At 38.4% G+C, this 71114-nt stretch overlaps 5 protein-coding genes, 1 long non-coding RNA gene and 1 pseudogene across 14 annotated transcripts in view; 6 read left to right on the forward strand and 1 right to left on the reverse strand.

The window, feature by feature from the left end:
• Positions 1–6235, forward strand: part of LOC149050101 (uncharacterized) — an 18708-nt gene extending 12473 nt beyond the window's left edge. For both annotated transcript variants that reach the window (XM_089197230.1, XM_089197231.1), the window contains 5 exons: positions 421–545; positions 997–1149; positions 4529–4700; positions 4854–5044; positions 5501–6235. In XM_089197230.1, coding sequence (XP_089053356.1) covers positions 421–545; positions 997–1149; positions 4529–4700; positions 4854–5044; positions 5501–5698 — 839 coding nt within the window. In that variant the 3' untranslated portion in view covers positions 5699–6235. The remainder of the gene's footprint in view (positions 1–420; positions 546–996; positions 1150–4528; positions 4701–4853; positions 5045–5500) is intronic.
• A 2723-nt stretch (positions 6236–8958) lies between these two features.
• Positions 8959–10565, forward strand: LOC149050102 (uncharacterized; annotated as a pseudogene).
• A 4008-nt stretch (positions 10566–14573) lies between these two features.
• On the forward strand, positions 14574–30935 carry LOC113681324 (uncharacterized). 2 transcript variants are annotated; one of them, XM_089197238.1, is made up of 20 exons: positions 14574–14825; positions 16212–16345; positions 17363–17419; positions 17692–17810; positions 18241–18435; positions 19767–19977; positions 20492–20802; positions 21932–22160; positions 22383–22406; positions 22585–22924; positions 23318–23671; positions 24305–24331; positions 25092–25281; positions 25615–25776; positions 25900–25978; positions 26258–26382; positions 26923–27075; positions 28029–28197; positions 28831–29021; positions 29494–30935. In XM_089197238.1, the coding sequence occupies exons 1-20, from the start codon at positions 14806–14808 to the stop codon at positions 29566–29568; spliced, it is 3165 nt and encodes a 1054-aa protein (XP_089053364.1). In that variant the 5' UTR covers positions 14574–14805; the 3' UTR covers positions 29569–30935. The 2 variants fall into 2 exon arrangements, with proteins under 2 accessions (XP_089053364.1, XP_089053365.1); XM_089197239.1 differs by lacking the exon at positions 25615–25776 and having other exon boundaries at positions 14594–14825.
• A 2184-nt stretch (positions 30936–33119) lies between these two features.
• Positions 33120–51784, forward strand: LOC149050103 (uncharacterized). Of its 2 annotated transcripts, none has more exons than XM_089197233.1 (20): positions 33120–33295; positions 35848–36029; positions 36581–36640; positions 36914–37032; positions 37872–38066; positions 38992–39202; positions 39733–40043; positions 43202–43427; positions 43651–43674; positions 43851–44190; positions 44582–44935; positions 45579–45605; positions 46384–46573; positions 46906–47067; positions 47194–47272; positions 47548–47672; positions 48214–48366; positions 49355–49523; positions 50422–50612; positions 51126–51784. In XM_089197233.1, the coding sequence occupies exons 1-20, from the start codon at positions 33270–33272 to the stop codon at positions 51336–51338; spliced, it is 3357 nt and encodes a 1118-aa protein (XP_089053359.1). In that variant the 5' UTR covers positions 33120–33269; the 3' UTR covers positions 51339–51784. The 2 variants fall into 2 exon arrangements, with proteins under 2 accessions (XP_089053359.1, XP_089053358.1); XM_089197232.1 differs by having other exon boundaries at positions 33132–33295; positions 35830–36029.
• Positions 51785–53103: 1319 nt separating this feature from the next.
• On the forward strand, positions 53104–59663 carry LOC149050104 (uncharacterized). 4 transcript variants are annotated; one of them, XR_016183901.1, is made up of 5 exons: positions 53104–53371; positions 55227–55298; positions 56711–56793; positions 58584–58635; positions 59331–59663. It is a non-coding gene; the product is annotated as an uncharacterized LOC149050104 (long non-coding RNA). The 4 variants fall into 4 exon arrangements; XR_016183903.1 differs by lacking the exon at positions 56711–56793; XR_016183902.1 differs by lacking the exons at positions 58584–58635; positions 59331–59663 and having other exon boundaries at positions 56711–57059.
• An 8433-nt stretch (positions 59664–68096) lies between these two features.
• LOC113669117 (uncharacterized) overlaps positions 68097–71114 on the reverse strand; it is a 40555-nt gene continuing 37537 nt past the window's right edge. The window contains exons 4-5 of the mRNA XM_089197240.1: positions 68591–68707; positions 68097–68145 (exon numbers count right to left, since the gene is read on the reverse strand). Coding sequence (XP_089053366.1) covers positions 68125–68145; positions 68591–68707 — 138 coding nt within the window. The 3' untranslated portion in view covers positions 68097–68124. The remainder of the gene's footprint in view (positions 68146–68590; positions 68708–71114) is intronic.
• LOC149050105 (uncharacterized) overlaps positions 70916–71114 on the forward strand; it is an 18383-nt gene continuing 18184 nt past the window's right edge. For 2 of the 3 annotated variants that reach the window (XM_089197234.1, XM_089197237.1), the window contains exon 1: positions 70957–71114. This exon is cut by the window's right edge and continues 7 nt beyond it. In XM_089197234.1, the coding sequence (XP_089053360.1) occupies positions 71096–71114 (19 nt within the window). In that variant the 5' untranslated portion in view covers positions 70957–71095. The other variant, XM_089197235.1, reaches the window with a different exon arrangement.

Consider the following 71114-nt stretch of genomic DNA (forward strand, 5'->3'; position numbering starts at 1 on the left):
GTGGGTGAAATGCTAGATTAGTAGATAGCCCCAGAAATCTATGATATGGTCATACAAAAGAATATTGCGCAAATAGATGTTCTTCTACTAAACTATGCCTTGTTATTATCAAATGAACATTTCTAAAGAACTTTAAACCATTAGAGGTAAGAATAAAATTTCAAATGAAAAATCACAGATAATTCCAATAATGATGGTCTATTCATAACGAGGCGTATTGTGAATATTTTTCTAACACGATTCAAAAAGGGCTAATTTAATACTTCTAAAGAAGGTTAAACCATGACAGACAAGAAATAAAAAATCACAAATTAAGAATTCAAGTAACGCTAATCTATTTTAACGAGGCGTATCGTAATGATTTTGCTGACAAGATTCAGAAGAGGCCGATTTAATATTTGGTTCCTCGCTTTGTTTCAGAGGGGAAAAAGATAGATCACTTGGTGCATGAAAATGAGGGAAGTCGAAAATTGGCCAACCAGATAGTTCATCAAGTATTCCGATCGCGTGGAAACAAGGAGGAGAAATTTGCGTTCGGCCAAAGAGTAAGTATTTTTCAAGCCCACTGCATTTTAACCTTTTCTCTCGAACAAAAATTTAAATGTGCGATCGAGAAAATCACTCAAGAAATGTTGTTCTGGAGTTTCCTTTGACCCTTGAAGAAAAAAAGAACTGTTTTGTAGCGACTTAAAAAATCTGATCTCAAATGCTGCTCCAGAAAGTATAAAAAAGTCAACGAAATTTGCTATCAACGAAAATGAATGGGAGGGTTATGACTTGAATAAAACCCCTTCTGGCTTGCTAGTATGTCGGCTGATAATATCTCTGGTTGAGAGATTGTCTTCCAATTTTTCAAATTTCTCCTTGAAGCTTCGCTTCTTGGCCAAATATTAATTTTTGGACAATGTCTCAGCCGCAGACATTTTCAGGTGACATAGCAGCCGTCTGAAGGAGGTACCTCCCGTTACTGAAGTTTTGTTCGATTGTCATTTAAAGGCGTGGTATGATTCGCCGGGAATTGCTGTCGATGGCTGTCTCCTAACTTACATGGGACCTAGTTTCTGCAACACATGCAACAGTGGAAAGCCTGAGGAAACTCACGGTGCCAAGTTCAAGTCTCCCTTTACACCAGAGAAACCACGATTTGAGGTGTGCTTTTGATTTATAGAGAATTATTTGCGAACAAAAAATTTCATTCATATACTTCCTGCTTGATGATAGATTCCATGAAGATGCAACATAATTACACCGCCTTTTTATCCTCTTCCCTCAAATAACCTCCCTCTTGTACACGCTGGTATTCTTTTCTATTTTGTAGTACTACAGATACTCATTTTTTTAAGAATGAACTTAACAGTGCCTCCATAATAGAAAGACCAGACCGGTTCCTAAAAAACTATTTATATTCCTCTTGTGGTATCCTATTTTCACCTTTGCTTTCATGGTAGCATGTCAACATCGATCTCGTTTAGGCACTTAACCTTTTAACACCTAAGAGTGACTGAAATGTAATTTCTCCTCTCATCATCATCCCTGAGTCGAGCATTAGGGTCACAAGAATAAAGTAAATGATCACCAACCGAAAAAGCTCTTCACTGTTTAACTATAATTCTTCCTTGTTAGCACAAATGTAGGAAACTCAGCCGAAGCCATGGCGTGCGGACATGATATCAGTAGCTCCGTTGCCGAATGATGTTATTTAGTTATTACTCACTCTTTACTGTTCCTTTATAAACATTTGAAGTGTTTTTTCGTTACTCTACCTTTTATTATAATCTAATTTGCCAATGGGAAGATAGGGAAGGAGTTCAAAGCCAGAAAGCCCAGTACAACCAGTACAAAGCGAACAAGACCAGGCCACCATTACTGAAGACGACCACGGCGCAGATGAGTATGTCACCCTGGGAACTGTTCGGGAATCATTTAAAGACTCAAGAGTCAATGATGAAGACCCTGTTCGACTCGATTTTGCAGTCGTTCACCACAAGAATTACTGAGGTTGAAAAATCAGTTCAGTCCATCAAGACTAGCCTACAATTCACTCAAAAGGACGTCGATAACCTGAAGCCTTTAGAAGAAAAACTTGATACCTCCAAAAAAGAAATTGATCAGTTAAAATCGACCTTACTGACACAATCACTTTCATAAGAGGATATGGGAAACGAAAGCCGTTGAAACAACATCAGGGTCAATGGAATCCCAGAGTCTTTCCACAAAATGTGGGAAGAGTCTGAGGAGAAAGTGAAAGTTTCCGATAAAAACAAGATTGGCATTGACATCGACATCGAGAGAGCGCACAGAGTCGAACGCAATAACTTCAATTAGTAGTCCTTTGACTCATATCTTTGATTTATCGCTAAGTTCTGGAGTTGTTCCAGCAAAGCTAAAGATTCCTCGTGTCGTACCATTGTTTAAAATTGGTGATGTAAGTCATTATTCTCAAATTACAGACCTATCTCTGTTCTACCCTCTTTCTTTAAAGTTTTGGAAAAACTTGTCTACAATCGAAATATTGATTATATGGGTAAATGTAAGATACTAACCGATAATCAATTCGGTTTTCGTAAACAGCGTTCGACTGAATATACCACAAAATTTCTTCAGCTATTGATAATAATGAGAAAACAGAGGGTTTATTTATTGATTTTTCTAAAGCCGTTGACACGGTTAACCATCAAATTTTACTTGATAAGCTTCTTCACTATGGTTTTCGCGGTGTTGCATTTAACTGGCTTGAAGACTATCTAAACAATAAACAACATCTTGTTCAGTTTAATGGATTTAATTCATTCTATTCAGATATCAAATGTGGTGCCCCCCCGGGCTCCATTCTTGGTCCTCTGCTCTTTCTAATTAACATCAATGATATCTGTGGTGTCTCAACGGTTTTAGACTTCATTCTTTCTGCTAATGATACGAACATCTTTTTCTCCCATAAAAATTTGAATTTTATCGAGAAAACCTTGAATGAAGAATTGCTTAAATGCTTAACCTAACGGACTGTTGCCGAGCCAATAAGCTTTCAATAAATGTTATTAAATCAAACTTTATGGTTTTCAAACCAAGACAGAAAAGCGAAAATCTTAATATTAAACTAGAGATTAAACACTGTACTATACTAGGTGTTACTCGACGAAAATTTTTCATGGAAACCGCACATTACTTACATCGCTAGGAAGTTTCAAAATCCATCGGTATAAACTATATAGGTAGTCTCTGTCTACCTACTTCAACTTTATGTACCCTGTACTATAGTCTTATTTATCCCTACTTACTTTTTTGCATTACGGTATGGGGCTCTACTTATCCATCCACCTTGAAACATATTGCTCTACTCCAGAAAAAGGTGGTACGAATTATATCAAGAAGTACTTTTAACACTCATGCTGAACCTATATTTAAGCAGTTGAAAATTCTTAATCTATACAACGTATAACGATTTCAAATAGGAAAGATCATGGTTTTGTTCAAGATGAGCCGTCTTCCTGAAGCTCTTGAAATATTATTTCGTTTTCGAGTAGCAATCATTGCTATTACACCAGACAATGCATTTCTTTTACATAGCCCTTTGCAGAACAAATATCAAACAGTCTGCGTTATGTTTCCAAGGACCCAAAGTTTTCAATTCTCTGAGTGTAGAAATCCAAACTGTTGGCACACTTTCCCTGTTTAAGTCTAAATTGCGAATATCACTCGTAAGTTGAATCCCTTCTTATTCTTCTTTATTGATTTATTGATTGATGTATTGATTGATTTATTTGTTTTATTACGACTATTTTTTCTTACTTTTCTCACGCTGCTTAAGTATATGTTTGTGTGGGTGCCAACTATTGTTGTTGTTGTTTATGTGTGTGTGTTCTTTCCTTTTTAACCTAAAATATTTTTGTACGTAAATCACGCCATAATACTGATACCTCACTTTTGTAAAATGTGAGAAGCCTGCAGCTAGCATAAGCCTCTTGGTTTCCATACGGGTTTTCTCGCCTCACGCTAAATCTTCAACTATATCATATCAATGAAATTCCTTTTTTATTTCTACTGATGTATCATAATTACAAATTGGCAACAAACAAAGAAATAGAGAACAGCATGGAGAATATTCATAATGATGTTAGGGTGTAAAGGTTAAATTTATCTCCTTGCTCCACTTCGTTGAGGTGCATGTCAGGGTCAAATTGTACGGCCTTTGATGAGCACCTTTGGATAACGTAATGGTTTTTATTAATATTATTATTGTTATTGTTATTTATATTTGTGCTATTGCTTTGTAATCATTATCATTACTGTAGTTGTTATTATAGCTGCTTTTGTTGTTTATATGATCGTTATTTCGGATGTTGATTGTTTATATCATGGCTAACATCGTCTTTATCATCGTTGTTACTTTGTTTTGATCTAAGAAACTAGTGTTCCCTCGCACTCATTTGCGAAAATCCCATTTGCAGCCTGAAACAAAAATTAAAAGCATGGGACTTGCGGCAACCGTAACAACAGTCTAAAAAAACAAAAGTCCGTCATTGTTTTGCAGGTACTTATTCAGGAGACTGGGGAGAGGTGTATTGCGGCTCTGGGTGCTGTGCCTGAGTCGTACGACTGTCATAAAATGCCTGGTTGTTGTAGTGGAAGCGTCGGTTACCACACAGACGCTGGTAAAATATTTGAAACTGGCTTCCAAGAGCTGGGAAGAAAAGTATATAAAGGTATGGGTTACTTTGACGATAGGTGTACGATATCTGCCACAAGGATCTGTTGGCGCTTGGAAACGTAGTCAATGCCTTGCCGTCCTTGCCCCATGTTTGGTTTATTTTGTTATCTTTTCTCTAAGTAATTAATGTTTTCTGTTGATAACTTAGGAGCCATGGCTTACCGCGGCGATCTCATTGCCTGTGAAGTTGATTTTAGGGAAGTTCCAGAGGGAAAAGTCTCTGTGTTGTTCTTCTTGAATGGTATAAAAATAGCGCGTTCTTCAGTGGAGTATACCGAGGGAAATGAACTATTTCCCTTCGTTTCATTAGGATCTGAAGGCATTACAGTGCTCACCAAGGTATTTCGAAAGAGGGAGGGGGAAGGGGAAGGTAATAGGCTAGAAATTGAATCTGTAAATGGTTTGGTTTCATCAGTGATCTGCTAACATATCACGCCTCGGCACACTCCTCCAGCTATAGTCAAGGGATTGATCATCAGACCAAGTTAAATGTGGTATGTGGCATGTGGCGAGGAAAAACTTTGTCGTATCCAGTGTTGAAAAGACCACTAAAATTTTGTTCAAGTTCGTGTAATTTAAGTGTTTGCGAACATTCACATACTATCCAACCATTTTACTAAAAGGCTGTGCCTTGATTGCTCTTAAATTGATCTCATCTAATTTTATTTCCAGCATATCACGGTATTCCATAATTGTGGAAATTAGAGTTTATAGTTCACAACCATGATCATCGCTGTCCTAAATTTCGTACTTTCCATTTTTAAATCTGAGACTTTTGATTTTTGCACGTTTTAGATGTACAATCCTGACAGAGACCGTTTTAGTCGAGTAACAAAGGAAATTGGAGATCTGCGACGTGATTTTCAGGATCAACTTACCGAGCAAAGGAGGATGTTGTCAGAAATAAGGGATTTAGTACTGCGTTTGAAGGAAGTAAAGGATAAAGATGGGCAAGAAAAAGATACTAAGAAGTTGGCTGGTAATTTAAGTTAAATCCACAGCTGATAATGTATTGTGCACGGTTTGATGGATCAGATCAAGGGATGGATGAAAACAAAAAGATTTCCATCACTTCAGTAGTTCTTCGAGAACATTTATTCCGCTAAGGCGCAATATAAATAAGTTTGCCACCACTTTTGATAAATTAAAGGATGCAAAATGTAGATAAAGCTGTAACTCAAACTGAAATTGTAGTTTGCTCCCTTAAAAGAATGTAGGAGTTATGAAAACCATGCATTACCATTTATAAGTTACTTTTGCTTTAGTTAACTCCTGGTCAATAACCATAGTCTCCCCTTCAGTGTTATACATGTCCTCGCAAATTATTTGGGAGAATGTAGAGTTAAATCAAGATATCACTTCGCTTATGATTTAATCTGCTATCTGTTTACTGAAGAACGCGCGAATATTATAGAGAGAACAGTACTTCTGCTAATCTATTTCACACTGAATTGTTTCCTTTCGTTTAAGTGTCAATGTGTTAACGCACTCAGATAAATTTACGCGAATTACAAATATTCCATTCACCAACCATATGTTTTTAAGTTTGTTTCAGAATTTATAATACTTGTACCCATTCAATCAATGCGTAAAGTGTAAATATTGTTGATAAGCGATAGATTAGTCGTACAATCCAACTACTTTGAGGCGTGCTCATCCGGGAAGATCCTCTTAAGAGAAAGCCGAAGTGTTCGGTATTTGTCCCGAACGTGGAACAAGCCCACGACATAATAGGGTGCACTATCGGACAAAGCCAATTAAATTAAAGGGTCAGTCAAAGAATTCAAGATATACCAATAATTTCGATCGGACTGCCGCAAGGACTGTGCGAAAGTATGCGAAAACATTCTGATTCCATCATTTCGAGTGGTCAGTACCAGTGGTTTTCATACCACTAGAGAGGTTGGGGAGTAAGGAGACACTTTAGCCCCCAGTCACGGCCTCTAGTGCACAGGGTTTTCTCCTTGTGCCTTTCTTAAAATTCCTCTAGTCTCTAATGAAGATAGCAGCTAAAGAGATTATTTGCTCTAATACTAGATTAATATATTTTTTTTCGAATGTAATCGCAAGACGGCCACGAAGGGCGAGTCATCTTTACATCTTTGCAACTGATGCGTATATGATCCCGGTGAACAAAATGATCCTCAAGTTTGCACTACAATGGACCCGGGACATTTTGAATTGATCGGCGCATAAGATCATATAGGGGGTATTTACGTAGACTATAGTCGGCGAAGTCCGTTATACCAGTCGAAAAAAAAAAAAAAATCAGTCGCAGAGTGAGGTGCAGCGCGCTAACAACTTTATTTTTCTTTTCTCATTGTGTTCTTTTTTCACCCCCGTAACGGACTTCGGTGTGTCTGTCACAGTCTGATACGTGTCAGTTAGAAAACAAAAGCAAAAGGGAAGAGCGCATGTACACTTTTGAATGAATTGTATTGATGCTGTAAGGAGAAATTATTTCTTGGTCACCCATGGGAATTAAAGGTTCCACATTGGTTTTCTCTCTTACCTGATATGTCTCGGTATAAATGGGCTTTAATATTTTTTTTTCGTGGAGAAGTGTTGATCTTCATAATTTGCAATATTAAACCTTGTAGAATGTGTTAAATTCATCAATATTTGTCTTTTTGTCTAGGTTTAGCCTGAAGGTAACATCTGACGTAAGTGGAAGTTGCCAGAATGAATGGTTCAGTAAAAAATTGAATCGCATAGTAACTCTTTGATGGCGTACAAACTCCCCTGAAAATAAAAGTCTTGACTGGCCAGGATATTTTTGAAGAAAGAGTTGTTTGAAGAGTATGATTGACAACTCATTTTCGCAGGTGAAACTAAAGATGCTGGTAAACTAGGAATGAGTTGTTAAACAACAGGGAAATGCAAACCCACGCAATTTTATTGAAAAGACTTTCAATAATGTCATGTGTACGTTATATCAAGCAATAACAATCGCTAGTGAGTTTCAAATTTCCAAAAAACATACTAATAAATCTTTCGCTAAGTCTGACTCAGCAACATTTAGTTAGCTTTTATGAATATTTTAATATGGAAGGTAGCCAGAAAGTAAAAATAATTTGGACTGGCCGTTGTTGTTCATATTTTTTCTTGGCAAATCGTGAAAAGAATTAGGAGCAAATTGTGACAATCCCTCCTTTCGTTTTGTAGCAGCATAGCTAAAATAACTTAATTGCTCATACTTTTGTTCCACAGCCCTATCCAGCATGTCTAGATTTATAATTTTGCGTATCAGACACTTGTTCCCTTTGTAGCCGTTTTTGCGACGTCATGCAACTGATGCACGTTGCGTGACATCCCAGAAAAGGCTGCGAGATATACTGGTACTCGACAGTTTCATTGAATCATTCACGAAAGTATTACGTGGATACCTAGTTCAACTTTATTTTCGAACTTGAAAAATATTTAGCTTTGTAAAAGATGAGGAGGTTCCTTAGTATTTGCAAAGAGTAATTTTGTGAGAGGATGAATTGTTCACGCATTCAGATTAGATCTCGCCTATGATCTATTGGAGGACAGACGCGTAGAATGGAAGACCTATGAGCAGATTATTAGCAAGATCATCTGGAAGCCCTTCCGTTTACCCTGGAAGATGATAATCGGTTCCTAGTCCCCCACATTGTAAGTTTACCCCCTCCCCGACGAGTTCGCGACGACTAGAACGAGTTTGCTCCCAAATGCTTTTTAAAAATCCTTCACTCTTGGCAAAAAATATTCTTCGTGATCAGACATGTTGTGTAAGACTCGGAGGAAAGACCCCACGTTATCCCACAACATTGGAGATTTCACTACCTTCAATGGATCACAATCGTCCGCATATGCTAAGGAAATGTTGAAAACAGAAAGATATCGATTCCTCTTCTATGCGAAGAAACCTCCCAAAATTCAACAATTTACCTACGTGCAGCGTCACTGAGCAAAAAATAAGGCCAATATTCCAAAAATATCTTATTTGCTCTTATTTAATTTTGCCCTGTTCTCACCGCGCCTTCTTTCACAAGTTTCAGCCCAATTCAAATCAAATATTCATATCATGAAAATCTTGCTGGTCCGACGAAGAAATATCCATTTTGTTAACTGTGTTATGACAGCTGTACTGACTACTTGTGCGCACTATCGGAAAAAAAACGTGATCAACTTAGCTATTTTCTAAGACTACTACTATTGAAACACCCGTGACAAATGAAAATAAGATCAGGCAACAATTGTTGCGTGACTTTGAACAATTCGCTAGGCGAATGAGACTTAGATATATATTCCACGGGAATGACAAGGAACCACATCCTTTCCACGTCAAATCAAACTGGATACCACCAGTACAACCTTCTATTGCCCTTGAACGCTACTTCGAAAATATCAAGTTAAGCCTTGCTGAAATAGAAATAACAAAGCCAAAACACAACCTGTCATACAACGAACACAAAGCAGTCAAAGAACTGCAAAACAATACTGCCATCAACCTTAAACGTGCTGACAAAGGCACCACAACAGTGATTCTCAACAAGAGGGACAAAATTCAAGAGGCCCAGGTTCAGCTCGACAACAGAGACCACTACCGACCTCTTGAAACCCCATGGTCACTGACACATTAAAAAAAGTTAATGAGCTTATTGCTCAACTGCACAATGGCAAATATATAGACGATATGACAAAAAAGTGGCTTTCACAGACTCCCAATCCGCCCAGAATACCGATTTTCTACACTTTAACAAAAATCCACAAACCTTTGCCAGTGGGTAGACCGATTATATCGGGCTGCGAAGGACCAACTGAAAGGATATCATCCTTTGTGGATCATTTATTACAGCCTATTGCTCAAAAGCAAAAATCGTATCTCAAAGATACGACTGATTTCATCAACTTTATAGAGAAAACGCAAGTGTCAAATGATACTATTTTAGTATCAATGGATGTAACAAGCTTGTACACAAACATCCCACAAGAAGAGGGTATCACAATAGTATGCCAAGCATACGAAAAATACCACAATAACAGCCCTCCCATTCCGTCCCACTACTTAAAACAAATGCTCGGGCTTATACTGAAAGAAAATTCGTTCCAGTTCAACGGAGTAAACTATCTCCAATGTTTTGGAACTGCCATGGGAACACGAATGGCGGTTGCTTTCGCCAATCTCTTTATGGCAGAAATTGAAACAAAACTGCTTCACCAAAGCAGTATCAAGCCGAGAGTATGGAAGCGTTACATTGACGACGTTTTCTCCCTGTGGGATGTCCGTAAATAAGACATTTATCTATCCATAGAACAAGCTAACACGTTCCATCCAACTATAAAGTTCACGGCTGAAATCTCAGAGACTGAAATCACATTCTTAGACACGGTTGTCTACAAAGGTGAAAGATTCCAAAACGAAGCTATCCTCGACGTCAAAACTCACTACAAACCGACCGAGACCTTTCAATATACACACTATTCATCTTGCCACCCGCCAGGTGTTAAGAAAGGCTTTATTAAAGGAGAAGCTATCAGACTTCTAAGAACAAACTCCTCGGAAAGAAATTTCCAGGAGGCCATGTGTAACTTCAAAACACGACTTGAAGCACGTGGTTACTCAAAAAGCCTAATTGAAAAAACGTTATCTGAGGTCTCGTTTGCCGCAAGGCAGTCGACACTTAAAAAACAAACCAAAAAAACCACAGGCAAAATATTGCCTTTTGTGACAGCATACCACCCAGGGGTTAAAAATTTAAAACAAATACTGATGCAAGAATGGAACCTCATCCAAAATCAGACACTGCTGAAAACAATTTACAAAACGCCTCCGATTATATCATACAAAAGAGGTAAATCGCTCAAAGACATACTCGTCAAAGCGAAGCTTTAATTAAAGGCTTTTGCGTCGCAAACGTAAAACCACACAGGGGAGTCTATGTAGGCCTGTCTATGACCTTAACAACAGAGTCTAAAAAACGAAAGTCTATCATAGTTTTGCAGGTACTTATTCAAGAGACTGGGGAGAGGCGTATTGCGGCTCTGGGTGCTGTGCATGAGTCGTACGACTGTCATAAAATGCCTGGCTGGTATAGTGGAACAGTCGGTTACCACATAGACGAGGGCAAAATATTTGAAACTGGCTTCCATGAGCTGGGAAGAGAAGTCGAAGGTATGGGTTACTTTGACGATAGGTGTACGATATCTGCCACAAAGATCTGTTGGCGCTTGGAAACATAATCAAAGTCTTACCGTCCTTCTGAGGGCGACCAGTAATAATTCCAGTTGTGGCCAAAGTCTTTGAACGGATAATTTACGATCAGATTTATCGTTATTTAACTAACAACAACTTTCTCTCGTACCATCAATCTGGTTTTCGGTCTTTGCATTCCACGCTCACAGCACTTATCGAAGCTACAGATAGTTGGGCAATGGATATAGACCGTGGTCTTGTTAATGCCGTAGTGTTTTTAGACCTCAAAAAGGCATTTGATACAGTAGATCACGATATTTTGCTATGAAAATTGCAATACTATGGGATTTGTTGGACCAGTCATCAATGGTTTGCTTCTTATTTAGATAATCGAACACAGATTTGCCATGTAAATTCTTGTAAGTCAACTCCGAAATATCTAAGATGTGGTGTTCCCCAGGGAACAATTTTGGGACCCCTTCTGTTTTTAATATATATTAATGACTTACCACATTGTCTGACATATTCGGAACCCAGAATGTACGCAGATGATACCAGCCTGACGCTTGCCAGTACTGACTTTGATCATATAAATTATTGCCTTAATTACGACCTGAGTAATGTGTACGAATGGCTGAGTGCTAACAAGCTTACCCTAAATATGACAAAAACTGAGTTTATGCTTATTGCATCAAGGCAGAAGTTATCACAATTTACGGAAAGTCCCTCTCTTACTATAAACGAAATCGCAATAGAACAAGTAACCTCCGCTAAGTCCCTTGGAGTTTATGTCGATCAAAATATCAACTGGGAGTGTCATATTGAAAACATCTCTAAGAAGATAGCTTGTGCCATTGGTGCAATTAAACAAATTCGGCACCTCACTCCATTTAATGTTCTAATTAAAGTTTATAATAGCCTTGTTCAACCACATTTTGATTATTGTAATGTTGTGTGGGGAAACTGTAACAAGGGCCTTTCTGAAAAACTGCAAAGGCTTCAAAATCGGGCAGCTCGCATCCTAATGTCTGCGAGCTATGATAGTAATTTAGATGATTTGTTCCGGGCACTAGGGTGGCGAAGACTCTACTATCAAAGATTGGAACAAAAATCTATCTTAATGTTTAAAACTTTACATGGTATGACACCAGATTATCTGAGATCAAGATTTGTATATCGTGACAATATAAGTGCTTATCGTTTAAGGAATACGGAAAACAAATTAGTTCTTCCACAACCTCGAACTGATTATCTTAAGAGAAGTTTTTTGTACAGCGGAGCTCACTTGTGGAACGACTTACCCTTAGACCTAAGACAAGCGTCTTCACTGACCGATTTCAAATCTAAATTAAGTCGCCACAGTTTAAAGTAATATCTTAATTTTAAATAAATTTTAGACACGGCCTCCATGAAAAGCAGATTTTTTATTTGTTTCTTTTATTTGAATTGTTATTATTAGATTTTATTATAGTTAGGAAGATAGATATACCTTTATAGATAATTAACAACTGATGGAAATACCGTGTATAAATAAAGTTATCTTATCTTATCTTATCTTATCTTACCTTGCGACAGTAGGTTTCTGTTTTCCAAAGAAAAAGATTCAGAAGAAGATACTAAGAGGCTGGACGGAGGAAAACAAAGAAGATTTTCATCACCTCAGTAGTTGTTCGAGAACATTTATTCAGCTTAGTGCAATCTAAATTTGTGTGAATCCCTGTGCCTTTCTTAAAATTCCTCAAGTCTCGAATGAAGATAGCAGCAGAAGAGATTTTTTTATCTTATACTTAGATTAATATTTCTCTCGAATGTAAGCGCGAGGCGGGCACGAAGGGCGAGTCACACGCGAGGAGAGAAATTTACATCTGTGCAACTGATGCATATGTGATCCCGGTGAACAAAATGATCCTCAAGTTTGAACTGCAATGGACCCGGGACATTTCGAATTGATCGGTGCATAAGATCATATAGGGCGTATTTACGTAGACTATGGTTGGCGAAGTCCGTTATACCAGTCGAAAAAAAAAATCAGCCGCAGAACTCTGGGAGTGAGGTGCAGCGCGCTGACATCTTTTTTTTTTTCTCATTGGTTTTTTTTTTTTTTTTTTTACCTCCGAAGTGGACTTCGGCGTTTCTTTCACAGTCTGATACGTGTCAATTAGAGAGGAAAAAGAAAGGGCGCCTGTACACTTTTGAATAAATTGTTTATTTATTTCTTGGTCACCCATGGGAGTTAAAGGTTCCAGATTGGTTTTCTCTCTTAACTCATATGGGCTTAAATTTTTTTTCGTGGAGAGGTGTTGATCTTCATAATTTGCAATAGTAAACCTTGTAGAATGCGTTAAACTCATCAATCGTTGTCTCCTTGTCTAGGCTTCGCTTTATTTAAATTTATTTTTGAACTTGAAAATATCTGGTTTTATAAAAGATGAGGATGTTCTTTAGCATTTGCAAAGAGTAGTTTTATGAGAGGATGAATTGTACACGTTATTGCCTATGATCTATTGGAGGACAGACGCATAGAAGACCTATAAGTAGATTACTAGCAAGATCATCGAGGAGCCCTTCCGTTTACCCTGGAAGATAATGACAAGTTCCTTGGCCCCCACATCGCAAGTTTACCCCCTCCCCGACAAGTTTGCGACGACTAACACGAGTTTGTTCCCAAATGCTTTTAAAAGTCCTTTGCTCTTGGCTAAAAATATTCTTCGCAATCAAGTATGTTGTGTAAGTTCCGGAGGAAAGCCCCCTCGTTATCTTACAACATTGGAGATTTCACTGCCCTCAATGGATCACAATCTTACGCATATGCAAATGAAATGTTGGAAACAGAAAGATACCGATTCCTCTTCTATGCAAATAAACCTCCCAAAATTCAACAATTTACCCACGTGTGGCGTCGCTGAGAAAAAATACAGCCGGTATTCCAAAGATATCTTGTTTGCTCTTGTTTAATTTTGCCCTGTTCTCACCGCGCCTTCTTTCACAAGCTGCCGCCTAATTAAAAAAATTTTCATATCATGAAAACCTTCCCGATCCGACGAAGAAATATCTATTTTGTTAATTGTTTGATTAATTTGTTTTTCTTTACCAAATTTGTTTCTCATTACCAAAGTAAAACGTGATCAACTTGGATATTTTCTAAGGCTACGGCTTCCTAGGGAATAAATTTTTTTTAACCTAAAAAATAACAAAAGGGAAAAGAACTGCATTAAGAAAATATTTGTTGGTGAAAATAGTCGAAAGTACTCATTACAATGGATTTGTGGGATGAAGATCTGTGTTTGATGCAGTGTAGACCACCGACAAATAGCTCTGGAATCTTGGTTGCTATAGATTTTGAAAACGCATACGATTCTGTTACCCATGATTTTCTATTTGAAGTTTCGGAAAAATTTTAAGTTTGGATTGTATTTCAGGCAGTGGATAAGAACCTTTTATACAGATATGTCAAGATGTACTATGAATAACGGTTTCAATACAAATTTTCTTTTGTACAGAGCATAGGGTTCGTCGTGATCTCTCGCACCTTTGTTTTTTATCTTGGACCTGAGAATTCTCGCGTGTCAAGAATAAGAATTTAACTGCATTCGCTGCTGATATGACCTGTTTTTCAAATATATGCGTGCTCTTGTGTGCGTCTAGAGGCATATTTGAGAGTCTGGTGAACAATGTTTAAAAAAAAAAAAAAAATCTTGAAGGCTACTTATCTCTAGCATGTGAAGAATTCACTTCCGCAGTGAGGCCTGTTGCAAATTGACAAATCACCGTTGAAAATTTTTTGTGCGTGTGTGCGTTAATTTTTGTAGTCACTCATCGTAAACAGGTTGAGGAGAGAAAAGTAGACGCCAATCGATTCTTCGCCACAAGTGCTATTTTGTAGAACTCCATTCCAGCATATAATCCGTAAGGACTTTCAGCCGTCTTGCGCAGGAAGATAATGGCCAACCCTGGGAATAGGTAAGTAATGCTTGTCAACATTTTTATTGAATTATTATGTCGCAGTAAGTTCTCATTTGCGGCTAGCGTGATTTCTTGAACTTAGAAGAGATTGTTATTTGTGCGAAACATCTCAGATTACATGGGTTTCCCATCTGGAGTTGATTCGACTCAGCTCTGTTCTGTTATCGAACAGTAGACTCGAGGTGATGAATTGCGGAAAACTTTATGCAAATGCATTTTCACCGAGATTGACGTTGAAATGAGTTACAGCATAAGAAAGAAAACTTTGCTGAGGTCTTATTTTCTTTCAAAATTAATTCACTTAAAGAAATCCTGGCCTTAGTTCTGAGCGCGTCTTTTCTTTTGGTCCTGATTTGGCGAAGGCAGTTTTAAAGCATGTTTGAGCAACATTTCCGTTTTGCCCGTTACTCGTTTATGCACATTTTTCTTTGTTAAGAAACGAGAAACAATAACGACGCAGTTGATTTCCTTTCGGAGTGCCGCGGCTCTGTTTGCGGTCTTTGATCTGTTTCCTTTATTCACAGGCGCGTTACTTCCAAAATGCATCGCTTGTTATCTGACCGCTTTCTATGTAGAAGAGAACTCAATTTAGCGAGTTTTCCATTTTTAAAGCTTCGGCTTATGCCGTTAGGTGAGGTATTTTTTATTGAGAATTTGACTTATTTTTGGCCATGACTCTTTTGTCTGTTTCTCGTTCTTAAAGCGTCGTGAAGCATGAAGCTTATATCATTAATGCACTTCAAGTAAACAACAAAACATGCTCGAATGTACTTAAACATTATAATGTCATTTCGTGATTTACAGTCGAAGCTGCATTAAGCGGCGCCGTATTATGCGGTCATCCCGTATTAAGCGGTCAGTTGTCCCGAATTTGTTTTCCCATAAACAGTAACTTTTAATCCCAAAATCAAAGAAGTGAGATCAAAGTTGTACAATTAAAGAGCGAGATTCTGTGTATTAAGTGGTCAATTATGACATAAAGTGGCGTTGATTATCGATCTTTATAATAAACCTAATCCGTGGAACCTATATCAAGCGGTCACCTCGCCATTCCCCTTGTTGTTGTTCTGTAAAGCCTGGTTTTCACTTGCGACGCGAGCATAAGCGCAAGCGCAAATGAAGCATAACTGCTCTTATTTCACCGTGAAAACGGCCTCGGTGCACACATTAAGACAATCGCTTGCATAGGCGCAAGAATCAGAATTTTTCCCTTTTCTTGAACTAGTGCTTGTGCTTGTCGACGTTCGTTTTCTCTTTGTAAATTTAACTTATGCGTGCGTTTGTGCTCACGCTTGTGCTTGCTTCGCTAATGAAAACCAAGCTTTACGCCATTGGTAACTAGAATACCTGATTACTGATTCCACGGGGTAAATTTTGCTTTAGATCTAATGCACTAGAGGAAGTAGAGCTGTCAATAACTTCTAAAGAAGTACTGGTAGCAATTGACGAGGAGCCTGTGCCCACCGCGGTTGCGGTTGATGAGGATCAGGTCGAGGAGGAAATTCCAGCTGGTTTTGGTATGTATGATCACAGAGAGTCCTATAGGGATTCATAATAGCGTGCCTTGATTCATTATTGATCTACCTGTTAAAGAATTTTGTGGATACAGTCAGTTTGGTTTGTCTTGAATGCCACAGATAATAACTAAACGATTGGGTTGGGTTGGTGAGGAGGATAATCACCACAAGAAAAAAAAAAGGCCCCAGAAGTTTACTCGGTATGCAATTGACTCCCTTATAAAGCTTAAGTTAACGCCATTTTCAGCGGATCTGCACTGGACTTGGTTTTTGTGGTCAATGCACGCATTTTGACTTCTTATTGTCAATGTGTTGGACTAAGGACTAGAAAAAGCCTTGCACACCGTTTTTTTTTGTGACTGGAAAAAAAATGAATTATATCATATCATGTCTTCACAATACTCGTTTTCTATGCCTTGCGTTTCCAACTGGTTGAATTAGATTCTTTGTTTGAGTCAAAGCTCACCGGGAAAGTAATTTGCCATCTCTTCGTTAAGGAGTACGGTGACCAATGATTTCATTCTCATTTTTATTTCCGTAGAGGAAAAGCTCATTTCTACAAGCAACAACTGCACAGAATTATGTGATGAACTCAATTAACTCGGCGGCTGTTAGTGGCTGTTGCCGACGATCTCGCATGGTTTATCTCAAATAACTTGTTTTGCCTCCACTTCGGCAAATATAGTGCACAGTTTGACAACTGTTGCAATTCTTTTTCAGAATAAGCTTATTAGTAGCGATGTGGACAGCGTCTGTGTCTGTTCTCTGATAGATGATAAGAAAACTAATCAAAATGTGTGAACGACTAAGCGTATTCCTACTTATAGATAAACAATGGCGTCTAAATTTGGTTAAAAAACGAAAAAATAAACATCAGCGACATACTCATGCGTCTTTACCTCATGTGTTGCCTTTTTTTCGTTCTACCACATTTTGACATCACTTATGATGTACCTTTGTCTGAAAAAACACATGGCAAAATTTGTTATAAATTTCCTTTCTATCATCTATCTGTAGAACCAGAGGACGAGCATGGGGGTATTGATGCTTCTACTCAACAACTGCAACGTGAAAGTAAGTGGAAGAGGGCATCAAGAAAGACATAAACACAAGACGAAAATAAACAGACTCTTAAAACAATAGTGTAATTGTGTTACAAAGTCAACGTGCATTCATTTCGTCTATTCAAAGTCTTTTCCTTCCCTGAAGACTGTTCATCACATGAGAAACGAGGGCCACATTGAGAGGGTGGTGGAATTCAAACTTACTTCTTTTTCGGTGGTTGTTTAATTGAAAAATATCCATACTTGTGAATCGGCATTCTTGCGTGTCTGATTGTTTTATAGAAACAGAGAAGGATCTGGATGATGCTCTGCGTAAGGGTGATTTCGATGCGATTAATCAAACGTTGACTCCAAAAACCCTGGCAAGGTGTAAAACTAATTCCTTACTCAAATCTCTTCAGGTTGGTCTTGTAATTTTATATTTACCAATTTTACCGATATACTTTACTTTAGGCTGTTTCGCCAGACTAGGTGAAAAATGTAATCCTTATTCACTGTGGTTTTGTTTCACCACTCCATATGATTAGCTCGTCATACGCTTACCACTCTTTCAACTGATTAGCGCCAAAACTATAACCAGTCGTAACTTCTTCACTGTCCGAGAGTGTCCTTGTATCTTTATCACCCTTAAAGGATCACTGGCTTGCAGTTACATCTTGTTTTTGTTCTTACTGGTCATCGAGGTCTCTGTGTGCTAATTTACGACAGAAAATTTAAAAAACTCACCTACCATGTGCAACAATTAGAGGCTAACAAGAGATTAGAAACAATATCTTTGATTTTTACAAGCCATTTGATAAAGAAGATAACTTCATTTCTTTATAAACTTAGGTAAACAAAGCACTGCGAAATTTAGTACATGGTGCGAACCCGGAGAAAGACGATATAGAACAGCTAGAAAAATCTATAGGCGAGTTCGCAGCAGCCTTGATAGATCCTCTTAAAGCCGACGACGATACCAGAAATACATTTCAAAGTTGTTTTGATGATGTGGTGGACAAGGCAATTGACACAAAGCAGAAGAAGGTACTACATAAGTGATAAAAAAAGGTTTCTAATGAATAGTTTCTGATATCCTTCAGCCCTAAAGTTGATTTTAGTGCGAATGCTGTCGCCCATCTGATCACATAGGTGCCCTTACCTTTACATGCAGTGTAAGTAAGGAAAGAAGAAAGACACTTAACATTATTATATGCCTAGACTTTCAGTCAACAAAACGAGCACGAGGATCGATTCTATATTCGTTTCTTCAACCGCAGCGCACACATATGATCTTTGTATGTTTACAGCCATTATTCACCACTTCGAAGGTTTATTTGGATCCAACATAATAACCAGCTCTCAGTTGGCTTGTTAGGTAGAGCGCTGCACCAGTATCGCAGAGGTCATGGGTTCAAATCCCGTACGGGCCTGAATTTTTTTTTTCAGTCCTTATTTCAACTAATAGTTCAGTGGTGTTCATAACCGCGAGGATCTATTCTATATTCGAGCACTGTGATTGGTTGATTCTTGGTCACGTGCCCTTGATTAAATTCAAATGTATCCCGACCGGGATACAATTGCGCAGTTGTTGCTCGCGCGCCGAATACAACAGCATGTTTTTGCCACATGATTGTTTAAAGGAAAGTCTAAATATGTAACAAAGCACTTAATATATGGTCCCTCGGGAAACTAGTTTGTTTTGTTTTCCCTCGAGTCCTGATGTTTCCCGAGACTTCAAAACTAACTGTTTCCCGAGGGACTTTACATTAAGCGAATAATGCTCCCACCAAACACCACCAGTGAAAGCTTCCTCGCCGGTGTGATATTACAAAGGGGAAAAGATACTTTTAAGATTTATGCACACAATATTACGATATACTTGGTGCCAATCAAATGTACAGGACGTCATTTTGGAGTGTCTCTCTACTTTATGTTCAAAGAGGCAATTAATCAATTTCCAGTGAAAGAAACTATATTCTAGTGAATCTACTAAATGATGTGAGGCCAAACTGAATGATTTAAAGACACTGAACACACCCACAGCTCGACGCCATCGCCAATCCAGCCTGAAATTATTTTCTACCTTAAATTGTCTTAATTTTTCTTCTAAAAAATCTTTCACACCCTTGCTTTAGCAGTTCTCTTCTGTTGTAGATCACAGATGACGTAAAAATGTGGTAAGAACAAAATGGTGGCACATGATGCGTGGTCGGGTGTGTCACTGATATGTCGCTAGAATTGTTTTGAATTTAATGAAGCCAAAATTTGTTCATGCTGACGTCTCCTCTGAGATTCTCCTCTGATAAGTAATAAGCATGAACCAATTCAAATTCAACTTATTGTGTAAAACAAATTATCCACGAATTTTTTCGCAGTTCATCTTTCACCCAGTGGTGTATAACTTGCTTAACTCCAGATGGTACCGCTCCTTTTTTCACGTAAGAAAAGAATCATGGCGGACACCTAAACGCTGGGGATACTTTTTTCTCAACCTCTGGACGGTGTTTGACATCTTCTTTTTTCCCTTTCTCTTTGCCATTTTCTTCGTCGTGCATTTGGTAAAACGGGCCTTGAGGAGGAAAAGAGGTTTGTAATATCGTTTTGTTAGCATTCGTTAAAGTAGTTGACATGGTACAGTAGATGGTAACGCGTTTTTAGTAAGCTCTCAGGTATTCCGAAGGTTTGGGCCTGGAGAGGGTGAGGGGTGGGGCGCGGAAGGTGATGGCTTTTCTGTAGTTTATTTCTAACTCTAGCAAACTGAGTCCTCTCAATTGAAAAAAATGCAGAAGTCCTTAGTAAGGCTATGCGCGAAGCGCGGGTCACGCATTTTTCTTCCCTGGCACGTGAAACGCGCACCATGCTTGCCTCGTGCTTACAAAAAAACTAAGCCTGTTTTGCAGGCTACATCGTTCAAGGAGCGTTTACAGGCCTGGTATTTGTTCCCACCTGATCATAACAGTCTTAAGAATGGTTGAGATTGCTAAGTCTTGAGATTAGATACAAGGAGCTACTGGAGAGTTGTTGTGGTGCATGGTATCAGTTGTTGGATGTTTCCTTTATCGATCAGTGGTTTAATCCGCTTTCCTTGATCATTTTTCAGAAACTAAAATATGTTTTATTTTGACGCTGGGCAAAGATACCTCAGAAGAAGAATTTGATCTGGTTAAAGGGACGATAAACTACATTGTTCGTGAATATGGCTGCCACTCTGCCAAATACTGTGTTGTTTTACATAAAGACCACGAAAGAATCGGTAACATCAACTTTAAAGAGAGGTGCACTACTGAGGCTGCACTTCGAGTGAGGATTAACGCGTTAGAGCTGCCAAGCTCTGCCAGTTCACTCGTTGAAGATCTTGTGGCCACCCAAAGTGTTTTCATGGACCAAACACTTGGGAAGGAGGCCAAAAAGGTGAGGTATATGTGCGCGCAACCGTTTTCCGGAGCGCTGTCAAGTTTTGCCTCTTAACTTGTTTCCATGGGCTCATTTTGCAGTCATGGGCTCATTTTGCAGTCATGGGCTGGTTATCAGACCTTGGTAAGTTATTCCTACCAATTCATATTCATAATGTTGATTTAATTTGACGACCACACGCTACAGTTGATTTATGTTTAAATCATAAATACAAATCATGTTTTAGTTAGTGTCATGGCTCATGGGCCGGCCTCTTGCATTTGCCTTCTTGCTGAAGAACTCAGGCTTTCCCCTCTCGCTTCAAGCTTTTAAACTCGCTGTTACGCCGAATAATCAAGCTTTCATTCTCTTTCTCTGTCAGATATCAGCAAGAGAAAAACATGTCCCACTATTTTCCTTAGGTATCAGTAAATAGTAATAACCTTTACAAGATTGCTATTGGCTCGTAATCTTCCCGTCTTTCTTGAGAACTATTGCGTAAAACTCCTCGGAAATTTTGTTCAGGACCTCTGGTACGTCTATTTTGAGAAATTTGTCTTTTAAGTCCCAAAACTTCCAGACTTTTAGCCGGATGTTTGTGCTTTTTGAGGTATCTTTGTTGTGAGTATTCTCCTGTAAACTCTGAACTAAAACGTGGTTACTTTCCAATAACCTGTCCGCCATTTTGTTCTGCTGTGCTTTCGCGACTTTCTTGACAATCGATTTAATTTCAACTTTCTGCAATCCATTTCACTTTTTGCATTCAGTTTCAACTCTCTGCACAGTTTGGGTTAATTGACGCCTTCTCAGCCAATGAGCATGCTGAAATTTTTGCATTACATGTACATAACAGCTACAGTTATTAGTTGTGTGAACAGATTAATTAAACGGCGAAATAAACAAAACCATCAATAACTTATGCAATAGATCCAGTAGTTAAGATACTTACAAGCACATCAGCAATATTCACTGCGAATCCAATCATTGTCGTTTTTCACTGAAAAAAATTCAAGCATCTCTTTCATAAGAAGGCTGGTGTAGTTTCAAGATTGGTAAGTTTGGGCTCATATTTGATAAAACTTGTAAATTTGGTTTTGAGAACCAAAGGGATAAATATCACCTTTTTTTAATTTTATGTTTACATTAGGTGGTCGTGCTCTTTCTTAATTACTCGTTACACAAGGTTATGGCTGACACCGAAAGACCACCGCCCTTAGTAGAGGAGATACAGGGTATGCAAGTTAACATCTTTCCCGTCGGTATCGGGGAGAACGCCAAATTATCAGAGTTAAATAAGATGGCAAGTAAAGGTAGCACAGCACGCCACTTTGGAGAATACGAGTCACCCGAGACGTTGGGGACAGCTGTCATACAAGGTAACCTGGGGAGGTTTAAAGTTATGATTTTAAAAAACCCTTCTTAGAACGATTATTCTCCCATTTGGTTTGGGAAAAAATAAGAAAGTATTGCATGCAGTTGTTACAGTTCGAATTGAGGAAGGTTTTAAACGGTGCTATATTCAAAAAAGCTTTAACTTTTCTCCCCACTGCTCGGAGGTGTAACTGGCTTTATAATTGATATGTTTTACTTTCTTACAGGTATCGAGGGAAAGAACATCTATGGTGAGGACGGGCTATTTTTGTTAGCTAGATTTCCAAAGACCGTTAAACTTTTTTTTTCTGATGATTTTTGCTAAAACGTCAGTGCTTTCAGAGTTTTCTTTTGATGGTCTCCATTCTATGCTAGCGTCTCAATCATTGTCCTACCGAGTACAACTATGATTACTATGATGTCTTCCAGAGAAATACAAGGATTACTTTACGACTCCTTATTTCATCTTTTTCCGCGACACGCTGAGCTATCTCACCCTCCTTGGTCTTCACTTCGCCATTTGCCTGTTCCCTTCATCTGTTGCCTTCAGTCGACTAGAATGGGCCATTTTAGTTTTCTTCTTGGGACGCGTTGTGATGGAGGTGGATCAGTTTATTAGTGTTAAGGAGGCTGGAATGAAAGCACAAAAGCTGTGGAGGAGGAAGAGGGGTGGTTCCAGCTACCAAGTACGTTCACATGAGGGTCACCAAGAGACAGATGAGGCAGAAGAAGACAATATCCTGCGAAAGAAGCTTAGTAATTATTTCAGGTATTTCAGATTTTTTTTGTCCGTTTTCTAGTGACAATAGTAGATTCTCATTCATATGGGAGTATGATCAGCTAGGAAGGATGGGGAAAAAGAGTTTACAGCTTGAAGAAGGTAACAAAATGAGCCACTGTTCTCAGCTTAGGTGCACTGGTCATTTTTTGAGGGCTACACCATCAATCATGAGGTGACATTGTTCACTGTCTTTGTTCATCGCTAGAAATCGGTGTTTATTGTTTTAGTACATCAGTAGTTAGCTCGTACCCATTGTAACAACAAATAGTGGTACATGCAAGAACTGATTATCTTGCTTCATAATTGTGCAAGGTCTAGCTGTTCACGGATTACATTAAATATATAATGGTCTTCTAGTACTGATATCTACTACTTTTTTAGTGACCGTTGGAATGTGCTTGACTTCATCATTCTTGTTTTCTACCTGATTACCTTCATACTACGCATAATTACATGGAGGAACTCCACGGACGTGTCAGACAACAGACTCTTGGCTGTGTCAGAGTATTTCTATGGATTTATCGCCATGTTTCTCACACTGAGAGCCTTTGGTCAAGTTATAGAGGGCGTGCGGGGAGTGGGTGCAATACAAATCGCTTTGTTCTTTGTTATCTGGGATGTAATGGCGATATTTTGGCAGTTTTTGGCAATTATTCTGGCATTTTCTCTGGCTATGACCAAGATATATGTTGCTGAGAAGGCCTCTACCTTAGGAAAAGATTCCGCGGAGGATTTGTGAGTACATGTTGCGATTTTTCTCAATCATCGAAACCGTGAACGACAGATTCTAAATTGTTGGGTCTCTTCATTTGTTACTCTTTTTAGTGATGGGGTGGAAGAGCTTTCCTTTAACGTTATGGAGGGAAACCTCATGTCTGTCTAGGCACCCACTGTAGGAAACAGTAGGCCATGGGAAGCCTAACAGGAGAGTAAAACTACTCAGATCAGAATATGAAACGTTGCATGAAAGACCAATTTTTTACAGTCTTTATGAATATTCACGCAGGAAATTTCAGAAACAGGCCTCAATAAATAAGTCAGTGCGTAGCTCAACCACTACACAAAAGGTTTAAGATCAAATTATGATAGCCTGTAACCCATTAACTATAATCATCGCTGGGTCAGTCGAAGTCATAAATTGTGAGGTCAGTGAGTTGCTATACTCTGACTTTTGGTGCTTCTGGAAGTACCAAAATTTATGGGTCCAGGAATTTTAGTTAACAGTTTCTCTGGAGCAACACAACCGTGTAAAATAAAATTCGGAGGGAGGAGGAATGGTGGTGATGTAACTTTGACAATTCATGTTGGTTAAACCGTAAACTGTGGCAACGGTTTCCTTAACCATTCATTTTCTTCTATCATTTTTAGGGCATGCAGTGATTCCGGGCTAATTTGGTAAGAGTAAAACTGTTGTGTTTTTTTTCTACTCTAATTTTAACTTTGTACTCTGATGTCTGAAATATACCAGGTTACACGAAATTTTTGCTGTACTTGAATTATTTAAAAACCTTTCAAGCGTGAAATTCTATACCTGAGGCGTCGGAAAAGTGAATTAAGGTCTCCCGAGAGGAAAAAAAGGGGAAAAAACCATACTGATGTGTTAAAATAAGTACTGTTGTTCAACCACGAGCTTTACCAGCTTCATCATAAAAATTTACAGGGAAGACGCTCTTTCCTTTCATGGCAGCAGATTTACTAGAACAAGAAGCAGAGCTGCGAGTGAAGAAACCCTCTTTGCTCCCCATCCCTCTCGCGGCTTCCCTTCCAGTTAATTAACGCTACTTCGCCAACTAATTATAAACCTGTTGAAAGGCCAGCCCAGCTATTAGTTTACCTTCTTAAGAGGTACCTTACGGTTTCTCCTTCTGGAAAAATCCAGACTTTAACGTTGCTATTTCTTTTGACTAGTGATATCCCTCAGGTTTAAGGTTATCTTGTAATATTTTAGATACCAACACGTAAATGTGTTGATGTTTGACTTAATGGAGCTGACCAGGAATCTTGAGAACAAATTTTGTAATCGATGATCCATCTATGAGCAGTGACATGATGGCCTCTAGGACACAGACGTTTAAAAACATTTATTGCGGTCATGACGATCTCAATTTAAAAAATTGAGTGGTTTTTGCTCTAACTCGTTGCTTACGTTCTTCAGTTGGTGGAACATAGCGACACACCTTGGTTGGTCTTTACTGGGTTTAGCTGACCTGGATAGGTTGAATTCCGTCGACAATCCTTCCGTTTCCCTTGTTCATGTGCTGTACAGCTTCTTCTTAATCCTGGCAGTTGTTCTTCTCGTGAACATGATGATTGCGTTGCTCTCCAATACCTATCAGCAGGTTCAGGTACTAAACAGTCTCTCAGCCTTCGCTGATGGATAGTAATTCTGTTCATAATCCAGAGTTAAGAAAATATGAGAAGTTCTCGACTGTAAACTTGGTGGAACTTTTTTTGGCGTTAGATATAAAATATATTTTCTGCAAAGTTCAAAAGATTCTATGATTATCTGTAATTGTACTTTTGGCCAACTGACGCTTTAGACGAAAATGATGGTGAATATTGTCCCGTGGGTATGATATATCAAAAATATTCTTCCGCTATAGGAGTGTCGCCTGTTGTCTTTATTAACTGGTACTTCCTTGGAAGCTGTTAATTTCTTCTCATTCCTCTATTATCAGGATAATTCACTGCAGGAGTGGTCTTTCAAGAGAGCCATTACTGTAAGAACTTACAGCACCTATCACCCGATACCAGTGCCCTTCAACCTTTTGTCTGTCCCCCTGATAATACTCTGGAACCTATGTTGGCGCGACACTCCTGCTTCGCGCGAGGGCGGACGGGTAAGCTGCGGCCTTGCCAATTAGTTCTGTGAGTTTTAACAAGCTGCTGTTGTTTAAAGTTATCGTTCACGTCTGCTCAGTGATTTTACTTTACTTTCGATGTGGCCTTCTTTGATTCGACAGAGAGTAGCTCTGAATAAAGTGGTGAAGAAACTAGAAAGGATGTACTTCGGGAAATACGGTTATGAATTTCCCCTCACAGGTGAGTGATGTGCTAGATTGGTAGATAGCCCCAGAAATCTATGATATGGTCATAAAAAAGAATATGGCGCAAAGAGATGTTTTTCTACTAAACCTTGCTTTGCTATGATCAAAGCAATAGTTCTAAAGAAGTTTATAACATGACGGACAAGAAATAAAAAAATCACAAATGAAGAATTCCAGTAATGATAATCTATTTATAACGAGGCGTATCGTAATGATTTTGCTGACTAGATTCAGAAGAGGCCAATTTAATATTTGGTTCCTTGCTTTGTTTTAGAGGGGAAAAAGATAGATCACTTGGTGCAAGAAAATGAGGGAGGACGAAAATTGGCCAATCAGATAGTTCGGCAAGTATTCCGACCGCGTGGAAACAAGGAGGAAAAACTTGCGTCTGGTCACAGAGTGAGTGTGGTCCACATTCACATGTTAATTAAACAGGAAGTTTCCCTACCATATACTATGGATCTTGCTCCATCAGGATACACCTTTTTAACCATTTTAATTTGCATTTTAACCTTTTCCCTCGCACAAAAATTTAAATGTACGATTGAGAAAATCTTTCAAGAAACGTTCTGCTGTAGTTTCCTTGTTCCCTTGAAAAAAAACCGAACTTGTTTTGTAGTGACATAGAAAAGCTGATCTCAAATGCTTCACCGGGAAGTACAAAAAAGTCAACAAAATTTTCTCTCGACGCGCGATACGAAAATTAATGGGAGGGTTATAGCTTGAATAAAACCCCTTCTAGCTTGCTGGTATGTCGGCTGACAATGTCCCTGATTGAGAGATTGTCTTTAAGTTTTCAAATTTCTCCTTGAAGCTTTGGTTCTTGGCCAAATATTCATTTTTGGACAATGTCTCAGCCGCAGACATTTTCAGGTGACATACCAGCCGCCTGAAGGGGTCCCTTGTGTTACTGAAGTTTTGTTCGATTGTCATTTTAAGGCGTGGTATGATTCGCCGGGAATTGCTGTCGATGGCTGTCTCCTAACTTACATGGGACCTAATTTCTGCAACATATGCAAAAGTGGAAATCGTAAGAACATTCACAGTGCCAAGTTCAAGTCTCCCTTTACACCAGAGACACCAAGATTCGAGGTGTGCTTTTGATTTATAGAAAATTATTTGCAAACAAAAAATTTAATTCATATACTTCCTGCTTCATGATAGATTCTCTGAAGATGCAACATAATTACATTGCCTTTTTACCCTCTTCTCTTAAATAACCTCCCTCTTGTTGGCGCTGGTATTCTTTTCTATTTTGTAGCACTACAGATACTAATGTTTTTAAGAATGAACTTAAAGGTGCCAGGAAGACCAGACCGGTTCCTGAAAAACATCTTTATGTTCCTCTTGTGGTATCCTATTTTCACCTTTGCTTTCATGGTAACGTGTCAACATGGATCTCGTTTGGGCACTTAACCCTGTAACACCTAAGAGTGACTATGATGTAATTTTTCCTCACATTGTTATCCCTGAGTCGAACATTAGGGTCACATGGATAAAGTAAATGATCACCAACCGAAAAAGCTCTTCATTGTTTAAATAATTCTTCCTTATCAGCACAATTGTATAGAGTACAGCATGGAGAATATTCATAATGATGTTAGGGTATGAAAGGTTAAATTTATCTCCTTGCTCCACTTCGTTGAGGTGCATTTCAGGGTCAAGTTATAAGGCCTTAGATGGCCACCTTTGAATAGCGTGATGGTGCCTTCATTCAGCCGAAATTCCTTTTTGGATTAATCGTTTATATTTATATTATTATTGTCGTTATTATTATTGCTTTGTAATCATCATCATTATTGCAGTTGTTATTATGGCTGCTTTTGTTGTTTATATGATCATTATTTCGGATGTTGGTTGTTTATATTATCACTAACATCGTCTTTATTGTCGTTATTATTTTGCTTTGGTCTAAGAAACTAGTATTCCCTCGGTCTCATGAGCAAAAAAACTCATTTGCATACTGAAACAAAAATTAAAAACATGGGACTTATGGCAACCGTAACAACAAAGTCTAAAAAAAAGAGTCCGTCATTGTTTTGCAGGTACTTATTCAGGAGACTGGAGAGAGACGTATTGCGGCACTGGGTGCTGTGCATGAGTCGTACGACTGTCACAAAATGCCTGGCTGGGATAGTGGAACAGTCGGTTACCACGTAGACGATGGTAAAATATTTGAAACCGGCTTCCATGAGCTGGGAAGAGAAGTCGAAGGTATGGGTTACTCTGACGATAGGTGTACGATATCTGCCACAAGGATCTGTTGGCGTTTGGAAACATAATCAAAGTCTTACCGTCCTTCTGAGGGCGACCTTACGACAGTAGGTTTCTGTTTTCCAAAAGAAAAAGATTCAGAAATTTTCGTTTGTAAACGTTGTAGGGATCACTTTAAAATCGTTATAGACTCCTCGAGATGATTATTCTGACGTGCATGAGATAAATGGGAAATGTATTGTAGCTGTATGACCAAGATAGAATGTTGAACGTAGTTGCTGTAAAATCCATGTGCCTAGAGTGTGAAACTGAAAAAACCCTGAATCCTTCGATCGTGGGGGGTTCCAACCCTCACCTTCTGCTTGCCGATCAAATGGTCTACAGAGAACTCATTTAAGGCCAAAGAAAAACGAGATTCATATCAACAAATGCTTGACGCTGCTAGGATCATTTATATCGTCAACACTTCTTGTATAAATACAGTGAGGGAGATTAAACTTTGTCTTCGAATGAACGAGGAGGTAGGTCATTGATCAAGACCGAACAAAAAGGAAAAAAGTCCAATTTCACATCCTAGTGTTACACGGTTGGTTGCCTCATGTACTTATTTAATGTTTTCTGTTGATAACTTAGGAGCTATGGCTTACCGCGGTGATCTCATCGCATGTGAAGTTGATTTTAGTGGAGTCCTCGAGGGCAAAGTCTCTGTGTTGTTCTTCTTGAATGGTAGAGAAGTAGTGCGTTCTTCAGTGGAGTATACAGAGGGAAATAAACTATTTCCTTTCGTTTCATTGGGATCTGAAGGCATTACAGTGCTCACCAAGGTATGTTCGAAAGAAGGAGGGCGGAGCGGGGAGCGGGGAGCGGGAAGGGGGAGGGGGGAGCAGGGAGGGGGAGGGAGAGGGTAATGGGCTAGAAATTGAATCTATAAATGGTTTGGTTTCATGCTAACATATCACGCCTCGGCACACTCCTCCTGTTACAATCAAGGGATTGGTCATGAGACCAAATTAGAAGCATGTGGCGAGGAAGAACTTTGTCGTATCCAGTGTTGAAAAGACCGCTAAAATTTTGTTCAAGTTTGAGTAATTTAAATGTTTGCGAACATTTACAAACTATCCAACCTTTTTACCAAAAGGCTGTGCCCTGAATGCTCTGAATGATCTCTGCAGCATATCTGTATTCCACAATTGTGAAAATTAGAGCCTATAGTTGACAATTTTTGATCATCGCTGTCCTAAAATTTCGTCTTTTTTTATTTTTTAATTGGAGACGTTTGACTTTTGCACGTTTTAGATGTGCCATCCCGACAGAGACCAGTTCAGTAGAGTGACAAATGAAGACCTTCAGAAGGAAATTGGAGATCTGTGACGTGATTTTCAGGATCAACTCGACAAGCAAAGGAAGATGTTAATGTCAGAAATGAGAGATTTAGTACTGCGTTTGAAGGAAGTAAAGGATAAAGAAGAACAAGAAGAAGATACTAAGAGGCTGGACGGAGGAAAACAAAGAAGATTTTCATCTCCTCAGTAGTTGTTCGAGAACATTTATTCAGCTTGGGTGCAATCTAAATTTGTGTGAATCCCTGTACCTTTCTTAAACTTCCTCTAGTCTCGAATGAAGATAGCAGCAGAAGAGATTTTTTTTATCTAATACTAGATTAATATTTTTATCGAATGTAAGCGCGGGGCGGTCACAAAGGGCGAGTCACACGCAAGGAGAGAAATTTACATCTGTGCAACTGATGCATATGTGATCCCGGTGAACAAAATGATCCCCAAGTATGCACTGCAATGAACCCGGGACTTTTCGAATTGATCGGCGCATAAGATCATATAGGGGGTATTTACGTAGACTATAGTTGGCGAGGTCCGTTATACCAGTCGAAGAAAAAATCAGCCGCAGAACTCTGGGAGTGAGGTGCAGCGCGCTGACATCTTAATTATTATTTTTTTTCTCATTGTTTTCTCTTTTATCCCCATAATGGACTCCGGTGTATCTGTCACAGTCTGATACGTGTCAATTAGAAAAAAAAAGGAAAAAGGAAGAGCGCATGTACACTTTTGAATAAATTGTCTTGATGCTGTAAGGAGAAATTATCTCTTGGTCACCCATAGGAATTAAAGGTTCCACATTGGTTTCCTCTCTTACCTGATATTTCTTGGAATAAATGGGCTTAAATAGGTTTTTTTTCGTGGAGAAGTGTTGGTCTTCATAATTTGCATTAGTAAACCTTGTAAAATGTGTCAATCAATCTTGTCTTTTTGTCTAGGTTTAGCCTAAAGCTAACGCCTGATGTAAGTGGAAAGTTGCCTGTAATTGTATTACATAGTAACTCTTTGATGGCGTACAAACTCCCAAGAAAATAAAAGTCTTGACTGACCAGGATATTTTTGAAGATAGAGTTGTTTGAAGAGTATGGTTGACAACTCATTTTCGCAGGTGGAACTAAAGATGCTGGTAAATTAGGAATGAGTTGTTAAACAACAGGAAAATGCAAACCCACGCAATTTTATTGAAAAAAACTTTCAATAATGTCACGTGAACGTTATATAAAGCAACAATAATCACTAGTGAGTTTCAAATTTCCAAAAAACATAAATAATTTTGTAAGCAATTATAAATATCTAATTTGAAGAGATACTCTTTCGCTAAGTCTGACTCAGCAACATTTAGTTAGCTTTTATGAATATTTTAATATAGAAGGTAGCCAGAAAGTAAAAATAAGTTGGACTGGCCGTTGTTGTTCATATTTTTTCTTGGCAAATGGTGAAAAGAATTAGGAGCAAATTGCGACAATTACTCTCTTCGTTTTGTAGCAGCATACATAAAATAGCTTAATTGCTCATACTTTTGTTCCACAGTCATATCCAGCATGTCTAGATTTATACTTTTGCGTATCAGACACTTGTTCCCTTTGTAGCCGTTTTTGCGACGTCATGCAACTGATGCACGTTGCGTGACATCCAAGAAAAGGCTGCGAGATATACCGGTACTCGGCAGTTTCATCGAATCATTCACGAAAGTATTATGTGGATACCTAGTTCAACTTTATTTTCGAACTTGAAAAATATTTAGCTTTGTAAAAGATGAGGAGGTTACTTAGTATTTGCAAAGAGTAATTTTGTGAGAGGATGAACTGTTCACGCATTCAGACTGGTTCTCGCCTATGATCTATTGGAGGACAGACGCGTAGAAGATCTATGAGCAGATTATTAGCAAGATCATCTGGGAGCCCTTCCGTTTACCCTGGAAGATGATAACCGGTTCCTAGTCCCCCACATTGCAAGTTTACCCCCTCCTCGACGAGTTCGCGACGACTAGCACGAGTTTGCTCCCAAATGCTTTTTAAAAATCCTTCACTCTTGGCAAAAAATATTCTTCGTGATCAGGCATGTTGTGTAAGAATTGGAGGAAAGACCCCATGTTATCCCACAACACTGGAGATTTCACTACCTTCAATGGATCACAATCTTCCGCGTATGCTAAGGAAATGTTGAAAACAGAAAGATACCGATTCCTCTTTTATGCCAAGAAACCTTCCAAAATTCAACAATTTACCCACGTGCAGCGTCACTGAGAAAAAATAAGACGAATATTCCAAAAATATCTTATTTGCTCTTATTTAATTTTGCCCTGTTCTCACCGCGCCTTCTTTCACAAGTTTCAGCCCAAGTAACTAGCCCAATTCAAATCAAATATTCATATCATATAACTGAGTCATGACAGCTGTTCTGACTACTTGTACGTACTACCGAAAAAACGTGATTAACTTGGCTATTTTCTAAGACTACGGCTTCCTGGGGAATAAAATTTTTTTCAACCTAGAAAATAACAAAAAGGAAAAGAGCTGCATTAAGAATATATTCGTTAATGAAAATAGTCGGAGAACAAAACCAACGGAAATACTGACGGAATTCGAAAACTTCTATTCTAAACTTTACAAGGAAAATTCACTTACTTTGGGTGATTCTATGAATAACTTTCTTAATGGAGCGGACAATGGTAAACAGTGGTTATCTAAAAAACTTAATCGAGTTGAATCGTTCATGCAAAACAAAACACCAGGAAATGATGGCCCAACTTCCGAATTTACTTTCCTTTTTAGAATATTTGGAAAATCATTTCATTAAATATTTACACTTCTCCCAAGTTCATGGTCAACTCTGTTCTTCTCAGAGACGAGTATTGGTGATTATTTTGGGAAACAAGATTAGAATAAACGTTTCATCCAAAATTGGTGCCCTATCTCACCAACAAATGTTTTAGAAGCCTTGCTAAGAGGCTCGAACCGTTTCTCTCCGAAATTATTCATCACAACCAAAATGGATTTGTGAGATGAAGATCTGTATTTGATGCAGTGTGGACCACCGAGGAAAGTTTGGAAATGAAAAAATAACACTATAATCTTGGTTGAAAGAAAAAAAAAAAGCATATGATTCTTTTGCCCATGATTTTCTATTTAAAATTTGGAAAAAATTTAACTTTGGACCGTATTTAAAGCAGTAGATAAGAACCTTTTATACAGATATATATATATATATATATATATATATCAATAACGGTTTCAATACAAATTATCTTTTGTACAGAGCGTAGGGTTCGTCAAAGTGATCCTCTCGCACCTTTGTTTTTTATCTTGGGCCTGAAAATTCTCGCGTGTGAAATTAGACAAGATAACAACATAGAAGGAATAAGAATTTACCTGCATTCGCTGAAGATATGACCTGTTTTTCAAATATATGTGTGCTATTATGTACGTTTAGAGGCATATTTAAGATTTTCCGGTGAACAATGTGAAAAAAATCCCTGAAGCAGCGGTGAAAGGATACTTATCTCTAGCATGTGAATAATTCACTTCCGAAACGAGGCTTGCTGCAAATCGACCAATCACCGTCGAGATTTTTGTGCACTTAAGCCTTGACCTGCTACGTGTGTGCGTTAATTTTGTAGTCACTCATTGTAAACAGTTGCGGAAGGAAAACTAGAAGCCAATCGATTCTTCGTTTTTGTAGAACTCCATTCCAGCACATAATCCATAGGGACTTTCAGCCGGCTTGCGCAGGAAGATAATGGCCGACCCTGGGAATTGTAAGAAGTAAGTTATGACTGTCAACATTTTGATTGAATTATAACGTCACAACGAGTTCTCATTTGCGGCTAACGTGATGTCTTGAACTTAGGAGAGATTGTTGGTTGTGTGGGACATCACAGATTAAATGGGTCTCCCGTCCAGAATTGATTCGACTTAGCTCTGTTCTGTTATCTTACATTTAGACTTGAGGCTTTGAATTGCGGAAGACTTTATGCAAATGCAACAAACACACGGAAAAAATCAGTAAATTTTCCCGTAATAACTTTCACTGAGATTGACTTGTAAATGAATAACCGAATAAGAAAGAAAACTTTGTTGAGGTCTTATATTCTTTCAAAATTAATCCTCATAAAGAAATCCTGGTCTTTGTTCTAATAGCTGTTGTTTCTCTCGGCCCTGATTCGGCGAAGGTGGTTTTAAACATCCTTGAGCAAGATACTTTTCTTTGATAAGAAACAAGAAACAATAGTGACGCAATTGATTTCCCGTGGGACTACGGCTCTGCTTGCGTTTTTGAGTCTTTGTTTTTATCACGTCCTCTTGAGTGGCTCACAAATTAAATTCTGTGACGATGTCATTTTAACAAAGCGATGACGTTTTCATACCTCTCACAACATCAATGATGGTTGTTTTTAATTAATTAATTTTTTTTTTTAAGAGGACCATTGCATTTTAGTTGTGACAGAAACTGTAGAAGTCACTTTCAACCCGCTGCTTTATTGAATACAACAGCTCCACTTAAAGCTACTTAAATCAGTAGAGATGCGCGACCGTCTACAACATCTAATGCATAACTCAGCAAGCATGGCCAACAGACATGCCCTCATCGTGAACGCTTCGGCATGTGAGTTTCTTCGCCCGCGAGAAAGATCTTGAGCAACGCTAGTCTGCGAGAGGTCTGTAATGATAATGTTTGACTAAGTGACCACTCAATCATAACAAAGTAAACAACAAAGCATTCTGGAATGTACTAAAACATTTTAAGGTCATTTTGTGATTTACAGTCGAGGCTGTATTAAGCGGTCACCCTGTATTAAGCCGTTAATTGTCCCGAATTTGTTGGATCAATATCAGTAGCTGGGAACAGACTCTTGTATAAAACTACCGCACAATGTATCTTTCAAGTAACTTTTAATCCCAAAATCAAAGTAGCGAGATCAAAGTTGCAAATTCAGTACACTAAGTGGTCAATTATGGCATGAAGTGGCGTTGTTTGTAATACTTCTAATCCGTGAAAGCTGTATCAAGCGGTCATCCCGCCATTTCCCGTGAGTGACCGCTAAATACAGGTTCGACTGTACACTACACTACAGCATTAGTTATATTTGCTGGTGCGAAACAGTCTGGTGGTCATATCTTTTACCGAAACTTAGATAACTTTGCTGAAAACATTTTTAATATTTAGTTCCTAGACTTCGCGTGGGGCGCTAACATTCTTTTTTTGGCTGACTTTTTCGGACTCGCGCAACGGACTGCGCCGAAAAGGAGAGCTTGCTCGCAGCCTACTTAGAAATTGAAACCTTTTTTCAAATTTTTCTCGGTTTTTATCATATAGCAAGATATTATAAACAATACTTAGTCTCTTGTGTACAGATATTGCGGATGAAATACCAGGATTTCTTCAGTTTCGAAAACATAAAATCTTCACCGAGTCATACTGACATTTTTTTACATTTTTAAACACAGTAGTATTTTTCTCAGGCTCGTAGTCATGTGCATCCAGATGTTTTTGGAAGTTTCATTATTTTTTTTTCACTAGCGACGCAAGCATAAGCGCAAGCACAAATGTAGGGGTAACAGCTCTTATTTCGCCATGAAAACGGCCTCGATGCAAGCATAAAGACGAGCGCATGCCTTTTCTTGTACCAGTGCTTGTGCTTGTCGACGTTCGTTTCCACTTGGTATATTTTACTTATAAGTGTGTTTGTGCTCACGCTTGGACTTGATAATTATAATAATAACAATAATATTTATTATTTGTAACGCGCATTTTACATGTGCATATGATCAAATGCGTGATAAAAAAATATAATAAAAATAAATAGAAATATAAATGTTAGATAAAAATTAGATACTAGGCCCTGCATCAAAATATACAAAACGATAAAATAATATAAATAACACAGAGCAAAAATTTATAAAAGTGAATAAAAACTTTAAAACTAAATATCAATTATGAAAATTTAATTAAGTTATATTTGCATTTCTAATTGAACCAGGAAGACCATTCCAGAGTTTAGGAGCTGCACTGGCAAAAGCCCTATCACCTAAAGTTTTCTTCGCTCCAGTTGTTAGTGGTTGTAATAAAAGCTCATAATTAGAGCGCAAACTATTATTCAAAGGCTGTATTATCTTAATAAGACCAGATATGTAATTAGGAGCAAGGGCATTAATAGCTTTAAAAGTAATGACTAAAATTTTGAGATTAATTCCAATTTAACTGGCAACCAGTGCAAAGAACCTAAAACTGGTGCTATATGACAGAATCTAGGAACAATGCAAACTAACCTGGCCATTGTATTTTGAACTCTTTGCAGCTTATTTATGTGCTTTAGATCTGATTCACTAGAGGAAGTGGAGCTGTCAAAAATTCCTGAAGAACGATTGGTAAGAGTTGACCTTGTGCCTAAGTCTTCCAAGTCTGTGAGGAGGCCATCACCAGAACTTGATAGCGTGCCTTCCGAAGTAACACGCGTTGATCAGGATCAGGTCGAGGGTGAAATTCCTGCTGGTTTTGGTATGTATGATCACAGATAGTCTTACAGGGATTGGTGGCCTTTATGATAAAGTTCCTTGATTCATTATTGAACTACCCGTTACAGAATTTTGTAGATGCAGTCAATTTGGTTTGTCTTGAATATGAAAGATATTATCTAAACGATTGGGTTGGGATAGTGATGAGGATAATCACCAAATAGGCTGTTTTGCCTCCGCCTCAGCAAATATAGTGTACAGTTTGACAACTGTTGCGATTATTTTTCGGACTAAGCTTATTTGTTGCGATGTTGACTCGTCTGTGTCTGTCCTTTGATAGATGATAAGAATAATTAATCCAAATGCGTGTACGACTAAGCGTATTCCTACTTATAGATGAACAATGGCGTCAAAATTTGGTTTAAAAAAAAACAAAAAAACAAACATCAGCGACATACGCAGGCTTTACTTTACCCTTTACTTTATGTGTTACCTTTTTTTCGTTCTACCATATTTTGACGTCACTCATGATCAACCTTTGAAAAAAATGTGGCAAAATTTGATGTAAATTTCCTTTCTATCATCTATTTATAGAACCAGAGGACGAGCACGTGGGTATTGATGCTTCTAATCAACAATCTCAACATGAGATCAGTAAGTGAAAGAGGGCGTCAAGGGAGACACAAACTCAAGACGCAAATAAACAGACTCCTAAAACATTGGTGTAATTGTGTTAATGAGTCAACGTGCATTCATTTCGTTTATTCAAAGTTTATTCCTTCCCCGAAGACTGTTCATCACACGAGGAACGAGGGCTACATTGAGAGGGTGGTGGAATTCAAACTTACTTCTTTTTTCGGTGGTTGTTTAAATTGAAAAATGTCCATATTTGTGAATCATTCTTGCATGTGTCTGATTGTTTTACAGAGATAGAGAAGGATTTGGATGATGTTCTACGTAAGGGTGATTTCGATGCGATTGATCAAACAGTGACTCCAAAAACCCTGGCAAGATGTAAAACTAATACCTTAATCAAATCTTTCCAGGTTGGTCTTGTAACTTTATCTCTACCTATTTTACCGCCATAATTTACTCAGGGCTGTTTAGCCAGACCAAGTGACAAAAGTGATCCTTATTTACTTTGATTTTGTTTCACTTCTCCATATGATTAGCTCGTCATGCGCATACCGCTCTCTCTACTAATTAACGTCAAAACTACAACCAATTGTTACTTGTTCACTGTCTGAGAGTGTACTTGTAACCTTGAAGTATCACTGACTTGCAGTTATATCTTGTTTTCTTTCTTATTGGTCATCGAGGTTTCAGTGTACTAATTTTCAAAGGACAATTGAAAAACCCTCCTGCCATCTTCAACAACTGGAGGCTAATAAGAAATCAGAAACAACATCATTGATTAAGAAAGATGTTTTTTCGTCTTGTCATGAGCGTGGGACAAAGAAAAAAATTCTGAGTCCCCATGATGAATCGAACCTCAGACCTTCGGATTTGCGCCTCGATGCTCTACCACTGAGCCACAAGGACTCTTCGGTGAGCGGGGTCTATTACGAAGTTCTAATGACACGCGTCCTGCATACTGCTAGGATCAGTAATGTCGATAGCGTAATGTTTTTGACAGAAAAGTAGAGATGGTAAGTTTTAAGCTCAGTGAAGAATTAAGAAAGATGTTTTTTCGTCTTGTCACGAGCGTGGGACAAAGAAAAAATTCTGAGTCACCATGTGGAATCGAACCTTATTTTTTAACGAAAAAACATCTTTCTTAATTCTTCACCGAGCTTAAAACTTACCATCTCAACTTTTCTGTCAACATCATTGATTTTTACGAGCCATTTCATAAAAAGATAACTTCATTTCTTTTTAAACTTAGGTCAACAAAGCACTGCGAGATTTAGCAGATGGTGCAAACCCGGAGAAAGACGATATAGAAAAGCTTGAAAAATCTATGTGCGAGTTCACATCAGCCTTGATAGATCCCCTTAAAGCCGACGCCGATACCAGAAATAAATTTCAAAGTTGTTTTGATGATCTGGTGGACAAGGCAATTGACACGAAGCAGAAGAAGGTACTACATGAATGATAAAAAGGTTTCCAATCAACACTTTATGATATCCTTTACCCCTAAAGTCGATTCTAGTGGGAATGCTCTCGCCCATCTGAACACACGGGTGCCCTTACCCTTACGTGCTATATTGGGGACATTGTTGTCTCTCTTCTTTCCTTACCAATAACCACCAGTGAGGACGCTTTGTGCGCCACATAAAGCCTCCTCACGGGTGGTTATATGGGTGTAATATCGGATATTACAAAGGGGAAAATATATTTTTAAGATTTATGCACACAATGTCACGGTAAACTTAGTGCCAATTCAATCAATCATGAGAATTTGACGTATTTTTTAATTCGTTAAAGCGGTCGGAAATATTCCCATACAAACTCTCATAGTTCTACCATGACTGTTATTGCGCGAGATGATAATCTCACAGCTGGAGCTTGGGCTGCCTGTGATTCAATGTACAGGACGTCATTTTTATGTCTTTCTACTGTATGTACAAAGAAACAATTAATCAATTTCCAGTGAAAGAAATTTATACTCTAGTGAATCTACTGAATAATGTGACGCCAAACTGAATGATTTAATGACACACATCAGGCTGCCGGGTGCCATAGCTGATCCGGCCAGAAATTAGTTTTCAACTTGAATTTTGTTACTTATTCCTAAGAAATCTTTCAGACCCTTGATTTAGCAGCTCTATTCTGTTGTAGATCACAGTCGTGACGTCAAAATGTGGCAAGAGCAAAAAGGTGGCACATGACGCGCGGCCGGGTGTGTCACTGATATGTCGTTAGAATTGTTTTGAATTAAATGAAGCCAAACGTTGTTAATGGTGACGTCCCCTATGAGGCTCTCCTCTGATAAGTAATAAGCAAAAACCAGTCCAAATTCAGCTCATTGCGTAAAATAATGTATCGACGAATTTTTTTCGCAGTTCATCTCTCACCCAGTGGTGTATAACTTTCTCAACTCCAGATGGTACCAATCCTTTTTTCACGTAAGAAAAGAATCATGGCGGACGCCTCAACGCTGGGGATACTTTTTTCTCAACCTCTGGACAGTGTTTGACATCGTCTTTTTTCCCTTTCTCTTTGCCATTTTCTTCGTCGTGCATTTGATAAAACAGGCCTTGAGGAGGAAAAGAGGTTTGTAATATCGTTTTGCTAGCATTACATGGTAATGCGTTTTCAGCAAGCTCTAAAGTATTCAAAAGGTTTGGGCCTGAGGGGGAGAGGGGTGAGGAGTGGAGGGTGATGGCTTTTCTGTATTTTCTGTATTTTTTTTCTGTACTCCATAAAACTGAGTTACCATGCAAACTGAGTCCTCTCAACTGAAACAATACAGGAGTCCTGACTAAAACTATGCGCGAGGTGCGGGTCACGTATTTCTTCCCTGGCACGTGAAACGCGCTTTCGTGCTTGCCTTGTGCTTGCAAAAAACTGCGCCAGTTCTGCAGGATACATCGTTCAAGGAGCGTTCACAGGCCCCGTATTTGTTCCCACCTGATCATAACGGTCTTAAGAATGGTTGGGACCGTTCTAGCCAAGTTTTGAGATTAGATTTAAGTATCTACTGGGGAGTTGTTGAGGTGCTTTGTATCAGTTGTTGCATGTTTCCTTTATTGATCAGTGGTTTAATCACTTAGCCTCTAATGCTTTCTTCGATCATTTTTCAGAAACCGGAATATGTTTTGTTTTGACGCTGGGCAAAGATACCTCAAAAGAAGAATTTAATCTGATTAAAAAGACGATAAACTACATTGTTGGTGAATATGGCTGCCACTCTGCCAAATACTGTGTTGTTTTACATGAAGACCACAAAATTATCGGTAACATCAACTTTGAAGAGAGGTGCACTACTGAGGATGCATTTCGAGCGAGGATTAACCAGTTACAGCAGCCAAAATCTACCAGTTTACTCAGTGAAGATCTTATGGCCACCCGAGGTGCATTCACAAACCAAACACTTGGAAAGGAGGCCAAAAAGGTGAGGAATACATGCGCACAACCGTTTTCCCGGCGGAGCGCTGTCAAGTTTTGTCCCTTAACTTGTTCGTATAGGCTCATTTTGCAGTCACGGGCTGGTTATCAGGCCTTGGTAAGTTATACTTACCGATTCATATTCAGTATTGATTGATTTTGAAGATCGCATGCTACAGTTGATTTATGTTTAAAACATAAACACAAATTACGTTTTAGTTAGTGTCACGGCTCATGGGCCGGCCCCTTGCATTTGCCTTCTTGCTGGAGGACTCAGGCTTTCCCCTCGTACTTCAAGCTTTTAAACTCACTGTCACGAATAATCAAGCGTTTATGCTCTTTCTATATTAGATATCAGAATGAGAAAAACATGTCCCTCTAATTTCCCTTGGTATCAGTAAAAAGCAATAACCATTTCACGATTGCTATCGGCTCATAATCTTCCCGTCTTTCAGAAGAACTATTGCGTCAAACTCCTCGGGAATTTTGTTGAAGACCTCCGGTACGTCCGTTTTAAATACAGTTGTCTTTTAAGTTCCGAAACTTCCAAGCTTTTAGCCAGTCGTTTGTGCTTTTTTGGGGATTTTTGTTCTTCAATTCTCCTGTAAACTTTGAACTAAAATGTGGTTACTTTCCACTAACTTGTCCGCCATTTTGTTTTGCTTTGCTTTCGCGACTCTCTTGACTCTCAATCAATTTAATTTCAACTTTCTGCAATCCATTCTACTTTTTGCATTCAGTTTCAACTCTCTATGAGCATGCTGAAATCTTTGCATGCATATTACAGGTAACTGACGACTAAAATGTCACTTTTTCGGAATACCGTCTAAATGCCTCGAGTAACACATTGAAACAGATACAAGGTGCCTCATATGCCTCTTTGCACCTTTTTTCGCCGGGAAAACCGTCCTTAATGCAGCTTCGTGAGTCATCCGCCGTAAACGCTTCGATTTTGATCATGTGACCTTTACGTCACACGTGTGTACATTAACCGAAAAAAAAATGGCGGATAGTACTTCGAGTGAAAGCAGTCCTATTTCGGGGTCTTATTATTCGGATTTTGAGGCCTCGATGGAAAGTGAACATGATGAAAGGGTTTCTGAATCCGTTAGTGAAATCAGGCCCAGCCAATTTGAACCGCCAGGACGAATGTAACCTAAAATAGAGGGCGGGGGTCAGAAGAGGATCAAGAGCCCGTGCGCCGCGGCCGCCTCAATCAAGAAAGCAAGAATGGTGAGTGCATTTGCGATTGTAAAAAAAATCTGAAAATCAGTTGCTTTTCAATTATAGGAGCGATCAATTAAAGAAACCAAGTGTGTAGACTCTTGAATACCGTGAGAGTGAAATGTTTTTATGCTACACGCACGCACCTTCCGAAGCTAAGGTTTCACTGACTAAAAATACAAACATACACACTTGTGGAGGTGAATTGGATGGATTATACACGTTCACACGCGATTGAATCGGTTTCAAGCTTTCCTGTGTTGAATTTGGCGAACGATTAAAGATTTCTCGGCTTTTACTTTAAAACACGATTCAGAAAAAAATAACATTCGCACATGAAGAATTGTAAATAAAGTAAAGTAGCCTTAAGTTTGAGTTATCTCTCACGTTTGTAACAGTTGCAGAGCTGATAACTGTTCCTTTTGGTGAAACCAATCATGCAAGTTGTGCTCTCTATTTCTTCTGTTCAACATCGAGAAAAAAATTGCTACTTTACTGATTTTTTTATTACAAGGTGTCAGTGTGGCCAATCAATGTGGAGAAAGGAACAAAACATCTTTTGCCGAGAAGTAGATGTGGTCAAAAATAAAAATTTGCAGGATGTTACAGTGGAACAGTTGCAGGCAGAAGCCAGATGTATTGTCCAGATACAGGGTTTGGGGAAACTGGTGGAGGCTGACTACGTCTGCATTTGCTTTGTTACAAAACATCACTACACAGAGCTTCCCTGGTTTTCGTTTTCTTTGTTTTACATCCTGCTGTTTTCCGTCCATATTGTAAATGTCAACGCGGCTGAGAGTAGTACAGTTTTTTATAACTTGTCCGTGAACATATATATATATATATATATATATATGTATATATATATATATATATATATATATATATATATATATATATTATAGTTTTTAAAGTTCAGGTCGTAATTTGAGAAACATTACCTACTTGTTATTTCCATAGCACGAGTTTGTCGCTAACTCCGTTCCTTTTTTTACCAAAGCACTGCGTTTTGAACGGTAGGAGCTAGGCATTCCCATGAAATGTGCTTAAATGGTTTCCTCTTTCAGGCTGTCAGCTTGTTTTACTGTTCACTCAGCTGACAGTGGTACATTTTTTCAATTTTTTTACTCGATAATGGTTAAGAGGAAAAAATTATGGGAACATATATTTTTTTACAGCTGTTTGGAATGGCGTGCAAACTACCTGTGGCTCTGAATACAGGCACGCTATCTGTCGCCTTTCGATTATTCAACCTTCGTTGTTTTATTTCTCACTTCGTATTTCATAGTCTCTAATTGGTGGCCTATAAGAGAATGGAACAAATCTTATTTTTTTCCGCTAGTAAATTTGGGCAGCAGCTGAGCAGCCGGGACGAAGTTGTTACTTTCAGGTCTTGACATGACGCTTTTCACTACCTTACACACGTGTGACGTATCACATCCTGACCTGGCCGTCGATTAAGCGTCAAAAAAAATTTGTAGAAAATTTTATTTTGCACAACATATCGTAAATTTGCTCATGTAGGATTCTTTAAGGAATGTATTGGGACAAAAAAGGAGAAAATTTGGCGTCGGTTACCCTTTAATGATTTAGTTATTTATCGTATCTGGCATTACATGTACATAACAGCTACAGTTATCAGTTTTGTGAACAGATTCAATAAACGGTGAGATAAACAAAACGATAAATAACTTATGCAATAGATCCATTGTCAGTAGTTGAGATACTTACAAGCACATCAGCAATATTCTCTGCGAATCCAATTATTGTTTTTCAAAGTGTTTTTTTGTAAAAAAATTCAAGCAGCTCCTTTAATTTATAAGAAGGCTGGTGTGGTATCAAGATTGATAAGTTTGGGCTCATATTTGATAAAACTTGTAAATTTCTTTTTGAGAATCAAGGGAATAAATATCACCTTTTTTCATTTTATGTTTACAATAGGTGGTCGTGCTCTTTCTTAATGACTCGTTAAGCATGGTTAAGGCTAACGCTGGGAGTCCACGGCTCTTAGAGGAGATAAAGGAGATGAAAGTTAACATCGTTCCCGTCGGTATCGGGAAGCACGCCAAATTATCAGAGTTAATTAAGATGGCAACTAAAGATGGCACAGCACGTCACTTTGGAGAATTCGAGTCACACGAGACGTTGGGAACAGCTGTCATACAAGGTAACCTGGGGAGGTTTAGAATTACGTTATAAAAAAACCCTCCTTAGAATGATTATTCTCCTAATTGGTTTGGGAAAAAAATAAGAAAGTATTGCATGCACTTGTTACAATTCGAATTGAGGAAGGTTTTTAACGGTATTATATTTTAAAAAGCTTTAACTTTTCTCCCCACTGCTCGGAAGTGTAACTGGCTTTACAATCGATATGTTTTACTTTCTTACAGGTATCGAGGGAAAGACCATCTATGGTGAGGACGGGCTATTTTTGGTTGCTAGATTTCCAGATCGTTAAACTTTTTTTTCCAAATAATTTTCGTCAGATCGTCAGTGCTTCCAGAGTTTTCTTTTGATGGTCTCCATTCTAAGCTCGCGTCTCATTCATTGTCCTACCTAGTATAACTATGATTACTATGATGTCTTCCAGAGAAATACAAGGATTACTTTACGACTCCTTATTTCGTCTTTTTCCGCGACACGCTGAGTTATCTCATCCTCCTCGTTCTTCACTTCGCCATTTGCCTGTCCCCTTCAACTATTGCCTTCAGTCGACTAGAATGGGCCATTTTAGTTTTCTTCCTGGGACGCGTTTTGATGGAGGTGGATCAGTTTATTAGTCCTAAAAAGGCTGACATGAAAGCATTTAAGCGGTGTAGGAGGAATAGAGATGGCTCCAGCTACCAAGTATGTTCACAAGAGGGTCAACAAGAGACAAATGAGGCAGAAGAAGACAATATCTTGCGAAAGAAGCCTAGTAATTATTTCAGGTATTTCAGCGTTTTCTTTTCTGTTACTAGTGACAATACTAGATTCTCATTCATGTTGGGGGCATGTCAGCTAGGAAGGATGGGGAAAAGAGTTTACAGCTTGAAGACGATAACAAAATGAGCCACTGTTCTCAGCTAAGGTACACTGGTAATTTTTTTAGAGCTGTATCATTAGTCATGAGGTGACATGGTTCACTGCCCGGGTTCATTGACAGCAACCGATTTTTATTGTTTTAGTACACCATTAATTAGCTCGTACTCATTGCAACAATAAATAGTGGTACTTTTAAGAACTGATTATTTTGCCTCATGATTATGCAAGGTCTAGCAGTTCACGGATTCCCTTAAATAGATAATGGTCTTCTAGTACTGATATCTACTACTTTTATAGTGACCGTTGGAATGTGCTTGACGTCATCATTCTTGTTTTCTACCTGATCACCTTCATACTACGCATAATTACATGGATGAACTCCACGGACGCGTCAGAAAACTCACTCTTGGCTGTGTCAGAGTATTTCTATGGATTTATCGCCATGTTTCTCACACTGAGAGCCTTTGGTCAAGTCATAGAGCGCAAGCGGGGAATGGGTGCAATACAAATCGCTTTGTTTTTTGTTATCGGGGACGTAATGGCGATATTTTGGCAGTTTTTGGCCATGATTCTAGCATTTTCTCTGGCTATGACCAAGATATATGTTGCTGAGAAGGCCTATACCTCAGGAAAAGATTCCGCGGAGGATTTGTGAGTACATATTGCGATCTTTCTAAATTATCGAAACCGTGAGTGACAGATGTTAACTTGTTAGGCCCATTCGTTTGTTAGTCTTTTTAGTAGTGGGGTGGAAGAGCTTTCCTTTTACGTTATGGAGGGGAACCTTATGAATGTTTAGGCACCCAATGTAAGAAACAGTGGGCTAAAAGCTAATCAAGTGAGATTTACTTTTTTGGATGGGAAGCCTAACAGGAGAGTAAAACTACTCAGATCAGAATGTCAAACGTAGCATGAAGGCCGATTTTTTACAGTCTTTATGAATACTCAAGCAGGAAATTTCAACAAGAGGCCTCAATAAATAAGTCACTTCGTCGCGCCACTAATACACAAAAGGTTTGAAATCAAATCATGATAGCCTGATGCCCATTAATCATCGCAGGGTCAGTCGTAGTCATAAATTGTGGAGTCAGTGACTTGCTATACACTGACTTTTTGTGCTTCTGGAGGTATAAGTTCAGGAATGTTAGTTAACAATTTCTCTGGAACAACACAACCGTGTAAAATAAATTTGGAAGGGGGGGGAGGGTGGTGGTTATGGGACAATTTCTGTTGGTTAAACCGTAAACCATGGCAACGGTTTCTATAACCATTCATTTTCTCCTATTATTTTTAGGGCATGCAGTGATTCCGGGCTAATTTGGTAAGAATAAAATTATAGTTTTTTTCTACTCTAATTTTAACTTTGTTCTCTGATGTCTAAAATATACCAGGTTACACGAAATTTTTGCTAACCTTGAATTTCGCGCTTTCAATATGCCGCGATTATTTAAAAAGTTTCAAGCGTGAAATTCTATACCTGAGGGGTCGGAAAGGTTAATTAAGGTCTCCCGGGAGGAAAAAAAGTGGAAAAAAAATCATGCTGATGTGTTAAAATAAGTCCTGATGTTCAACACCGTGCTTTACCAGCTTCATCATGAAAATTTGCAGGAAAGACACTCTTTCCTTTCATGGCAGCAGATTTACTAGAACAAGAAGCACAGCTGCGAGTGAAGAAACCCTCTTTGCCTCGCATCCCCCTCGCGGCTTCGTGTCCGATTAATTAACGCTACTTCGCCACTTAAACCTGCAAAAAGGCCAGCCCAGCTATTAGTTTAACTTCTTAAGAGGTACCTTACGGTTTTTTCCTTCTGGAAAAATCCAGACTTCATCGTTGCTATTTCTTTTTACCAGTGATATCCCTCAGGTTTAAGGTTATCGTGTGATATTTTGGATACCAACACGTAAATGTGTTGATATTTGACGTGACGGAGCTGACTAGGAATCTTGAAAGCAAATTTTGAAATCGATGATCCATGTAAGAGCAGCGACACGATGGCCTCCAGGACACACACGTTTAAAAACGTTTATGGCGGTCTTAACGATTTCAATTTAAAGAACTGAATGGTGTTTCGATCTAACTCGTTGCTTATGTTCTTCAGTTGGTGGAACATGGCGACACACCTTGGTTGGTCTTTACTGGGTTTAGCTGACCTGGATAGGTTGAACTCCGTCGACAATTCATCCGTTTCTCTTATTCATGTGCTGTACAGCTTCTTCTTAATCATGGCAGTTATCCTTCTCGTGAACATGATGATTGCGTTGCTCTCCAACACCTATCAGCAGGTTCAGGTACTAATCAGTCTCTCAGCCTTCGCCGATGTATATTAATTCTGTTCATAATCCAGAGTTAAGAAAATATGAGAAGTTCTCGACTGTAAACTTGGTGGAACTTTTTTTGGCGTAAGATATAAAATATATTTTCTGCAAAGTTCAAAAGATTCTATGATTATCTGTAATTGTACTTTTGGCCGACTGACGTTTTAGACGAAAATGATGGCGAATATTGTCCCTTTGGTATGATATGTCAAAATATTCTTCCGCTATAGGAGTGTCGCCTGTTGTCTTTATTAACTGGTACTTCCTTAGAAGCTGTTAAGTCCCTCTCATTCCTCTATTATCAGGATAACTCACTGCAGGAGTGGTCTTTCAAGAGAGCCATTACTGTAAGAACCTACAGCACCTATCATCCGATACCAGTGCCCTTCAACCTTTTGTCTGTCCCCCTGATAGTACTCTGGAACCTATGTTGGCGCGACACTCCTGCTTCGCTAAAGGGCGGACGGGTAAGCTGATAACACCTTGCCAATTAGTTTTGTGAGTTTTGACAAGCTGCTGTTGTTTAAAGTTATCGTTCACGTCTGCTCAGTGATTTTACTTCACTTTCGATGTGGTCTTCTTTGATTTGACAGAGAGTAGCTCTGAATAAAGTGGTGAAGAAACTAGAAAGGAGGTACTTCGAGAAATATGGTTATGAATTTCCCCTCACAGGTGGATGATATGCTAGATTAGTAGATAGCCCCAGAAATCTATGATATGGTCATACAAAAGTATATGGCGAGAGATGTTTTCCTACTAAATCTTGCTTTGTTATTATCAAAGCAATAGTTCTAAAGAAGTTTAAACCATGACGGACAAGAAATAAAAAATCACAAATTAAGAATTCCAGTAATGATAAGCTATTTATAACGAGGCGTATCGTAATGATTTTGCTGACTAGATTCGGAAGAAGCCAATTTAATATTTGGTTGCTCGCTTTGTTTTAGAGGGGAAAAAGATAGATCACTTGGTGCATGAAAATGAGGGAGGTCGAAAATTGGCCAATCAGATAGTTCGGCAAGTATTCCGACCGCGTGGAAACAAGGAGGAGAAACTTGCGTCTGGCCACAGAGTGAGTGTTTTTGAGGCACACATTCACATGTTAACTTAAACAGGAAATTTCCCTACCATATACTATGGATTCTGCTCCATCAGGATACACCTTTTTAATCATTTGAATTTGCATTTTAACCTTTTCCCTCGAACACAAATTTAAATGTACGATTGAGAAAACCTTTCAAGAAACGTTGTGCTGTAGTTTCCATGTTCCTTTGAAAAAAAAACCGAACTTGTTTTGTAGTGACATAGAAAAGCTGATCTCAAATGCTGCTCCGGGAAGTACGAAAAAGTCAACAAAATTTGCTCTCAACGCGCGATACGAAAATTAATGAGAGGGTTATAGCTTGAATAAAACCCCTTCTGGCTTGCTGGTATGTCGGCTGACAATGTCCATGGTCGAGAGATTGTCTTTAAGTTTTCAAATTTCTCCTTGAAGCTTTGGTTCTTGGCCAAATATTCATTTTTGGACAATGTCTCAGCCGCAGACATTTTCAGGTGACATAACTGAAGGGGTCCCTCACGTTACTGAAGTTTTGTTCGATTGTCATTTAAAGGCGTGGTATGATTCGCCGGGAATTGCTGTCGATGGCTGTCTCCTAACTTACATGGGACCTTATTTCTGCAACATATGCGAAAGTGGAAATCGTAAGAACATTCACAGCGCCAAATTCAAGTCTCCCTTTACACCAGAGAAACCACGATTTGAGGTGTGCTTTTGATTTACAGAGAATTATTTGCGAACAACAAATTTAATTCATACACTTCCTGCTCCATGATAGACTCTCTGAAGATGCAACATAATTACATCGCCTTTTTACCCTCTTCCCTTAAATAACCTCCCTCCTGTAGGCGCTGGTATTCTTTTCTATTTTGTAGCACTACAGATACTCATTTTTTTTAAGAATGAACTTAACGGTGCCTCCATAATAGAAAGACCAGACCGGTTCCTGAAAAACATCTTTATGTTCCTCTTGTGGTATCCTATTTTCACCTTTGCTTTCATGGTAACGTGTCAACATGGATCTCGTTTGGGCACTTAACCCTGTAACACCCAAGAGTGACTATGATGTAATTTCTCCACACATTATTATCCCTGAGTCGAACATTAGGCCGGGTCACATGGATAAAGTAAATGAACCGCCACCAACCGAAAAAGCTCTTCATTGTTTAAATAATTCTTCTTTGTCAGCACAACTGTATAGAGAACAGCATGAAGAAAATTCATAATGATGTTAGGGTGTGAAAGGTTAAATTCATCTCCTTGTTCCACTTCGTTAAGGTGCATTTCGGGGTCAAGTTACAAGGCCTTAGATGGCCACCTTTGAATAGCGTGATGGTGCCTTCGTTCATCCGAAATTCCCTTTTGGATTAATCGTTTACATTTATATTATTATTGTTGTTATTATTATTATTTGTATTAGTGTGTTGCTTTGTAATCATCATCATTATTGCAGTTGTTATTATAGCTGCTTTTGTTGTTTATATGATCATTATTTCGGATGTTGATTGTTTATATTACGGCTAACATCGTCTGTATGATCGTTATTATTTTGTTTTGGTCTAAGAAACTAGGATTCCCTCGGTCTCACGAGCAAAAAAACTAATTTGCATACTGAAAGAAAAATTAAAAGCATGGAACTTATGGCAACCGTAACAACAAAGTCTAAAAAAGAAAAGACCGTCATTGTTTTGCAGGTACTTATTCAGGAGACTGGGGAGAGGCGTATTGTGGCACTGGGTGCTGTGCATGAGTCGTATGACTGTCACAAAATGCCTGGCTGGTATAGTGGAACAGTCGGTTACCACATAGACGATGGTAAAATATTTGAAACTGGCTTCCATGAGCTGGGAAGAGAAGTCGAAGGTATGGGTTACTTTGACGATAGGTGTACGATATCTGCCACAAGGATCTGTTGGCGCTTGGAAACATAATCAAAGTCTTACCATCCTTCTGAGGGCGACCTTACGACAGTAGGTTTCTGTTTTCCAAAAGAAAAAGATTCAGAAATTTTCGTTTGTGAACGTTATAGGGATCACTTTAAAATCGTTATAGACTCTTCGAGATGATTATTCTGACGTGCATGAGATAAATGGGAAATGTATTGTAGCTGTGTGATCAAGATAGAATGCTGAACGTAGTTGCTGTAAAATCCATGTGCCTAGAGTGTGAAACTGAATAAACCCTGAATCCTTCCACAGGACGAAATTGCAAGAATCCGTAAACGGAAACGTGGCAGAAACATGTTAAACCGTTCCGGAAACACGACGGATAACCTGTGTTTCCGTTACCGGTTTCGTGACGTTTTCTCGCGTTTCCGTTGCTGCGTATACAACGGAACCGGACCACTTTTACGTAAATATAACGGAAACATGGAGTTGCATGTTTCCGCCACGTTTCAGAAATACGGAAACATGTGATTTCGTCCTGTGTTCGATCGTGGAGGGTTCCAACCCTCGCCTTCTGCTTGCCGATCAAATGGTCTACAGAGAACTCATTTAAGGTCAAAGAAAAACGAGATTCATATCAACAAATGCTTGACGCTACTAGGATCATTTATATCGTCAACACTTCTTGTATAAATACAGTGAGGGAGATTAAACTTTGTCTTCGAATGAACGAAGAGGTAGGTCATTGATCAAGACCGAACAACAAAGAAAAAAGTCCAATTTCACATCCTGGTGTTACACGGTTGGTTGCCTCATGTTTAGCTTATTTTGTTATCTTTCTGCTTTGTACGTAATATTTTCTGTTGATAACTTAGGAGCCATGGCTTACCGCGGTGATCTCATCGCTTGTGAAGTTGATTTTAGTGGAGTCCCCGAGGGAAAAGTCTCTGTGTTGTTCTCCTTGAACGGTAGAAAAGTAGTGCGTTCTTCAGTGGAGTATACAGAGGGAAATAAACTATTTCCTTTCGTTTCATTAGGATTTGAAGGCATTACAGTGCTCACCAAGGTATGTTCGAAGGAGGGAGGGGGGAGCGGGGAGGGTAATGGGCTAGAAATTGAATCTATAAATGGTTTGGTTTCATCAGTAATCTGCCAACATATCATACCTCGGCACACTCCTCCAGCTACAATTAATCGAGGGGTTGTTCCTGTGACCAAATTGAAAGCATGTGGAGAGGGAGCTCTCTCTACGGCAGCTGTCAGGCTCTAGAATCAAAGGAAGAACTTTGTCGTATCCAGTGCTAAAAAGACCACAAAAATCTTGTTTAAGTCTGTGTAATTTTAATATTTGCGAACATTTACAAAGTTCTACCAAAATTCAGTGCCCTGATTGCTCTTAATTAAGGTACGAACAGGGAAATAGCGTGTCGATCTAATTTTTAGAATTCTATATCAGGCATATCTGTATTCCATAATTGTGGACATTGGAGTTTATACTTCACACCTGTGATCATGGCTGCCCTAAATTTTCGTACTTTTCTTCTTCAAAGTTGAGAAGTTTGATTTCCACACGTTTTAGATGTGCCATCGTGACAGAGACCGTTTTAGTAGAGTAACAAACGAAGACATTCAGGAGGAAATTGGAGATCTGCGACGTGATTTTCAGAATCAACTTACCGAGCAAAGGAGGATGTTGTCAGAAATGAGAAATTTAGTGCTGCGTTTGAAGGAAGTAAGGGATAAAGATGAACAAGAGGAAGATACTAAGAAACTGGCGGGTGACTTAAGTTAAATCCACATGTGATGGCTTACGCGCAGTTTGATGGATCGGATCAATGGATGGATAAAAATAAAGAAGATTTTCATTACCTTAGTAGTCGTTCAAGAACATTCATTTAGTTTAAACGCAATGTAAATCGTATGCAATAACTCTTTCTGATGAGTGAAAAAGATGCAAACTGTATTTCTATAGCTGTAGTATTTCTTGTTGAATTAAAATTGTAGTTTGCTTACTTAAAAAGATTGTAGGAGTTATGAAAACCATTCATTACCATCTATAAGTTACGTTTGCTTAATCATATAGCTCCTAGTCAATAACCATAGTCTCCCCTTCAACTGTTATATATGTTCCTGCAAATTATTTGGGAGAATGTAGAGTTAAATCAAGGTATCACTTTGCTTGTGAGTTAATCTGTTATCTGTTTGCTGAGGAAAAAATAAATATTATAGAAAGAAAAATATTTCTGCTAATCTTTTCACACTGCACTGTTTTCTTTCGTTAAGTGTCATCATTTTAAGATGACACAGAACGCATTCAGATCAGTTTGCAGAAATTACAAATATTCTACTCAACAACCATATATCGGGTTTGTTTCGGAATTTATAATACTTGTACACATTCAATCAATGCGTGAATGTAAATACTGTTGATAGGCGATAGATTAGTCGTTCAATCAAACTGCCTTGAAGCGTGCTCACTCGGGAAATATCCTATTAAGAGAAAGCCAAATTGTTCGGTATTTGTCTCGAGCGTAGGAAAAGCTCACGACGTAATAGGGGGCACTATAAGACACAGCCAATCAAAATACGGTCAAATTAATTCAATATATATCGATAATGTCAAAATGATTACTGCAAGGACTGATAAAGTACGAAAACATAATGATTCCATCATTCGAGTGGTCAATACCAATGGTTTTCATACCAGTTTTCCTCAGGTGTAACAACGACAAGATGAGGAAGTTAGGAGACTTATATGTCAACCGTTCTCGCAGCCTCTTACGCATATGTTGTCTTCCCGTGCCTTTCTTAATATTCCACTAGTCTTGGAGGTGTCGAAATAAGATAGCGGCAGAAAAGATTTTTTGCGTTAATATTTCTAGTACACGCGAGCGCGAGGCGGGTAGAAAGGGCGAGTCATAAACGAGGTGAGAACGTTACATCTGTGCAACTAATGTGTATGTGATCCCGGTGAACAAAATGATCCCCAAGTCCGGACTTAAATAAAAAAAAATACCGTATTGGAGGATGGCAAATGACTCGTAAACATATTTCAACGCCAAATTTGGCCTCTCTATTGCTTTCTGGTCTGCTGCCGTTAATATTTATCAACGAAACTTTTAACTTTTTACTATGGGATTTTTTTAGAAATCTTGGTACCGTTGTTTTTAAATCCAATACCGCTTTAATGCCAAATTAGTCAAAATATATCTCAGTTTCAGACCATTCAGCTTAATTATGTCTCTTAGAGAAGACAAACTGGCCGCGGAATTTGGGGTCAGCCTAGGTTCCCGCGGGATCTGATCTCGCTCTTTCCTATAGAACGCGTGGAAAATCGAAGGGGAAACAACTCAGTCCGCGCTAACATTTTTTTTTGGCATTGTTTTCTTCTTCCAGTCCCGCAACGGACTTCGCCAAAACGTAGGTACTTCTCGTAGTCAGGAGCAAGAGATTTTTCATAATCTCTCGGTCAGGAGCCATGTTATTACTTACTCAAGTATTGTATCCTCACCCTCCCTCACCCAGGTTGTTTGGTTCTTAAAGGTAATAGAGAGAAGACTGGGTTCAAGTCACCATCGTGACCACGTCGCGCATGCAAAGTATGGCTGCAGGAAGGAACACCTTTCTTTGGCATGAAAATTCGTGACAAAATGCCCCTTCTGCATCACTTGGCTATTAAATCACCTTTATCAATATATGGCTCCTTCCGCTGAATATCATGGAAATGGTTACAGAGGCTTAAGAACACAAAAACGGCGAATGTTTATGTTCACGCACTCACCGCTGGCGGACACAGAAACATCTGAAAGTCGTCCAGGCATCAAGGTATTTCTTGAGGCTGTTCTGCTTTGCACGGTGTTTTCTATTTCATTTTAATTCTTAAGACGTTTCTCCTGTTCAATTTATTTTTATGCGTGGTAAGAAACAGTTTAATTCATTTTAAATTGTTTTAGTACCTGAACGCGGGAAATTTAAATATTTTCCTGAGAGCTCTGCACTCGTATGCAGCTAAATAGCTGCATCTGTTGTAGAAAGCGTAGATAGCTGTATGCTGTATCTGCGGTATACTATCCATTGTAGACAGCCTACAAGCTGGGGTGAATCTTGTGAAAGAGAATGTCAATAGATGTATCCATTTCATAGCAGATAGTTGTATGTAGGTAGTGTGGACTCTGCTGATTTAACAATCGGTTTATGCTTAGTGAAGATTTATCAAGATATGGATGCAAACTGAAAGTTTGGAGAACAGGAGAGAAGCATAAGAGTTGCTTGAGGCAAACTTAAGAGCATCTCTAACCTTCAGAGTGCTCTCCAAACTTCCCAATTACATCCATATCTTGATATATGTGCATAGCATGAACCAATTGTTCTATAGCACAGATGAAACAGAGTGTGCATGAAAAAAGAGATTTATTACAATTGTGTTGGGTTTACTAGGGTGCATTGAAGTGGACCACTAAGTAACTGATGTTTGCACTTTTGTAAAAGAAAAAGAAAATTTACTTTCAAAAGATTCCAATGAAAATCGCATTCAATAGATAACAAAAAATCTTCCAATTTATCTGAAATAAACTCAGACACATAAATTTTATGGTCTATTGCCATTGATGTCTGAATAATTGTTGCCAAATTTAAACTGCTTTGGTGCTGCTTTAGTCTCCTCCACAGCCTAACCAAAGATATTTTGCCATCTCCACTCTTTGAGTGGGTGAAAAGGTATTGAATGAAGAAAAAAAAATATTTCGAAAGCTTTCATGCAGGCATAACAACAAGGGCTCCTTAATCAGTACTTTCAATAAGACCTGGCACCCGCTAGAGCTCCGGCGAATATTCTAGTGTTAATTACCAGGTATACTTTGGAAGCTTTCAAGCAAACTCACAAAGGGAGACCTGAAACACCTCAAGATCTTCATGAGTTCTTTCAGTTGACTTTTAACTTTATGAATGGGTTTTGATGAAAATATTGATATTGTTTTATCATATATCCTGGCATACATTTCATACATCTCTAGCCAAAAAAAGATTTTGAGTTTCCAAGAACATATTAACTCAAATTTTGCTAAACAATTACCACATATCCTTTCAGAGGACTTTTTATGTGAAACTCAGGGAGCAAGCTTGTATGCCAGCAAATGGAAGATTTTGATCAGAATTAAAATGATCAGTTTAACAATTGTTATAAAGGGGATGAATATTTAATGATCATATACGGAAGTTTAACATTGAAAACTCTGTTTGAAGCCAGTTTTGTCTGAATGGAAGTAATGGGATTGCAAGAAGGAAATTGTTTTTATATTTCTCTCTGGTAGGTGCTTTACCAAGGTGGCCATCTTCTTCAAATCTTTTTTAAAGCAATTCTTAATTGGTTGTTGCCTACCTTGTTTATAGGGAATTAACACATGAGGGGGTGAAGTCCTGGGTAGCTAAAAGTGAATTAAAATTGTGTTGGGTTTACCAGCTTATCGACTAACTTTCAGCTAAGTCAACTAACTTTGACTTCTTGACTGACTTACGAACTGACTACATGACTAACACCAAATAACTGATTGCAAAATACAAAAGCTATCAACTTTGCCAACTGTTTCCCAGAAAGAGAAAATTGTTATTGGATTGTTATCAAACTTTTTGTGTAAACTGATGTTGCAAGGAAAACATTAAAAATATGTTGTTTTTTTTTCAGGATGTATGCCAACCTTCAACCATGTTTATTGATGATTGCTTTACTGTGGATTCCAATCATTGGCTGACACAGGTAAACAAGATCCTGGTAAACAAAGTTTTGGTTTGTTTGTAGTTTACCTTAGATGTGAAGTGCATGAAAGATGGGAAATTTTTTTCTTATGCTTTTTCTTATTCCTAACTACATAGAACATTTATTTAGAAACAGTCTTAACCAGCTATCCCCTTCCCTGCTGAATAAAAAATTTCCAAATAAAGTATGCACATATTATAGTTGAACCCAAATCAATTTTTCACCTTTCAAATGGTTTAAAGGATCTCTAAAAGGTTGTTTAAATTAAACACAAACATACACACACTGTAACTGCATTTTAATACCCAGATTAGAGCAAAACACTTTTTAACTGTAGAACTCAATAATATCTTTTGTAACTGTCACTGATAATTTCTTTGTTTCCTACCTAAGATAGAGAGGTACTCTTCCTGTTATCTCTTGGCGGTTGTGGTAGTGCAAGTAATTCATGAGATAAGTTAACTTATACAAAATAAAATACAGTGTTGTTAAGTCTAAGAAAAAGACTTAAAAAATATACAGGAATATCCAAACTGTTTTGGATACTGGACTGTCTTTAAGCACTGATCAGGTGTTTGACTTTGTACAAGAGATGGGAGACATAAAGCTGGCCTCTCAGGAGGCTGGTGTCACCCAAAATATCTCTTCCTTAGTCTTGATCTTTGATGCAAAGACTTGGTCCTTAAAAAAGAGGATAAAACTGTTTTGGACAATGGACTGTCTTTATGTGCTGATCAGGTGTTTGACTTTGTACAAGAGATGGGAGGCATAAAGCTGACCCTTCAAGGGGTTGGTGTCACCCAAAAAAGTCTCTTCCTCAGTCTTGATCTGTGATGCAAAGACTAGGTCCCAAGAAAGAGGATGAAACTGTTTTGGACAATGGACTATCTTCATGTGCTGATCAGGTGTTTGACTTTGTACAAGAGATGGGAGGCATAAAGCTGACCCTTTAAGGGGTTGGTGTCACCCCAAAAAATCTCTTTCTTAGTCTTGATCTGTGATGCAAAGACTTGGTCCCCCCCCCAAAAAAAACGGTTTTGGACAGTGGACTGTCTTCATGTGCTGATCGGGTGTTTGACTTTGTACAAGAGATGGGAGGCATAAAGCTGACCCTTTAAGGGTTGGTGTCACCCAAAAAATCTCTTCCCCAGTCTTGATCTGCGATGCAAAGACTTGGGCTCCTTAAAAGGAGGATAAAACTATTTTGGACAATGGACTGTCTTAATGCGCAGATCGGGTGTTTGAATTTCTACAAAAGAAGGGTAATTAAGGGTTGGCCCTTTAAGGAGTCGGTATCGCCTCAAAAAAATTCAGAAAAGGTAACTGATTTTAGATAATATTTCATACCCTTAAACTTGCAAGGAAACGGAAAGAAAAAATCTAGATTATTTTTTTTTTATATCTGATTACAGGATTCAATTAAGAGTGGGATTATCATGGTATATAATCGTCTTGGATTTCAGTAGATTGTGATCAATTCTATGAGGTGTCTAAGGCAAGTGGTTTGTTATCATTAAGAAGCTACACGTAATCAATCGAGGCTGACGCACACAACATAGGAGCATCATTTTAGATATTTTTATGTCGTGGGCTTGGGCTTCTTACATCGCGGGTTCAGTCAATCAGAATTTACTTTGAAGGATGGAATATAAAGAATGTAAAGCGCTTTCCAAGCGTTGCGAGTACAGTTTACGGCTTATGCACAGTTCTTCAACAAAATCTCGCAATGGATACGTCAATCCGCAACTAGCATACAGCAAAGCAAAACAACCTACTTACGGCCAACTAATGAAATTCAACATTCAGCTTTTTCGGAGGAAGAAGGTCTCGAACAAATTATTTCGCCGTAATGGAATATAACTAAAGGTCACTTTTTCAGAAGAATGGAAGGATTTACTTACCTAACTTACAGAAAAGTTTATGCTCAGGGACAAGAAAAATTTATGTACCGACGCAAAATGATACAGCCTTAACCGATGAACATGATCACATTGGGGAAACTGTGATTTAAACACAAAATCGAATAAATACGAGGTGAAAAGACTTTTTCAGGTAAAGGAAATAGTTTTGGAAAAACAAACCGAAAACCAAAAATCCAAACCATAAATCCGAGCAGAGAAAACGAGGTTCCGTAACTTACAAACGTACCTTAAAAACGAAGTTAATGAAATATTTGTTATATCTCTTGATTCAATTAGAGGGGGAGGTTTTAATCCGAACAAACATTTTGATTTCGCGGGCCGAAAACTTTTTCAGAAGAATGGAAGGATTTACTTACCTAACTTACAGAAAAGTTTAAACTTAAAGAAAAGAAAAATTTATGTACCGACGCAATGTACAGTGACCTACGGCCCACTTAAGTGACCAATCATAGCGCACGTGTGAACCGAGAGATATGATATGCTTATTTATTCGTCGACAGCATTTTACTCAGCTGTACGTCTTGTCTCTCGACGATTTCTTGATTCAGGCGCAATCCTCTCTCAAACAATTAGTTAGTTATAGAAGTATTCTTCGTTTCAAAAGCACCGTGTGAAGTGCACAAATAACAAGAGAAATCTTTGCGCTACTGAAAAGTAACGCGCCAAGTGCACAAACAACAAAGGTGTTTCTCGTTCTAAAAGCAACGCGTGAAGTACGACGAATTAATTGGCGAATTGGACAACCCTTACAGTCGGTGAGAGTTAGAAAAACCCATTTTTACATTAAGTTTTGTTGTCATTTTTATAGGAATGATGGACCATTTAATTCGTCGGACATAAAACTCGATTCCAATCCTCTAATAACTAACTACTAGGGACCTACCCTTGGGTTACTTTTTTTTCCAACTAATTCCTTTCAGTGAATTGCATCTGTTAAAACTGATATAAGTCAAGGAGCATCGTCGTCATGTTTTGAATCGTGTTTTCGCGGCACAATATTGCATTTTATTTTAACGAAGCTGCAGAATTTAACTGGTAAAACTTAGATAGGTACCAAACATACCAATTTTGCGAGATAGCCACAAACTAATTAGGAACAACAATGGAGGTAACAAGTTTAGAAAGAGTGCAGTGGGAGAGGAGTGGTAAGTGAAATTACAGTTCAACGAGAACTTGTTAAAAGACTCCTTCATGGGAACATTTTTCGAACTCTTTTGATTGATTCATTGTTTCGCCTCATTAATTTCTTCCTCTTGCACATGTGTCATTCTGCTATGACGGTCCATGAATTGTCTGTGAACAGTAAATTATTAGAACTGCCGACTAGTAAGTAAATAATAACCGCGTCCCTGTCCTCTTTCAGCCACCGTAGCGTACAAAAGAAAGTCAAGGGAGGCGAGAATACTTTTTTTCTGGTGAGTGTAACTACGTTGTACACTGAAGCGAAAACTTGTGAGATGGTCATGGACAAATATTAACTTTGGAAAGAAAACAAGACTATTGGTGGTTCTCCTGTCGTCGGCCAACCCTTTTCACACCCACTTTTAACCAGTTTTGTGAAGTCTTTATAAAAGTTTTCCATCTGCTAGTAACATTCATTTCAAACGGATAAGTTTTGTGTTACTAAACGTCTGTCTAAATACGTACTTTTTCCAAGGTTGATATTTTTCTTTGATTGGAGGACTTGTCAGTAACTGTGGCTATGTGTTACATAATAAGTGCTGTATATGAATCCTCGTTCTTCATTTCTACACAAATTTCACGAAGATCAAGAAAGAGGTCAAGAAAGAGTGGGCATTAATTGGGGATCGCGAGTTAGACAGTTTTGTCAATTGTCAGAAAGAGTTGCCTGCCTTGTGATACCAATATCTTCTAACACGAATGTCTATCATGACAGACGTTTGGTGAGAACAGGTTCTCAATCCCGTTCAGAATTTCCAGCCTAATTTCAAGGAAATATGGGGGGAAAGAACGCATTGATTGTTTAGTTTCTTGGGTGTGAAAGCCATACCCATATTTTCTCAATTTGCGTCTTTTTGACTGCGAGGAAGTACAAATGATGTTTATTGATTTCTAGAGATTTACCAATGTACATCTTTTCTTCTTTCAGGTCAACCTAAGAAAGGAAGTAAAATTTGGGGTCCGATCCGCCACCGTCCCGTCTCATACTGTTTCTTAAGTATTTATTAAAGCTGGCTAGCTTGCGCATGTGTATTAAGACAGATATTTGGTTCAGAAAAAACGCATGCGTTTGAAAATATACGTTACTCCCATAAGGTAGACAACTTTTACAAATACATCAGAAAACTGTTTGCGGGAGGTGGGTGCGGCGGGGGAGGTTGGATAAGTAAAAACAACTTTATTAAAACTATTGTAATATTAGTGTAGTATGAGAATGTGAGAAAAAGATTGTAATATATATTGGAAGATTGTACTGTAATGCTGTGCTGTTTGTATGATGTTTGTATCACAAGGTTGATGACTCTTACCAAGAGTCAAGGAAATTGTTTAAAAGTGGCGGGTGTGGTGTTAGATGGTGAACAGGGAATCGTTTTTTATTTCCTTCCAAGGCAGATAACTGTTCTAAACTGTCTAATAGAGACAGGTGTGGTGGGGGATCGTGGACGGATCGAACCCCAATGTTTCATTTTATTATCTGAATCGGGGGTCGATCCAATTTAGCTTTCTTTTCAAGATTGATATTTGTCTTTCCCATGCTCAAGATAATCGTGTTCCTTGGTATTCAGCTTTAGGAGGTCGAAGAAACCTGCAAAACAGGGAAATGAAATCATGACCAAGCATTTGAGCCATAAGAAGCATTGACAGTAATTATTGATGATACGACAAACAATAGCCTATAGGAAAGAGAAAGAGAAAGAGAAAGAGAAAGAAAAAACACCAAAAAATCACCGGCGATTTCATTTCGTTACATGACACAAGGCTGAAAAATAACTGACCTAACGGAACCATTTCGATCGCAGGAATAAGGCCCACTTGCAAATAAATTGTACTGCACGACAACGAAATTAAAGAAAAAAATTCTCTTAAAATTGGGTCTGACAGAACACTGAAGCGAAAAGCACTGAAGACAAAAAAATCACTGTACTAAATTTGATGAAATTGTTGAAGTCAAACCTAACGGTATTTTTGAACCTTTATGCAGAATCAACCTCTCAAGGTTTGAAATTCTTCACTTATTTGATTTTCTGATTGTCGTGTTCTGACCTAAAGACTGCTGCTCCAAAACATTTTGCGAGTGAAAGTGATAAACGATCAAAAGTAAGTTGACAGCGTCTCGTTGCCAAACTTAACATCTGAATTAAGAAGATTTGGTTTCTGTAAAATATGACTGTAGACTAAGGAAGATGGAGAGCTTTCTAACCTGTAATTTCAGCCTGAAACTCTAAATCACGATAGACATCGTCTAGTGGGCTGAACAATAGCTCAGCAGGTACGTCTTAAAACTTTGTACATTTCTAAGCCGTCCTCTGCAAGATAAGAACGTGAAATCACCAAAATTTGCGTGGTCTGAGAACGGAAACCTTGCTTGCAAATTATTTAAGTTTCCACTTGGAACTTAACGCTGCTTACTTACATGTATGTCATGCTGAAGGTAAGCTTGGTGTGGCGCCGTAAGAGACGGTTAACACACCAGCCAATCGCGAAAGAAAATAATTTTATAAACGTCTTCCTCGGCGTTGCCGTCCTGACTAATTTAGGTCTCTAATATCTTGAGGATAACGGCGTCAATCCAAACATTTTACCGTCCCCCCCTCCCCCCAACAAAGTGGGTCGACCAATGAAAATTTCATGACCCGTAGTTTCTGTAATGGTCCTATAATGGTAGACAGTCGTCTAAGTAACAAAAACAGTCAGTAAACTTGACATATTGTGTCCTGATTTATAGATGAATCGCTGTCCGCAGTCGCACAAGCAGTAACTACAATTTGTTTGTCAGTGTTCAAGAACTTCACAAAAGTCTTACAACAAGTAGCTTTATGGTAGAAGCGCACCAGCAAGTTGTTCAGTCTCTAAGTCACTCAGCCAGTCATTTGGTCTGTTAGCCATCCAACCAGTCAGTCAGTCAGCCAGTGTCAGGTCAGAAAGCCCACTAGCCACACAGTTAGTCAATCAGTCTCTCAGTACGCGGGTCAGTTGGGCTGTAAGTCAGACGGTAAGCCAGCCAACCAGTCAGCAGCGTTTGAACCCTTTTTCAGAAACAAATTTCACGTACTTTTCCCGGACTTTCTCAGGACTCCGACTGATTTTTCCAGGACTCCAAATTTCACCTCAAATTCTTTCATTCCCAAGCTTTCAAAATCAATTCTCCAATTCTTTCTTGTAACGCACCCTCTGAAAATTTTATTGCTTGAGTTCAGCAGATTTCCAGGCCTTTCCAGACCTATAGTCTTTTCCAGGACTTTCCAGTTCTGGAAAATGTTAAAACAAAATCCCAGGACTTTCCAGGTTCTCCAGGACCCACATGAACTCTAGTTAAGAAGTGAGTCAGTAGGCCAGCCTACTAGCTAGCTAGTCGTCAGTCATTTAGGTGGTTAGCAAGTGAGTCAGTCATTCAGTCTCAGTCTCTCAAATGAAAATGCAATGACTCATTTTATTTGTAGTCTGTACTTGTTTAGAATATCTGAATTAATCCTTTCTTCAGCGGGACAGTTAACCAGTCAGTGTCTCAGTCAACCAATCAGTCAGTCAGTCAGCCAGCCAGCCAATTAGCCAGCCAGCCAGCCAATTAGCCAATCTGTCAGTCTATCAATTAGTCTCTCAGCGAGCCAAAGAGTCAGACAACCATACAGCTAATTACTCAGTCAGCCATTAAGTCAGTCAGTCCATTTGCTGTGACAAAGGGTTACCACCGGAATCGACAGCTTTGAAATTCTTTACGGTGGCAAATTTACGTTATCAACTCATTTTATAATACTAAGTTACCCTGTTAGTCTGTCAGTCAGTCTGCCAGAGAGATGGTAAGCCAGTCAGCCAGCTTACCAGCCAGTCAGTCAATCAGTCTCTCAGTCAGTCAGTCTGTCAGTCAGTCTGTCACTCAGCTGGCCTGTCAATAAGACAGTCAGCTAGCACAACAGTCAGTCAGGTAGTCAATAACCACATATTGTAATTAAGGAGATGGAAACTTGATTATTTACCAGTGCATGGCTTCAAATAAGACAACTTCTGCAACCGCACAGCTTGACCAATTGATCCATGTACTGAGATTGTTTCACAACAAGAACCATCATTCAAGACTAATGAACATTCCACTTCAACTTATGCAGTTTTAAGCCATGCAGCAAAGGCTCTGAGCTCCAAGAGTGAAAATCCTGAAAGAAAAAAATGAATATCTAACAAGTATAGAATATTAACTACTATTAACTATTCACATTAAATATTGGATGATAGTTTGAGGAGAAAGTGGGGAAAAAAAATGTAATTTCGGGTCATGATACTCTGTTTAATATGGTTGATTCAAATAACTCAAGGTGGCAGCAAGACCTTCCAACATGGTCACAGCAGTCATAGGTTTTTGAAATTCCTTGACAAATGTTAATTTTCCTGAACCCACTGAGTTCGCGATTTCCCAAAGAGTCCTTAGAATGGCCTCCAGCCTTCTCTCTTAGCCATCCTGTACACCCATAAATTTATGGTTTCATCAAGTTACATACAGTGAACATGAATGGATAGTTGCTCATAGGTAACATGGAAAAAAGATTGACTTTCTAGAAAAACCCAACATCGAAAGTGTCACCACCTTACATCATAAAAGGGCCAAGACCGGATGGCTGACTGCATATTTCCTTGAGGTTTCACTTTTCCCTGAATTCTTTCAAAAATGTAACTTCTGCCTGACACAAAGTGAAATTTGCTGACTTTTCCCTGACCTTAAACAAATTTATTTTTCCCTGACTTTCTCTTGACCTGTGGCAACCATGTTTCAATGTGTGAAAGACCCAAAATTGCCAGATACATCAATAATAATACTACAATAACTTATATAGCACCATTTCCATGAGCTCAATGGTGCTTTACAATAATTGCAATTCTAAAAAATAAAAAACATTTGAGTTAATAAAGAAAATATCTAACAGTTGTAAAAATTTATTTCTAAAAAATAAGATACAATCAACTTGCTAAAATTAACTTAGGAAAACATATACAATAAAAAGAAAAAAGAGTGGTCAACTAACTAATAAAAGCCTCTCTAAAAAGTACTGTTTTAATCATATTTTTAAAAACATCAAGGTTCTGGATTGATTTGATGTCATCGGTTAGATCAGTTACATTAAATCTAGGACATGGAATTCCTAAGGCCCTGAAAAACTTAGGACATAAAAAACTGGAGGCCTACTACCCTTAGAGCAATTCAATGTGGCCAACAAAATAAATGTAATCACTTGAAATATGCAAAAGAAAGAAAACAAAATCAAAATCTATTGTAATTTGATGAATGGGGTTGTGGAACAATGACTGAGCGAAAAAGTGCCCTATATGGCCAATTCCACCTTGGAGGACAACCCCAGGCCAGCAATGCCCCAAATTCTGAGGGCTCTTAGACGGGGCCAAATAAACATATAAAATTTGACTTGGTACCAAGTATCCAGGTCTCCAAGCCTGACTTTTTAATGCAAAGTCCAGTCTCTCTATGGGTCAGCCAGGCAGCCAACCAGACAGCTAGTCAGTCATTTGGTTGGTCAGCTGGCCAATCTAGCTCTGAGTGAGTGAGTGAGTGAGTCAGTAAGTCAGTCAGTCAGTCAGCCAGTCAGTCAGTTGGGAAATCAGTGTGTAAGTTAGTTTGTGAGTCAGCAAGTAGGCCAGCCAGTCAGTGCATCTCTCAGTCAGCCAGTTAACTAGTCAGTGCATCTTGCAGTCAGCCAGTAAGCTAGTCAATGCATCTCACAGTCAGCCAGTTAACCAGTCAGTGCATCTCTCAGTCAGCCAGTAAGCCAGTCAGTCAGCCAATCAAATTAAAGAAAATTCTCAAATCATTGTGTATCACTGCCAAAATTTGCCAAAGTATTTAAAAAAACATTTTAAGGTTACTTTCAGCAAGGTAGGGTGTCTTGGAAATATTGTGCCATGTGCACTACTTTTGAGGGAACAATGGAAAACTGTATGTCACTGTAAAGCTTATAGGGTATCAATTATGAAAATAACAAAAGTTTTCACAGTTTTTGTTTAGGTAGGCATGTGCAAGCCTTTTAGCACAAAATTAATGGTGGTTACTTTATTAAATTACCAGCCTCTGTGTTTCCACAGACCTTCAAACAAACTGGACAGTATCACTTGGCAGATTATAGGCTAACAAACTGTGCGAGACTTTGGAAAATGCTTTGGTTGTTGTTATGCTACGCGATATATCACAAAAGAAATCTTTCACATTACATAAAAGCCTCACAAAATTCATAGTGTCAACATCTGATAAACATTCTGACCAATTATCAGGAAAATCCAACAAATCTAGATACCTTCTTAAGAAAAATTACAGTTCCATAAATTTGACTTAAGAAAATCAAAGATTTTCAACAGTAAGAGTCTAACCATTACAGTAGACCTTCAAGGGTTTCTTCCAGGAAGTAGCACCTACATGTATATGCATTGCTTGTGTAATAAAATCTTAGCAAAGTACTATAAAGCAAAAAAACTTTGACATAATGAAGAATCTGACATAATACTATTTTACTGATTTTGTCCAGTGGTATTTAGTGCACTCAAGCCCTAAAAAGCAAAATTAACAATGTTTGAAATTTGATTGCATTCATGGCAAAATTAATTGTGTCAATAAGCAGACTACAAATTGAGTGAGTAGGGCTTTTTCCACTGTTGGTTACCAAGATAACTATATTTGCTTATGTTCATCACACAAGAAGGCATAAAAGAAGAAGTATTTAGAATATCAAAAGAGTCACTCTCCCTTTGGCTTGTCAACATCTAGGTAACATTTTGGCCAAATTTTATAGAAATCTGTCAAATAAACAACCCTATTAATTGGCTTGAAAGTAAGGGAACACCTTCAAAAATAAACCCTGAGTTTTCTGCTATTTATGTTTTACAAGCTTTAATCATACTTTGTCAAAGAGGTTTTCAACATAGCAATGCTGCTAACTAATAAAATGAGAGCTTTGGATGCCCAAGTGCTCCGAACAAAATAGCCTTTCGAAATTCTCTGGATATCTATTATAGCTGTCAAAGTCTGGATACGAATACATTTATTTTTTTACCAAACTGTAGATATAAAAAAAATTATGTTTGCCCAGGTGAAAGAGCGAAAAAATTTTAAAAAGTTTGGCCTAAGTACAGGCCCTCTCTAAACAATGTGCCAGATCATACAGGACTTTAAAGAAAGAGTCCTAAGGCTGTAACCTTGAATAAAATTTATTGTAAATCAAACCGTTTGATTTCGTTTGATGAAAGCAAGGTATAAAACTCCAGTAAATCTCATATAAAATTGATTAGAGTGGTGTTTAGCTCCAGACAGTGAATTGGGAAAGAAAGATTTCTTTTTTCAAATTGACAACAAAAAAATTATTTTTGATGAATTTTTGCTGAGATTTCATTATAAAAAAGCTTTAAGTATCACTGTTAATTATTACTACCTCACCATCATAAAATCATCATAGATCATCATATATCATCATTATAAATCTTTAATTCGTGATGTAAGTATTAAACAACGCCAGAAACGTTTCCAAAGGGGATTCCATTCGACTCTTTTAAATCCATGATCAACACCACATAAAAATACCCTTCCATGTGCACTCATTTGTACGTTGTCCAATAATTAAACAAGTGAGACGCCAACAATTATAACATCGAGCGGCGATGAAGTGGCCGGGTACACTACAGGTACTATCACCAGTTACTCATACAGACTGAAAACCCTACAACTTAGAGAAAACAGTTAATCAATTGGACAAACCTACCTTATGTAGTTGTTGTTTGGCATTATTTGCATTCCGTTTCTTGTCCACATGTTCTTCTTTTGAACGTTTGGCAGCCACTTTATCCGGGGTTTTTTCGCATTAAACGTGCCATAAGTAATATCAAAGATGATACACTCATACGCGTACTTCGCCTTAGCTTGAAGATAAAACCAATAGTCAAAGAGGAAATTTCAAGACTTCGACCGCCATGTTACATTTTCTTTCGTGACCAGTTCTTTCGCGTCTTTCAGATATGTTCTGTGGGACAGGGAAGGAGTAGGTCCTACTGGAGCGTAAGCCCTCAGTATCAGGTCGTTTCGAACCAAAATGCGGTCGATTGCAACCAGGTTTGGATCGGTTCGTACCCAAGTTTGAGTCGGTTTGTACCCAAACCGCTAGTCAAATCATTCATTTATCCGAAATACCTCACGCACGAGCGCGTGAACAGATATCAATCGTTGCGAAGGACAAGTTGGTGAAGTCAACCGAGTAAGATAAAAACAAAGTTCTCCTGTCAGTATATTTGAGACCTTCTTAACAAAAACAATTTAAGTATTGCCCTGCGGAAGTGTAGCATTTTAAGGTTAGGGTTTTTCTATTATTTATACTACTGACTTTTTTGTTAGACAGCTCTTGTAGATGCGATGTCTTTTCTCCAATTGTTAACATGGAAAACTAAGTTTATTACTTTGGAAACGACCGAGCAGGGTACGCAACGACTCAACTGACTGGGTACGAAACGATCAGTGACCAAATAAGACAAAATAAAAAATCAGACACTAGTGTCCATAATCAAAAATCATACTCTAGAGTCCAAAATGATAAATTGGACACTAGTGTTGACAAACAAAATTTTGACACTATTGAGTGAAAAAAAATCCTCAAAATAAAAATATTCTGTCATTCTACCTATCCAAAGATTTCACCGTTCTATCATTTTTCAAATAGGGTCAAACTAGGTATCGTACCTTGCACTTATTTAGCAGCTCTTTTGAGCATATGTCTCTAATGAAATGATAAAATGCTCTCTTCAAGGACAAAAATTTTCTGAAAGTTTCCATGATGTTCAGATCATACCTACTTACTGATTAATATTTGCGCAGCTGTGTCATTCCCTCCTGGCTGCTATCTATATTTGAGACTTTGGAAAATTTCTTTAATTAGCCTATGAGGATGTTTTCCCTTGAATAAGGTAAACATGAGCACTTGTTAGGGGGGGTTGGGGAGGTTCTACATCGGTAAGTACAGGTTTAAGTTTGCCACTGCAGACTGGCTACCCAAGATCAAATTTACTTCATGGCTGCTGCTGCATCATTATGTATTGTTCTAGGCCAAAACAGTATATTCTCATAACGCCTCTCTCCTACCACAAATTCACAAAGGTGAATGCAAACAGGTCAGAAAACTTGATGAATTGCTGGGAGGTCACCTGCTATAGACAAGCATTCCCTCCAGAGAGAGCAATAGTACCACTGGTTGATTCATGTCTCTGAATTTCACTGGAATAAGCTTTGGTAAATGGTTCAGTAAGCTCAAAAGAATTACAGTCAAATCCATGAATGGGCCCCAGTATGTAATAGCAGTATCAGAAAGTCTAGATTTTCACATGGATACTGTTTTTTGTTTCTGAACATGATGAGTTTATGAAATAATTAAGAGTATCCACTTTGCTGCTTTTAAACGTAAAGGATCACTATTGTTGTCATTTCAAGTAGGTGTTACATTGCAGGAAGAAGGAGATCAAATCCAGTCATATTTTGGGAAAATTTAAACCATAGTCTCTTTTGAATAAAATGCCAGAAACCCTCAGTAAATGAGCCTTAACCTAACTTTGAAATAAGTTTCTCACATCATACAAGTAATTCAAGGATCTATTTATCTCAGACTATCTGCTAACAATCTACATCTGTCTTCACCCTTCTTTAACTCAAACAAAACAAATGCAAGTCTGACACATTGTAAGAAACTTTATTACAATCAGAACTGGATCATTTGACCCTAGAAAAAATACAAAAGAAAAATGTTAGGAGATATACATGACACATCATTAAGCATGGCCCTTTTTCTGCACTATCAATGTTTCAGAGGGGGGGGGGGGAAGAAAAGAGGAAAGAGAGGTGGTAAGAGGGGATTAGTCTTGGTCAGAATGGAATTTGTGTTTACTTCAGTCAACCAAGACTCTCAAAACCAACAGGCCACCAGTAAACAAGTTAAAATACAGTATGATGTCAAACAGGTATATAGCTAGATCCCAACAGCATGGAATTATCTTTCTGTTAATACTAATCTGCTGAAGAGAAATTTACAACTTAGATATAATTTTGATGACCACCAGGGAGAGTGCTGCATACAACAAATTGCTCCAAAATAACCCACCAAGTGCAAAGTCACTTGAGTGATCGTGGGCCTTTAACCCTTACAAATGAATACAGCCTGCTTTTACCTTTCTCTTCTTGTCTCCACCCAGCTCAAAGTGTTTGCATCTTTTCAGGGCAATTTGTTTCCTGTACTTGCAATCTGTGCACTCCATACGGAGAACAATTTTCTTTGTTGTTTTGGCCTTAAAAATTAGAGAAATAATTTAAAATTCTACCCTGTAATAATCTTATATGAAGTTGTGGTTATCCTGGGTTAAATTTGGTAGTAATCACAAAGGAGCATACAGTGGTGGTGGGGGGGGGGGGGGGGTTTCCCTATTACCATTACCATTTTGCTCGCACGATCGAGAGAGAGAGGAAATACTTGGGTCCAGTTCTCGACATTGCAACGACAGACGCAACATTCCAAAGCGAGGCTACAGAGCCCAGGTTCACTCACACTGCTGTGAAAGATGGAGTTAGGATCATGAGCAAATATAGATTAGGATATCAAAGACTGGTATGGTATGATAAAGAAAACAAAAATGTATTAGGCGAGGAATAAAAAATCGGACCAAGAAGAAACAATGGACCACGTTGCGACAATTCACGTTTATGGAACTGGAGAATCAAACTTATGTTCACGAGAATCTTCGGAAATTGAAACACATGGGCCTAATGCTGATTGAAATTCGGAAATATATTAGTCTGTACCAAGGGGACAACAAACAAGAGAGGAAAATTGATATTTAGGGTATAAGGGGGGGGGGGGGGGGAAGAAAGTTTTGATTCTGGTTCAAATCCTCGTGTTCTTCCCTTCTAAGTCTGTCTATAACTTGTCTGGAGGTGGAGGGTGGAGATGGTCTCTCATTTAACCTTAAGGGGATTCGTCAGGAGCCCATTACTTAAGTAAACAGGATATCCAATTAACTCTACCGGCTTCTTGAAAAGGGGATCTTCATCAGTATATTGGATAAGCGCTTAAGATGCGCGGTCTGTATATCTAACGGAAAACATTCTATCTGAAAACACTACACGAAACAGGATGTGATAGATGTATAACAATCGGTAAATTTTTTTTTCGTGAGCACGGTAACGGTATGACCGGATTTTGTCCCAAACAGGATCAGGGTGTGAAGCGTAGTGAAAATATCGGTACCCAAGAGATCCATTAGGATCACTGGCACTTTACGTGTACCTCCGCCAATGTCATCTACTGCATAACTTGCACTTATGGTAATGAGTTATACATTGGTGAAACAGGAAGACGACTTGGTAAACGATTTCGAGAACACCTTTGCGACGTAGAAATAAATGACAAGGACGCATCCAAACCAGTCGTTAGACACTTTCATCTCCCTAATCATTCTAAACAAGATATTGCAGTTTGCGGCCTTTCCTTACATCTAGGTAGTTCGGAAAGCCGCAAAACACAAGAACAAAAATTTATCTTCCAAATCGGTATTCTTAATTCCCACGGTATCAACGAGCGCTTTCATTCAACTAATTCTTCTTGTTTCCTCGTCACCATACTCCCCCAATAGCGTAGCTCCACCTTCTGCATATAAACCTACACACAACCCACAATTCCTCCAATCGCTCTGACGAAGGGCTAACGCTCGAAACGTTAGCTTTTTTACTCTTTACAGCGGCCAATTTACGTTTTCAACTCAGTTGTTACCAAAATAAAACGTGATCAACTTGGCTATTTTCTAAGACTACGGCTTCCTGAGGAATAAATTTTTTTTAACCTAAAAAATAACAAAAAGGAAAAGAGCCTGCATTAAGAAAATATTTGTTAATGAAAATAGTCGAAAGTATTCATTACAATCAAAATGGATTTGTGGGATGAAGATCTGTGTTTGATGCAGTGTAGACTACCGAGGATAGTTTGGGAATGACAAATAGCTCTGGAATCTTGGTTGCTATAGATTTTGAAAAAGCATATGATTCTGTTACCCATGATTTTCTATTTTTAAAGTTTCGGAAAAATTTAACTTTGGATCGTATTTCATGCAGTGGATAAGAACCTTTTATACAGATATGTCAAGATGTACTAAGAATAACGGTTTCAATACAAATTCTCTTTTGTACAGATCGTAAGGTTCGTCGTGATCTCTCGCACCTTTGTTTTTTATCTTGGACCTGAGAATTCTCGCGTGTCAAGTTAGAACTTGATAGCAGTAAAGAAGGAATAGGAATTTAACTGCATTCGCTGCTGATATGACCTGTTTTTCAAATATATGCGTGCTCTTATGTGCGTTTAGAGGCATATTTGAGATTTTCTGGTAAACAATGTTGAAAAAAAAAAATCTTGAAGCAGCGGTGAAAGGATACCTATCTCAAGCATGTGAAGAATTCACTTCCAAAGTGAGGCTTGCTGCAAATTGACCAATCACCGTCGAGATTTTTGTGCACTTCAGCCTTGATCTGCATACGTGTATGCGTTAATTTTTGTAGTCACTCATTGTAAACGGGTTGAGGAAAGAAAACTAGAAGCCAATCGATTCTTCGTTACAGCTACTATTTTGTAGAACTCTATTCCAGAATATAATCCATGGGGATTTTCACGCGGCTTGCATAGGAAGATAATGGCCGACCCTGGGAATT

The sequence above is a fragment of the Pocillopora damicornis genome, chromosome 2 (genome assembly GCF_964200805.1).
Source record: "Pocillopora damicornis chromosome 2, jaPocDami1.2, whole genome shotgun sequence".
Classification (NCBI taxonomy): domain Eukaryota; kingdom Metazoa; phylum Cnidaria; class Anthozoa; order Scleractinia; family Pocilloporidae; genus Pocillopora; species Pocillopora damicornis.

Coding starts and splice junctions, on each gene's coding strand:
- LOC149050103 (XM_089197232.1), top strand. CDS start 33,270: ATGGCCGACCCTGGGAATTGTAAGAA. Junction 36,030..36,580: donor TGAAATTCCTGCTGGTTTTG/GTATGTATGATC, acceptor ATCTATTTATAG/AACCAGAGGACGAGCACGTG. Junction 44,191..44,581: donor AAGCCTAGTAATTATTTCAG/GTATTTCAGCGT, acceptor CTACTTTTATAG/TGACCGTTGGAATGTGCTTG.
- LOC113681324 (XM_089197238.1), top strand. CDS start 14,806: ATGGCCAACCCTGGGAATAG. Junction 19,978..20,491: donor GGCCTTGAGGAGGAAAAGAG/GTTTGTAATATC, acceptor ATCATTTTTCAG/AAACTAAAATATGTTTTATT. Junction 25,777..25,899: donor CTTCGCGCGAGGGCGGACGG/GTAAGCTGCGGC, acceptor TTGATTCGACAG/AGAGTAGCTCTGAATAAAGT.